Source organism: Amphibalanus amphitrite, unplaced genomic scaffold (genome assembly GCF_019059575.1).
Source record: "Amphibalanus amphitrite isolate SeventyFive unplaced genomic scaffold, NRLGWU_Aamphi_draft 001172F_arrow, whole genome shotgun sequence".
Lineage (NCBI taxonomy): Eukaryota > Metazoa > Arthropoda > Thecostraca > Balanomorpha > Balanidae > Amphibalanus > Amphibalanus amphitrite.
Genome location: NW_024882666.1, coordinates 1 through 72,089, shown reverse-complemented (window position 1 = coordinate 72,089; position 72,089 = coordinate 1). Strand labels below are relative to the sequence as shown.

Below are 72,089 nucleotides of genomic sequence, written 5' to 3'. Positions count from 1 at the left end.
AGGAAGACAACGGACGAAGGACATTGTCTCAGCGCTCAGAGCGAGTGCCCTGAGCGGTACAAGCTGAGTGTGATCAAGGCATTTGTCAGGCGGGCTGTTAACAACAGTTCATCTTGGCAACATGTCCATGCAGAGCTCACCAGATCTCGTCAAATCCTCGTCAACAATGGATACAGCAATCACCTCGTCGATAATGAAATCAAAAGACAACTTGATGCCTGCCATCAGAGGAGCGAGAAAGGTGAGCAGAGTGAGCAGCAAGAGCGCGAGGAAAGTGGACAGAAGAACGATGAGAAATGTCAAGACAAAACGGAGAAAACGGAGAAAATCAAACTGTTCTACCGCAGTCAAATGAACACAGCCTACAAAACGGAAGAGAGGGTCATCCGAGATCTCATCTTGACTAACGTCAAGCCGACAGACCAGGCGAAGAAAGTGACACTCATCATATATTACAACACGAGGAAAACCGCAGATCTCGTCATGGTCAACAACATGTTCAAGAAGAAGACACGAGACAAGGACAACAGACACTTACAGCAAGCCAATGTAATTTATCAATTCAGTTGCCCCGAAGAAGGTTGTAGACTTCTCAACAAAGATAAATACATTGGCGCGACTACCACATCCCTGTCCAGACGACTTATAATGCATAAACAACAAGGCGCACTGAAGAATCACATGCACAAAGAACATGACAAGGACATCACACGACAAATTTTGGTGGACAATACCGAAATACTGTGCTCTACCCATGACCAGCGAAGACTGTGGGTGTTGGAGGCGCTGTACATCCGTGAGTACTCGCCTCACATCAACAAGCAGCTCTACAAGTCGGGGTGCACGACACTCACGCTTTGGAGCTGAACAATGCGATGGGCATTAGTGATATCGGATTTAGGAGGGCTATATGACGTTTAGGGTATCTATGTATCTGTGCATAGAAAGGTGTCATATTACCAAAATGTGTCATGTGTCATGCATTCAAGTGTGGAACGATGTAGGTATATTAGTTAGTGTGTTTATTGAATGTGACGACTGCAAGAGGCCTTAGCAATTTATCACGCACAATATGTATTTAGTTTTTCTCCCTTCCATTCTAATAGCAAACTTAGGCTCTGTGCTTTTACAATTTAACCTTGTGATCATGAAGATGTAGATGTCTTCGAAAGCTTAAGGAATTTAATTTTGTATACATGTTATGTCTGAAACCTTTGCCAATATAATCGGACAATTATCAACATCTCTCAAGAAAACGATCCGAAAATACGAACACACAAATCGGAAGCTCATAAAAGCAGAATTCGCACTACGGTTCAATGAACAATGTCTAAATGAAGATACTCTGCCTATCTACACAAACACTATGGAATCTGAGAATAGCAATATAGGCACCTACCACCAAAAATGCTAAAAATGCTACTAAAAATGCTATCAGCTACTTACATCTGCCTTTCGTTTGCATATAGTGTGTTATTCGGATTTTTATTGCCGAAGTAAGAGGCATACCTTCATCTTACTTAATAAATAACCTTTCAAAATGATTATGTAACGTCATGACTGTTTGAAGTGTCGGGAGAACATGCAGAAAATACATGCAGAAAGGTTATTTATTAAGTAAGATGAAGGTATGCCTCTTACTTCGGCAATAAAAATCCGAATAACACACTATATGCAAACGAAAGGCAGATGTAAGTAGCTGATAGCATTTTTAGTAGCATTCTTAGCATTTTTGGTCGTAGGTGCCTATATTGCTATTCTCAAATTCCATAGGTATACCTGCAGCCAAAAATAAGCTTACCGGACATGAACCAGAAATATTTCCGCCGCCTTTGCAGAAAACGATGTGTCTGCGGCTGCCTCGGATGTTGATCTGACGGTACTCAGCAGTCGGTAGTGCAGCAAGGAGCAAGGATTAGTTGGAGGTGGACGCTGTTTCACGGGCGATAAAACGTTGAAGTGGGTACAGGTGCAAATGTCACCTCCCGAGTAGCAGTCGGCACTCTTTATCGACTTTGTTGCACTTGAAGCCAATTTAATTGTTTTATTAAAGCAAGTAAGTACCTATCGTTTTGAACTGGGGATTAATAGTTTTAAGAAGGAAGTCAAGTGTATTTTTCGGATCAATGTAGAAACAACTGTTACTCACAGCACCGCTAACGGCTTTCATCAAGCCGTTATCGATTATTGTATTGTTGCGTGGTGCATTGCATTGCATTGCCGTGTACTGCACACTCCATGTTTCGAAGATATTGTGGCGCTTCCTGAATCCTACATTCTACGTTTTTATTCAGCATATTGTGTTTATTTTTCAAAGCCTGTGTTTTTTTCTGTAAGCGTACGCGAAGATATAGCGAAACAATTACTCCTTTGATCCTCCAGAGTCCCGTGCCGATTTAACAGATCAAACAGGTGCCCAATGATCCGCCGTAAATGGACTGTAATGATCTAGTAGCGTCTAAAAGCTGTAAGAGGTTCGTAGTAAAACATATGCCTACAGCTAGCAATATTCTTTGTCGTTAGTTACTAGACATGTGAGGTTCCAGTTGTGCAAAGAGGAAGACTTTCGGGCTAAAAGACCATTGCAGAGCCATGGGATAATGAGAAAGGGCGCAGACTTTGAGCTGTGCGGGTGACACCGACAGTGAGCGGTAGAGGTGAAATTGGACAGGATTACCCCGTTGAGACAGTCTTCTCGCCTCTCAAACGGTGGCACCCCGGAGGAAAAGGTCTGATATGAACACCTCCAGGTGGAGTGACCGCCAGCCCGGAAAGGGAGCGGGAGGGGGTGCGGATGGGTTTGTCTTGAGGGAGGATGGCGACGGCGAGAACGGTTTTGGTTTGGCAAGATGATCACTTGCCTTTCTAATAAAATGTATAGCTACCATAGAACTGATAATGGTGCTGACTGCACTGAGAATATCACAGGTCACGACCAAGGTCCGGTTACTCAGGCACTGTGATCAGTTACTCTGCATGTATACAGCCAGGCCCTCCACTAGCAGCACCCCTCTCATCATAGGCTGACTCGCAGAATTCTCTGACATTAGACAGAGAAGTCTGACATCTCTATAGATCCACAGACGTCTCTATAATATAGAGCATGTCTGTGACTGACCTCATCCGGGATCATATCTCTGCGTCATTGTGCGCCAATGTGGAGACACCGGCGGACCAAAGGGACGAGGGAGATCATTCAGGGTCTTTGCTCTTCTCGTAGTGTCTAAAATTGACAACATTTTGTCATGTTCCTTGCATTAAGAGCATTTATAAAAACATTCCAAGAAAGAGAGTCCTCTAAACCGGACACCAGTGTCGATGAAGTAGGAAGTAAAATCGGACACGCTTTTGGATACTTCTGAGAACTTTTTCTGGAGTTCTTCCCGCAGTGTAGCAACTTTCTGGGTCCATCAGCGGGTGCCGATGTGTCGACCTCGATACATGGGTGCTGCTGACTGCCAGCGGGTGGTTCAGGTCTACCGAGATGGGAGTGACGGCGTCGCCATAGCCCGGCCGCAAAGTATCTGCGGGCAACGGAGTGCACGATAATGGTCAAATGGCTTCTGATGAAAAAACGACCCCGACCGAAGAGATAAAAACTGTCCCAAAACGATGAGAATCAGGAACATTTTACAAAGTAGCGTATCCTGTGTATGAATTAAAATTTAGGTAATTGAATTTCCTTGTTTAAGGCCAAGGAAATGGTATGACCGGTATATAGGGCCTTGGTATGACCATTGTCAAGTAGAAGGAAAGTTCTTTTTCCTATACTGCTCCAAATAATACTCCACAAACCCCTAATACTCTACCCTTGCATGGGTGGAGAATGTTTGAAAAAGTTCCCCCCGGCCGGCGACCGATAGTCGGAAAGACGATATATGTTCACGTTGTTGTCAACGGTCATCATAAACAAACCCCTATTCTGACTCATGGGAATGGAATAATGGATGTAGTGTTTGTTCAAGGATGAGCGTCGTATCCGACATAGTATCATTCATAACTTTGTTGGCGATGACTGAAAAGGCGATTTTCTCTTAAGTGATTTTTTTTTACAATAGACTTATGCAATATCGCACTACATACAAACCATATCATAAGCCATTATGAGTAAATGTTGCGTTTTCAGCTTTTATTGTCTCAAAATAGCTACAAAAAATGACATCTCACCTCGTACGAGCTTTACAGAGGCAATTGAACGTTCGAACCAAAACACTAAAATGGGTGCCCATGCCCAGTACTGCCCACGTATCCCGGTTACAAAATTCCGAGCTCGAAGCGTGACGGACGCTCGGTGTTTATGAGCATCCTGACGGCTACGCCGTAGTGACGGTATGGTTGCGATTGGTGGCAGGCCAGTCGAAGGCAGTGAGGTCAAGCAGTGGGTCTGATAAAGTGCGCCGAAGGCGTGCGCCAAATTTTCGAAACTGAACACGGTTTCAGAGCAATCTTGGCATTAGCGACGACACACGGGTCCTAGGGTTGGAGATTATGGTAAGTTAAGGAAATGCCTACCTGATTTGCAATATTACGCCCATGGCCGTCAACATCCGAAGAACGACAGTTTTCTTTCCTCGTATGGCGACAGTTTTTAGGATTTATAAGAGTGAAAAAGTTACCCCGGCCGCGCCGGGGTAGGCTGAAAGTTACCCCGGCCACGGCCGGGGTGGCCGGGGCAGGTTCTCCACCCATGAGGTAGTAGCTATACGCGAGAGAACGCCGAGTGAATAATTGTCCGTGCTTGACGCTGATTGGTGGATACTGATAGCCAAACCCATTACGAGCACTGCTGTGACGCAGAGCGTCGTTATGGAAACGGTACGAAATCGGTATATGTGGATTCGCAACCGGTGACAAATGTATTTGAGAGCAGGCGTAGTTGTGCATCTGCGCTCGCCCACAGACCTCGCCGGCTCTCACGCTGGGCGTCTCCGGGACCGGATGGTGAGAGCCAGGTGTGAAGTGGAGTCCTCGTCTGTCGCTAAGGTGCATGTCATTTGTTGTTTCTGACTACTTATTACTTACGTAAGATAATTATTTGGCTTTTCGGTGATTTTGTAAAATAATATAATATTAATGATATTTTGTTATCCATCACTGGCTGCATTATTATGTAAAAAAGAAACCAATTAATCAGCGCCCTGCTGGAGGGGGGTGTTTGAACTGAACACCCTGCGGTTTTTCGCGACTATCTCAAAAACGGTGGCGCGAAGCGCCGTCGTTTTTGACACACCTTATCATACACTTTTTTACATATGATATAAAAATTTCAGACCCATGTCACTTAATGTCACGTCACCAGGTCAGGTCAAATGACCTCACTACATAAAAAGTTTCAGTGTCTGCCAAAGCTACACCGAGTGACTGATCGCTTTGAAACTTTCAGAGATTGATGAGAGCAGCATTAGGTATATACAAAATGTGTATCTTGGAATTTTGATATCCATGGCCTAAGATCAGATCATTTTGGGACCTCCCCATTATAAGTCAAAGGGAGAAAATTAAAAGCCGCCTTTTTCGACAGTAGTCATTATAACACTCTAAAACACTGAATTACTACACCTTTTTCCGTTGTTCGATGGCCAATCAGCAAAACCCATTTGTCCGATCAGCACACAGGTGGCGCCAGTGAGAGGCATTCCGGCAAAACCTTCAGCATATGGGCAACACGGAATGCTGATCCCACTCCATAGATCGTCAGTTGGTATAACATTCGCTTTCGCCATAACTGATTGAATTCCGGCAAAACCTTTGACAATTTGGATAAATGCTTCGTCGTTCGTTTAATTCCCTTCGTCATTCACCAAAACACCCCTATGCTAATTTCGACATTCCTCATAACATTTCGTCAAAACTTAAAACAGATCGCCCCTTTACAGAGGAGACATAGGTGGTGAAACTCGTAGGTCATTTATCCATATAAAACGGAAGCCGTTCATTAAAGCCAAAGGTAAGTACACTACACCTTTTTGCGTTGTTCGATGGCCAATCAGCAAAACCCATTCGTCCGATCAGCACATAGGTGGCGCCAGTGAGAGGCATTCCGGCAAAACCTTCAGCATATAAAACCTTTGAAGATTTGGATAAATGCTTCGTCATTCGTTAATATCCCTTCGTCTTTCACCAAAACATCCCCATGCTAATTTCGGCATTCCTCGTAACATTTCGTCAAAACTAAAAACAAATCGCCCCTTTACAGAGAAGTATAAATATGACCACGTTCATACAGTGCAGTGCGAGGCATATGGTGGCGAAACTCGTGGGCCATTTATCCACATAAAAAATGTTAGCGTTCATGAGCGCCATAGGTAAGTATGTAGGGGAGAGTGGGGTGGGTTGTATCAGTTTTTACTCCGAGACCCATAACCTCGTAACTATCCGTGATAAACTCATTATTTCCATACTATCTCCTTCCTTGATTCTTCTGCTTTTTTGTGCAAAGTAGCTTTTCCGCTACCTCTACCAGTTTTTCTTCTACGGTCTGCCGAATATAACAATGCTTTTGATACAACTTGCCCCATGGCTTGGGTGAGTTGTATCACATGGTGGGGTAACTTGTATCACTAGGTATTTCACGTTTCAGGGAGTGTGCTTGCTACTGGTTTTGAACATAACAACAACATTAAATGGGGTTAATACAATGTATATGCCCAAAAGCTTCACTTTTAGGCATTACACCAAACTTAGGTCAATGCAATCCGAACGAAACATCGAAACGAACGAACATCAACAGACTAGACGCAAAAGTGGCCCGTTAAGAGCAAAGAAGCCAACACATTGTGCCGAAATGGAACGAGTATCGACTAGCTACCTACAAACGCAAGCCAGGGCTTAGCTTTCGCGATCAAAAGAAACATACCTATACATACATACATATATACATGTTACAACATACCCCACCCGGCTCTGATACAACATGTACCTCGCCGCCATCTTGGAAAAACATCCTCGTGCTCAAAAACGGCAGACAGCTGGATAAATCGATTTTTACTCGCGCAGCCTTAGAACCTACCCTCACCACCGCTATGGAGATCTTTCAAATTCATGCACATCTAAATGCCCAAAACACACATTTTCTTACAACTTATTTTTTTAGAATGACATTAATAAAACATAAATTCGGCTCTCACCTTGAGACGCGTCCACCCAGCCACACGACAGAACAGGGAAAGCTGGCGCCCAGAAAACCTCGTCGGCTGGTCGTGTCACGAGCGCCATCTATTGCATAAGTTTGGCACAATTCGCCCTGATAAACTTGGACATGATACAACTCTCCCCGCTCTCCCCTACAATGTAGATGAACGTAGCTGACATGTCGGCTGATTCATGATTGAAAAATGGACAGGCAACAGAGCAACAGGCTAGATAAGTTAACCCCGCTTCAAACACCAAGATGTCACCAAGGAACAGGCAACAGGCTGGCTAAGTGAGCCACGCCCCAAACACCAAGGTGTCCGGCCGGCAGGGCCCGGCTCGCCATCTGTCAGCCATTCCATCGCGAGTCCGACCGGCGCGGCCGCCCGAGGCGTTGTCCCATGACATCGCACGGGCAGTGACGCGATAACGACGGCCGACTTCGTGGTTTGTATCGAAGCGCTTAGGAGTCCGACGCTCAACCATCTATGCCTACTCGGTATTGTGCCGGCAGTCTCCTCGTAGCTATCGTATAGGTATAACTGCCTTTTTCGGAATCCAATGGTTAATTGGTTGCAAATTGCGCTGGAACTGTCGCAAGTCTCATCCATGAATGTGTGATTAACATTAAACATTTAATGTGGCTAGATAAGCACTACATCATTGACATTTTGATCACTGACGAAAGTTTTAAATCAACAGTCATTGTTTACGCAAAGTACCGATGAATTCTGCACATCGAGTAAGTAGTAACCACTTAGTGAAATGTCGAAGCATTATCACAATCTGACAAAGTGTTTTGCCTATGACGAACAACGTGTTCAATGACAAAGAGTTATGCAGAATGGTTAAATGGAGTACAGCTTATTTTGCCGACCGTCAATTAGTGATGCACAATGCACATCGCCGATGGGTTATGCTGTATGACGCTTGTTTCAAACTGATGCCGAAGTGGTTATGGCGATTGGCCATCGAACAGCGCAAAAAGTTGTAGTATCTTTGACCCGCTGAACATGAAAATGGCAGCCGTGACCCCTTTTTATGGCCTGAGGTCATCTCAGGTCACCAATAGCATCTGACTGTTTTTCGCGAATAACTTTTGATAGAGGCATGCTAGAGCGATGAAAACACCTTAGCTTAGCTGTGTTTGGCTTGACGATACGGATCGACTGATATGCAGCTTGATCATTACCGGTCAGGTAATGACCTTGAATTGAGATCAAATTTTAAAATTGACCTTTCAAGGTCAAGTGATAATTCACCCGACGCTTCTTGACGAGAGGAACACGATGCTGGTAAAATAAAGTTCGTGCAAGGTTTGAGTCAAAATTTATTGCAGAAAAACGGTTTCCGAAAAAAACGGCTATTTTGGCAGTTTTTGCCCCCTGCAGGCAAAGCCGTTGACGTTAGGTCAAATTCGAGAGAATTATTCAGGAAGCGTTAATAGGGCTATTAAATGCGTTTTTCCGCGGCGCTGCAGCTTTATTAGTTTCCGAGCTGTGCGTCGATTTGTTGAAAGTTGTCGACATCTGACCTACAAATCGGCGAATTTTGGTGTTCAATGACCTCTGGTGACCTGACCTTTGACCTGACCAAAAAAGTGACTAAGTGATTTCTTCCTGATTTTTGTCGCTGTTTCGAATGCCGCCTTTCGCGCATCGCTACGTGGCCCAGGAGCCGAGTTAGAAACCCCCCACCTCCAGCAGGGCGTGGAAATCCAGGACCCCCAGCGGGGCGCGGGTTAATACAAATGCAACACTTTTATCTAAAAACGTATATATTTAGTTTCTTTCGTTTGTCAACTCGCGCATTTCGCTGCACCTATTGGTTCTCGAATTATCGGCTAGAGGCATTTACCCCCTCCACCCGCATTCACCCCCTCCCACCCAGCAAGTGGTGGGTGACGAAATATCCCAGCAACTGACCGGTCAAGGAAGGCGTTGTATCAACCCCCCCCCCCCCCCGGCTTGGCACTAGGGCTAAAAATCTTTTTTTACAGGATATGGAGAGACACTGATCTAGCTGCTCTGCTTCCCCCACCATTCGGCAAAATAACAGGGCATGACAGATTGATTTCAACGGACACCAGTTCAAAAGATATCCAGCTCTTGTTCATGCTCCTGAACCGATGCTCACCAAAGATTAACACTAAAAATACTGCAAAGCCACACGACTAAGACAGCGTCCACTAGGTAGTCATCATAATGGCTGTGAAGATATTGATCGGCTCCCTGCTCGGTCTGCTGATTGTGACCACGTCCGGAGTGCTGCCAGTAGTGGTGTCTCGCTACCAGCACCTCCACACCGCCACCAATTACCACCTCTGCATCATGAGCATCTCCGACTGCGTGGTAGGGCTCCTCTTCATCTTCTACCCGTGGATGAGGACCTTCTGACCGTCCCTCGCCTTCTCGGGCGTCATGTGCGCGCTTCTACTGCTCGTCAACTTGGCCTGTTCGACTGTCTCGAATTTAACCATGTTCTGGCTGGCGCTGGACCGCCGCACGGCCGTCCGCCACCCTCTGCTTTACCCTCTTCTGGTCACCGGGGACACGGTACGCCGCCAGCTCTTGCAGACACTGGGGTTCGTCATCCTGCTCGCCGGATACGTCATCACCACGCGCTTGCTGAACGGTCCTTCCTTCCCGGACGAGATCTCCCAGTGTTTTCTCTCTTGGCAACTGGTCTTCGGACATGTCGGTACGCTGGTCAGCAACGGCGTCAACCTGGTGCTCAGCTGCGCCACGATCTTCCTCTGCGTGGAAGTGCTGCTCGTGGCGCGTCGCACGTTGCGCTCCAACGTGGCGGCACTGCCGCACGAGCTGGCCGAACGTGCACGGCTGCGAAAGCACGTGCGCACGTTCTACTATCTGCTGCGAGTGATGGTGCTGTACAGTATGTCTAAAAAGTATGTCCCCTGGTTTGGCTCTCCCACAGGAGGCGAATCGGTAACTTGGCTGAATCCCAGTTGCGGCACCCGGCCGCCAGGGTCGCTGCCGCGCGAGCGGCCTTGACCGCTCGCATGTCATTGGCAGTTCGGTCCCTCCCCATCTATACAGAGGTGGGGAAGGGAGAAGAGGGGAAGAGAGGGGAGGGAGCGGCATCTGCTCGGCACTGGGCGATACCTGGCTGACCCCGCGCTCCCTCGCTGACCTCCGTCCTGCCCTCAGGCGAAGACAGACTTCCTCGGCCCGTAGCGGCCGAGCGGAAAACCGAGCTCGCAGGGCGCGACTCCAATGGCCCAATCTTATAAATGGAATGCTGTCGTATTCACGGCATTAAATAATATTAATAGTGATACCAGCAGTGGATGTCGTCAAATACAGTCCAAAACAAACGAAAGCACACGATTGACGCATAATGCGCCCTCCCATTCAAATAAGCCCGCCCACTTCAATAGATGGTGTAGTTTCAATTCTTATGGCGTAAAAGATGCAAAACACTACCAAACTCTTTAGCTCGGCCACTGGGACCGTCAATATACAATTGACTGAAATACATGAAAACCATTTGGGAGCGCGATCTGGGAGTTACTCTGGACCAGAAACTCACCTTCGAGCGGCATGTTGATTCGATTGTCGCGGCGGGCAATAGAGCACTCGGCTTGTTGATTCGGTCACTCCAAGCCGGAGCGAGAATTAGGTATGACACTGGCGCTATCACCTCAGCATACTTCGCCAATGTACTATTGAGCGCAGAATCCGCGCTCATACCGGGACCGAGGCTGGGCCACGGCGGGGCAGGCCTGGTGTGTCAGAGAGTGTACCGATTAGTGTGATGCGGCACAGTATCCTTCGAGGGTCACGGAATGACATGACCTGGCTGTTTCTGTTCCGAGTGGGGCGGAAAGCCGGGGAAGGAGAGCCATTCAGTATGCGGCCGCAGCCCGCGTGGAGTGTGTGCGGCTAGACGTCAACGTGAGCGTGATGGCACACCTCAGTGCTCTTGACAAGGGCAGGCTCATCTTGCTTTTCGATCAAGGTCACTCTGTCAAGCAGGCGGCAGAGATTCTCGGTGTAGCTCTAACCACTGCCAGACGGTGGAAACACCGTTATGAGCAGGAAGGGGAAAGGGGTTTGAAAGCGCGCTATAAGTGTGGAAGAAAACAGAAGACGACGGAGGAGGAAGACAGGCGCATGGTGGAGGTTCGTACTTTTCTTTTATTATTTGTTGCTGTTGTCTCTGCATTTCTAGGTCAAGACGAGCGTGTGGTATCAGATGACTAATCGGGCCAGCATAATGATAATATCGGGCCATAATGACTAATCGGGCCAGTATATAATGATAATATGTCGATTAAACAGCATGTCTAATTGTTAAACGTGTCAAACTATTTAACCCTATTCCTGGCGGGCTCCGCCGGGACAAGAAACTGGCGGGGGGGGCCGATTCGGCCCCCCTGAGATCTCGAGAACGAAGCAAGATAGCGACAAGCGGTAAACGGCATCGGATACGCACGGCCAAGATCTACAATTTTTACGAAGGTCATTTTCAGGTCAGGTCAAAGATGACGTCACAGGGGTCGAAAAAGTCAAAATGGCGGCGCTAGATATGGAGAGAGTTTTCTCGAATAACTTTCGAATTAGTCAAGATAGGAACAAACTAAGGGCATCATCGTGATCCTCTCGTCAATCCGCATCGAATGATATATATGTTGACCTCGAAAGGTCAAGGTCAAAGGTTGACCTCAGGTCACGTGACCTCGAGGTCATCATGTATATCATTCGATGCGTCTTGACGAGCTGAACACAATGAGACCATCCACGCGTCTGTATCTTGTTCCTGTACGGAGTTATTGGCCAAAAACCTTTGGTGACCTTTGATGACGTCACATGACCTCACAGCTGCCCAACAGCAAAACAGACCTCAAGGTAGTGAAGGTTGATCGTATATGAAGTCATGTATGGTATATGGGGCCATTCCGACCCGTTTTAGTGGTAAAAACAGGGAGTTGATTTTTCCCCCATTGACTTATAATGGGGAGGTCGCGAAATTGACCTGACCTTAGGTCACCGATATCAAAATTCCGAGATATACAAATTGCACATACTGGTACCCTAACTAAACCCTGAAGAGAAGAAACTGATCGGTCAAAAACTCTAGCTCTGGCGTGATTGCAAACTTTTCTGAGGTAGCGTCACCAAACCGCCTCTGGTGACCTGACCTGAGGTCAGATCAACTCAAAATTTTCAGACATGTTGCGTAGAAGCCTTTTAGAAAAAGTCAGAAAATTTGAGCTTCCTAGCTCAACGCGTTTGGGAGATATAACCAAAAAACCTCAGGGGGGGGCTCCTGAGGCCCCCCCCCCGCCAGGAATAGGGTTAATGAGGTTATTGCTTGTACGAGGAACATGTTTATAAATAGTAGAAAATGTAAAAATATGACCTTTTTTCCTCGATAATTACCAAAACTAATGCTGTACAAATATATACTTTACTTGACAGAATGTAATATTTATTTCGACCACAGGTCTTTTTCAAACATTTTCAAATTAGAAAAGTGTCAAACTATTTACTTCAAGATAGGATTGATAATAATAGCGAATATTTTTTTCGGATCTCGCTTATTGTCGCCAGAGCCACAGCTCAAACATTTTATGTTCATGTTGAATGCTTGTAAAGTTTGTGAGACAAAATCAGAGCACATAAAAAAATCGAACCAACTGAACAATGGTTGGCCGTTTCCTGCCCTCTGGGTGTCTAAGAGACAAAACCTAAGATAAGCGTTTAATGGTCTTTGTGTAACAGGTCAAATGCCAGTAAACGTTCGATTGCACAAGTCATATCCAGGTAGATATCGTTTTTGCCCAGCACGCCACCTTCCCCGCACTCTTGCAAACGGTTCCATGTCAATTCCAGCAGTGACATTTCAAGCAGGTCAAACCAGTGACAACTACTCAACCAGTGACATTTCAATCAGTGACAACTCAACCATTGACATCTGAACCAGTGACAACTGAACCAGTGACAAGTCAACCATTGGCAACTCAGCCAGTAACAACGCAACCAGTGACAACCAGTGACAACTCAACCAGTGTGCTAAATGCATTGGCTCTACATATTGTCACAAACCACGTTAGTTAAGTTGTTACTGGTTGAGTTGACTGTATACCCTTGTGAACGTGTGCATTTTTCATTGTTGTTCAATATGTCTTCACTACTCCGGCAGGTGTTTTTGCCCTCCGTGGAGGAAATGCGCCCCGACGAGGAGCGACCCTGGACTCTAATGCAAGACAACGCCCCTATCCACACAGCGAGGGCAGTCAAGCAGTGGTTCGAAGACCACGCAGGCTCAGTAAGTGGCATCATAAACCTATCATGGCTGCTAACTCTAAAGGCTGCCCCACACTAGACCTCGCATGCGGGTTGCGAGTTTTTGGGTTTTCGGGTTTCTTCAAAATCAAATAATACAATCTATCTGAGCGACCCACACTACTATCTAACAAGCGAGTCTGCATGTTTTTAGCTTCCGAGCTACCTTGCATCGCATTCCAAAAGTTGATTTTGAGTTAAAGGGACCATCCCACCTTAACATTAGTTTTGAGTTGAGATAGCCAAGTTTGCGGCCAGGCTCAGAAACCACCATTTATCCTGGTCGCAACCCCCGCAGCTTTATGGTGTTCAAGAAATTTCTTCCCTTTACTTGCAGGGTGGGACCAGCTTAGTCCCTATCTCTTAACCATTAGCGGTTTCTTGATGACGTCAGCAGTCATTTCAACGCCCGCCATTCCTTGAACCCGAGTTTTGCTGACCTTGAGCTCCCTTTTTTATCAACGTGAAATCCGTCGTCGGCGCTGAGAAAGCCTATTGCTTTTCATTTTAATTTGAATATTAGAAGATACCCACCACTGGAACTTGGACTGATATTATACCAAGGCCGAAGATGATCAAGCTGCCTGCTATATCTGGAGCTTGGTGTTCAACTTCAACATGGAATAAAAAACAAAATATCAAAGCAAACTGGATATGGTACTCCAAGTTAAAGTCCAAAGAAATTTTGAAGAGCTGACAATTGACATTAATTCTTTTCCTGCAAGGTTTCCATATGGAGATCACACCATGAAGAAATATTTTTGATGTTTACAGTTGAAAGGGGATTGATCATCCAGTTTTGACGAAAGACGCTGCTGACTGTCTTTGGAAAAGGATGTCGGCATGAGGTGCAATTGTGCTTGTGAAGTGGTTATAACTGGTCTTTTCACAGTATTAAATTAAATGTGCCATTGCAGCCAAGTGTGTTATCATGTAAGGTAAAATCAAAACTACAATGTTGGTTTTACGAGCATTGAGAAGGCTGGTAGGTAACACCTGCCTGTGCTCGTAAATCATGCTGCCAAAGTTTTCTAAATTAATTCTATCATACACTTTTGTTATCCAGAATGGTTGCACTATTGTTTGGTATCATATTATTCCATGTAAATATGGTAGCGTAAAGTCCGACCAACATGTTACCAGATTTGAAGCTGTTATGTTACCTAAGTACCTGTTTTTTACTGGCGTGGTGAATGTCATTGTCACCTGGATTTTGTTTTGAGGTGCAGACCTAGTAACTCTGACTACATGGGTTTGAAGCTATTATCTATTCTGTTTTTACTGGCCTGGTGAATGGCGACTGATGTTGTCTGTGGATGGCACTGAAACAAATTTTGAGTGTTTTGTACAGTGTTTTAATACAATGCTGAGGGCTGAAAGTTGTCTTGTTTAGAGTGGTGAAAGTTCAGGATATGCCAGCCACCATGGTGGGTCAGAGTTAAATGTGTTGCAGTCAGTTCGGCTTCGGCAAGCACACGGATGGGCATACGCATCAAGACCTGCTCTGCCATACTTTCAGCCAATTTTACCTGGGTAAGTCTTTTCTTTTTTCTGCCAAAAGCTATGACATTGTGAATTTCAGCACTGTGGCCTGTGTGTAGCTTTCAGGAAAGCAATTCTAAATAAAGCTCTGATAAAGTGCAAAATCAGCAATGCAGCCCTCTATTACATTTTCTACAACATCTTACTTGTTCCTTGCATGGAGAGAAAAATGCAATGTTATGATTTCGTTTATTCACATAATTTGACAAGCATGCAGTTACCTGCTACTATCACTGCACAAAACAGAGCAGAAAACATCAGTTGATCAAACACAAGGCATAACAGAAGTTTACAACATAGGGCTGCCGAACCTGCTTCCTCCCACCACAGTTGATGCCATTTCCTAGCCTGGCTTGATGTGAGCACTGAATAGCTGCTTTGTCTAATTACAGCTCACTACCATTCAACTTAAACTACTATCTTTAAAGTAAGAGTGAGAGCGTTCAGTGTTCATAGCAGCTCGACAGACGACAGACAACAAACATCTTGACAAACCAACCAGTATTTGATTTGGCTAATGATTTATGTGCTTGTTGTATCATGGCCAAACTACTTTAACAGCAATAATCCCTGTTTCATCTTGAGCTTGCTTTTATTTCCATTTGAACTCAGATCTTGAAACAATCATCTGAAGTGATATCAGATACTGGCTTCTGCCTTCTGTTTCTCTTGAAAGCAAGTTAAAACAACAATGATAAACTAAGGCAGGAGATGTGAGTTGTGGCAGTAGATTTTTGATTCAACATATGTCAACCTTATATTGCTTGAGACCTCTGTGACAGACAAACAAATATTTATAGTTTTTTGATAGTTTGGATTCTTGGCTTGATTTAGCAGATCAGCTGTGAACCTTGACTTTGAAATCACCGTCATGGTACCCGAACGAATCCTCGCATGACATTTCTTCGTAGCACAATTTTTCGTCCGCATTTCTTCGTCTACAAATCTTCGTCGGTGCATTTATTTGTCCCTCAATGCTTACTCTTGCATATATTTGCGTTGAAGAAGAAATGCGAGCCGTTTTTCATATACCCTGGTGCGAGACAAAGTAATGCGATAGGTACGAATAAATGCCCTGACGAAGATTTGCAGACGAAGAATTGCGATACGAAGAAATGCCACCAGTATAACGCCTTTTGGGGCGACTAACGGAGCGAGCGAGAGAGAGGGTGGGCCTTGCACGTGCGAAATTGCGAGGGGGTACCTCCAACTGACTTGTGCACGGCACCCTACTAACTGGTCTCTAGCGATGTGCCAAATTTGGGCACAATCGGCCCAGCCGTTCTCGAGATCTGGAAGCGGCACCCTGCACGTGCGCACGTGCAAGATGGGTCCCAACTGACTTGTGCACGGCACCCTACTAACCGGTCCCTAACCGTGTACCAAATTTGAGCGCAATCGGTCCAGCCGTTCCCGAGATCTGGAAACGACCCCTGCACGTGCGCACGTGCAGCAGCACCCCAACTCTGGCACATGTATATGCAGTGCCTAGTGGGTGCCTACCTACATGCCAACTTTCAGCGCAATCGGCCAAGTAGTTACCGAGATATTGCAACAATTACAAAATTGACACCTCTTCGTTTTGCACGTGGCACGTGCATAAGGGGTCACCCACATGCATCGGGAATAGTCCAATACTTGGTAGAAGGAATGAAGCTACCCTACAAAAATTACCGCGTGTAAATCGGTCAAGTGGTTGCTGAGATATAAGCCTCGCAAAAGCGTGACCACGGCCGGCCGGCCGGCCGCTCATACTCAGAAATTTCCGTTAATCTAAGGAAAGACTACGCTCGCTTCGCTCGCTCCGTAATAAGAATTGTCCTGGAATCCTTTATTGGCCATCATATATTGACCTTGTTAAGATAAACGCGTCATTCGCGCAATATCTGTCGCACTTTGATACCAAACTATTGCTTCCAAATGCCGACGTAAAGAAAACCTTTATGTGACGTCATAGAAACAGCGGATTTCCCAAAAAGTAAACAAAAATAAAAGTCTTATATCTCGAAAACGGGTGAATATTTTCCGGTAAAATTTGGTAGATGTTCATTTTCGCTCTTTGTGATTCACGCTACATCACTTTTATGCCAATTCATTAACTTTTTTGAAGGTGGGAGGGTCCCTTTAACTTTCGATTTTCCTCGCTGCGAGGTCTGCAAGTTCTACGAGGTTTGCGGGTTTTTCGTTGGAGGCGAATTTTGGTTCGTTTATGCTGGTATTGCGACTATTTGTAGTTTTCTGAAGGTGTACCGGCTTCACAGCATTCATGAAGTGACCATGAGGGTACGGTCTAATTACTCTATGAGTTAGTATTATGCCCGCAAACTCAAAAACCCGCAAACTCGCAACCCGCATGCGAGGTCTAGTGTGGGGCGGCCTGAAGTTGTGGATGGTTTAGCTAGGTGACCGGTGACCTGATGGCATTATTTTTAAAAAAAATCTTGAGATGCTGTTTATTTATTTATGTTTATTCATTTTCATCCCAACAGCAATGCATCCCAATTAGAGGAGGCGAGGCCTACGGCTATGTGCGGGAGGCCGCTTTGCCCCTGGTCGCCTCGTCCCCGCCTGTTATAAACTTATTGAGATAGCTTAAACAATTATTTTAAAAGTTCTGAAGATGCCTTACAAAATTGTTCAGTAATGATCAAACACTTTCCAACAGGTGTTATTCATTGCACCATACAGCTTCATAGTCATGACCGATGTGTCAACCTATATCACGTTACAGTGAGTAACAAACATGGTTTTGTTCGCAGGTTCGTGCCATCCCCTGGCCCTCAATGAGCCCAGACCTGAACCCTATCGAAAATGTGTGGTCTCTAATGGTTCATGAGCTGGAGGAGGAGCTGCGCCAGCCGGCCGGCAGCTCAACCAGGACGAGCTCTGGGCCGCCGTCTTGGCGAAATGGGAGGAGCTCCGCCGCCGCCCTGGCTACTTCCGGAGCCTGGTGGCCTCGATGAGGCAGCGGCTGGAGCAGTGCTCCGAGGCGGCGGGCGGCCACACCTCCTACTAAACCGTTCTGTTTTTTTTTTTTGTCATCTTATGTTAAAAAACAGTGTGTTGTTTATAAATTTTACTTATGATACCTACATGTGATTAGTGTGCAAGATGTATATTAGTACAAATGTGACTCAGTGACAAGAGGCTGATGCCTGATTTTTTTTTCTTTCGTGATGTGATATTCAGGGGGCTTGAAACGTCTCAACTATTAGTGCGAGCTAGGAGTGCTATGATCAGCAGCACTTGTATATAGCATCGCTGGATTATGTGCAGTGAGAATAGACTTGATTACTCAACCTTTTATCCGACAAACCCCAGGTCTTCACTTGGAAGAAATATATAGCTGACACTCCTGGCATGTCTTTTTATTATTTGAAGAACTGTTAAGCTTCGTTTTTAGACGTAGCTGCTACTAGCATGCAGTCATTCCTCTATTGCAGTCATTTCCTCTAACAATGAATTAGTCAACTCTAATTCATTGACAGCGAGAGTTTTATCAGCACCCAGGGCTTCGACAAATTTTGAATGACTCCGACTACTAATAGAACTGTTCACTCCGACCGACTACGGTTCCGGCTTCGGCATCTTTTGCATTGAGGATTCCTAAAACGGTTGTGCAAAAGATGAAAAGGAAGATTGGTGCACTATGTGATATTTATCTTAATTGTCGCCCGTGGAAAGGGCCGCACCCTCCTGAGGTTTTTCACGAATAGCGAAAAAGGCGACACGTAGTGCCGCCAGCTTTCCGGCTACCTTATGGACCATCCTTTGCGCAGCTTTTGGCGAAAAAAAAATTACTGGGTCAGGTCAGGTAACAGAGCTATGACGTCACAAAGGTAACAAGGTCAGGCCGATTTTGCACGAAATCGTAGTTTTTCGTGCTTTTAACGATGCTATCGGTTACACTTTGGCATTGTTTGGGTCAAAAGTGACTGACATGGCACTGACACACCCTCCATTGACCTATGTAGGGTCAAGGTCAGGTCCGGTCTAGTTCAGGTCAGTGACCTCTGGTGACCTCTTGAAGTTTGACTTTCCGGCGGTAATTTTAAGCCCTGAATTCGAATCTGACGGCCAAATAAAGCTCGGGCACTTGGTTTATTGAGCGTCTAAGGCAGTGGTCGGCAGGTCATTCGGGGTCGTGCCCCCTTTTTGGGCGCCAGGCAGGGCCATTACCCCCACCTACCAGACCCCATTGCTGACACAACTATGTTTACTGAAATTCCATACCGTCCTGGAACTCTTTGGGTATTTGTGCATTTCCAATGCATCAAATTTAAAACATGACACTTCCTCCACAAAACATTTAATGCCTATATCCCAGTAGCGGCGGAACACCTTCAATTAAGGGGGAGGGGGAGCACTGCCGACTTTTGGTCCCATTCTTTCCATGCAACGCCCATAGGGCTAATGTTAAAATGCAAAAATCAAAGGGTGCACGGTGCCCCGGTGCCCTCCCCGTTCCGCCGCCTATGCTATACCCCATTTAACCCTTGTACGTATAGGGGCGGCTGGTGGTTTTTCGTTAAAAGCTCACGTAAACGGCATTGGATCACGACCAAATTGTACCCTCGAGCCCATCATTTTTTTTTCACCGGCCCGGAAAATATCATGACCTGAGACCAGTTTTACCAACAGAAAAATAACCGCCTGCCGGAATTTTTGCCTCAAGACCGCTTCACATACGGAGCGTAAACGCGATGGGCTCGTAAGCGGATAGGGCTTTACCGTTTACGCTCCATATGTGAAACGATCTTTAGGCAAAAATTCCGGCAGGCGGCTATTTTTCTGTTGGTAAAACTGGCCTCTGGACCCATAATGACCGTTGGCTTATGAGCTTTTTCTGAAGATCATCTTGAGCCATAAAATCTCACTTCAAGAAGTTAAAGCGGGTCCCGATTTTCTCGACACTTATCATTGCCCTCTTGAATGAGACGGAATGACCAAGGACCTTAAAAATGGGCAGCAGCGGCTTCCTATGGTCACGGGTAGCACGCTCGTCTTTTTTATGCACAGCTCCATATCAGAGTCCGAGAGGCCGCGGGGGTCCGATCGACTCCTCCCCCTTACGTTAGCGGCTGTTGAAACGCCAACAGACGGGCGACGGTTAAAAGTTGCAGCTGCTTTTGAACGACTGTACGGAGGGGTGAGATGGTGAGGCGAGCAGGTACGTGAAAATTGGTATCTAATCAATAGTGTGCACTGTGCCTTTGGCCTGGGCTAATCTTTGAACCCTGGGATGCAACAGTCACGATGGCTCCATCACTGGAGCTACAAACTCTAAAAAGATAGGCTTTCTCAGAATCCCTCATTACCCCCACCGAAAGGGCTCCATTACCCCCAAAGGGGGCATGCCCCACCATTTGCCGACCCCTGGTCTAAGGTCAAGGAGAAGTCGCCGACAGGTTAGACCACATTTCCGACCCCAACTGTCAGACGGCATTTTCGACCACCCGGGGCGCGAACGCGACCCCGCCGGCTTCCGGGCGCTCTGCCCCGGAAGTTATCGCGTAAAATGTGACAAACTATACACCAAAATGCACCAAATTTATCCAGAAATACGATGGTGAAAATTTCATGACGATATCGGCCATAGCGGCGACGCTACAGGCGCCCAAAGTTAAAAAATGCCGATTTTCCCGAACTTTGATCTTTAACCTGCCAAACCTAGGTCAAATATTGACCTATGGTCAAAAGTAATATGCGCAATCGCGAGCTCTCGTCGAGAGCAATACGCTGTTTTTCCGCTAAGCTCTACGACGACGCGTTTCGAAACGGCAGAAGGGGTCGTACCCCCCCCCCCCCCCGTGCTGGAAATGAGGCCGCTTTCTGGTCCCGGCGTTTTATTCTCCTCGCGGGTTAATCCCGTCCAGCGTTTAGCCTTTCGGGACCCACTCAGGGTCGCGGTTGTTTTCGCCGCTCGCCCCAGTCGAGATGCGAAGTTAATCGTCACACGAAGCTTATTTAGGGTCAGCCAAACCAGTCTAGTCTGGAGTTACTGTTAAATGTATGCATATAGATGAGAGAAAAATGTTTTGTAGAATCGATTAATTTCGAAGTCGTATATTCAGAGGCCCCAAATAAACTTCGTGCGACTATCAACTTTGCATGTCGAATGGGCCGGGCGGCGAAAACAACCGCGGCTCTGAGAGGGTCCCGAAATGCTAAGCGCTAGACGGGGCTAACTCACCCGGAGAATAAAACGCCGGGACCAGAAAGCGGCCTCATTTCCAGCACTGCCCCCCCCCCCCTCCATTGGAAAGGATGGTGAAATGCCGTCCACGGGCGAGGGTTAAATTTTTAAATTGCAAAGTTCTCAAGCGCCGATTCGGGCAACTTTTATAACGGTAATACCGAGGGGCACGCATTCGTGACGCATGCCCAATAAATGTGAATTGTTATGTCACATTGACGTTATGTTACCATATAGTTTGGAGAAACAAAAAGTCTAGTTCAGACAGAATGGCGGTGGCCATAGGGAAGTTGTGGCATTTTCGCTTATAGTTCGGCTCAGACTTCCGGTGAGATTTGTGCTTCCGGTACTTATATTAAGGTGAGATGAGCATTTTTGAGAAACATGGCAAACTTCCATTTATAGTACCTAAACAAAAAGTGTGGTCATGGTCTGGAAGAGCAAGGTTAAGAGCAAGGAGCAAGGCCAAAAACATCAGGAGTTTTTCTATAAAACGTTGCGGTGAGAGCAAAGAGGGCGAGGAATTTAAGGACGATCCGAAACTACGTAACGGCACACCTTAAAACACAGAAGCCTCTTTAATCGCATTCCTACAGAAAGGGGTCTTTCCCCGGCTGGTCGGCCATATTACAGTAAATAGTAATACACCGTTTCACCATGTCTGTGGCCTGCCTGTGTAGGGAACAGCTATCTACTGACACCGCCCGGGCCCGCTCCCCGCAAACAGCCACCGTGATCAGTGGACTTCAAGCAAACCCAAAACTTTGCTGGAGAAATAACCCCAATATACACAGTACACACTGCCGCACTAACTCCGCGCGGGCTGCGACTGCATGAATCGCTCCCCTTCCCCGGCCTCCCTCCCCCACTCGGGGGGAGGGAGGCCGGGGCGGCTGCCTTCCGTGCGGCGGCTGACCCAAGTTCACCAGACAGCAGCCGCCTGGATGGGATACTGTTCCGCAGCACACTATCGGTACACTCTCTGATACACCAGACCTGTCCCGCTTCGGTCCCGGTATGAGCGCGGATTCTGCGCTCAATAGTACGTTCGGTTCTCGAGAACTGCAGTGTTGTGTGGGGCGGAGCGGCGAGAACACATACGGATCGCATAGAACGAATCCAGCATAAATTCCTTATTTGGCTTACAGTTAACTCTGTCACCAACTCGGATTCTCTCTCTTACGAAAATCTTCTTTCGGCACATTCTTTCACTTCTCTGACAGCACGACGGGTGCAACATGACTTGGTTTATGTAGCTCGTCTTTTCAAGCACAAAATTGACTCCAGTTCCCTGCGATCTCATTTTGGCCTCGCCGTCCCGCCTCGATCAGTTCGCCGCCGTGATCTGCTCGCCGTGCCGTTCGCCAGAGTCGAAACCATCAAGAATGGGCTCTATTGTAGGGTGCCGAGGCTCGCAAATGAATTTCTGCGTGAAAACAACCAGCTAGACCTGTTTACGGACTCCTTAGCCACAGTGAGGAAAACAGCTAAGTCTTACGCTGCTCAGCTATCCTCCCGCGCCTTTCCCACAGACCAATGATGTTGCCGTGTGTCGCAAGATTGCGGTCTGTTTTGTATCATTTATTGTATACCTTTATTACGTGTTTGTATGATCAGTGTGCCTATGCCTATGTGACTTTACCCGTAAATGGGCTTTTCCCGTGGGTGATACTGTGAATAAATGAAATAAATGAAATTTTGCATTTAATAGCCGTTTCCTGCACCCAAATTTTAGCCAGTGACGCCCTGTCCATTCTAAAGCGTTTATAAGATTGGTCCCAGCACCCGATTTTATATGAGGAAGTCGTTTAAAAAGTATCTTATCTCTAACCAATTTATTTATTATGGCCACTTTTACAGGACGTCTATAGAGCTTTGACTTTTACATTTCTTCCTCGTTCAGGAGCAACGTTTTAACCCTCACCGGACCTTCAGGTTTTCTGAATACCGAGGGGGCGTTGGGGGGTTGGAAGTGAGGGAACAACCCCCTTTGCCGATTCGCCCCTTAATGAGCTAGAGCCTCACGAAAGAAACGATCGTGCGCGTCGTTACGAAATGCAGCGATTGATCTCCGATTTTAAGGACCAGGGGCCGTATTCACGTCGATCATTTTCGTAAGAATTTTCTTAAGTTTGACCTACTTCTTAAGTAAATTTTTTTATTCACGTGAACTCCGTCGATAAAAACTTACGAAGTGTCGACGTGAATACCAAATTATACTTACGAAAGAAAATCGACTTACGAAGTCGACGTGAATACGGCCCCTGGATCAGCCGATGACTTCTGAGGTTAGGTCAAGTGGCCCAAGGCACAGGTTCGGTTTTTGGTAAATAACTTCGCTAAACATGATCGCAGATCCGCGATTTTAGCAGCCTCGTGTTTGTCTAGCTCAGGCGTGTCGAATGGTATACTTTTTCTTCGGGTGAGATCAAGTTAAGGTGTTAACCTCGGGTCAAGGTCAGGTCACAGCCCGTCAGGTCACGAAGCTGGTCAAAGCATAGAGATCTTATATACAATTTAATTTAGGATAGGTAGTTTAATTCAAGTCGGTATGAATCCGACTTGACAATTTACTAGGTGGGTTTTGCAACGCTATTACTTCGGCATGTAATTATAAATCATTGCTAATTTCGATCCGGATGTCGTTATTCAATGCTGGCCTTTGCGCCCTCAGAAAAGTTTATAGTCATGAAGGCTTGCATTGACCCATACTTTCCATTTTTCAGCACCATTATTCGCCGTAGTTAACCAGGTATTTTTCTTCAGCTCTCCCCCGAATCATTTGGCTTAGACCCATGGCGTATCACCCGTGCATCGCAAGACGCACCTACCACACACAAGTTCACAATCCCCACGAACCCACATCAGCGTCCGTTCGCTTGGTGTGTGACCCCTTGACCTTTGGCCGCGACAACTGCCAGCTTGCCGGAGCACCCCTCCCAGCACGCGCTGCCCCGCCCGCTCCACTCCCTCTCTCCCTCCCCCCCCCCCCCCCGGGGTCGTGTCACGAAGGTTCGGGCTTACGCTACTACCGGCCGCTGCGCAGCTGTCACCTAGCGCTTGGGAATGTGTGGTCTGGTGCGGATTCAGCCAACTACCGGCTCGCGACACCAGCGCCACGTAGTGGCGACAGTACATTCTTTTTAGACATACTGTACGGCGTCTGCCTGATTCCGTTCAGTGTTTCCTCGCTCCTGAAGGCCTTCCTGGGCCTCAAGGCCCAGGAAGATGGGGCGACGCCTGGCGGAGGCGCGGAGGCCGTCAGTGCCCTCACCATGGACTCCGAAGAACCTCAGCTCTGGTTTTTGGTTCTGGCGGTGCTGCGTGGTGCGTTCCACCTCGTCGACTCCTGGCTGTTCTGCAGCAGTCCAGAGCTGAGACATGCCATCCTGCACTACTTCGGAGGCGACCGTTTCGACCTATACCCATGATGTTTGAAGCCGGCGCGACTTGGGATAGAGAATAAATGTTAGAATGTTAAGTTTATCTAAGACGTCAATATTCGTATATGTAAGGGGCTAAGAGTGCCCCCTCCGCGGCCGCCTGATTGACTCGGCCGCGGCTGCTGCTGGGCACCGCTGCTGTGTGCCGCGGCTGAGCGCTGCGGCCGTCCGCCGCCGCGCCATGGTGTGGTCTAGTGATGTCAATTACGGAAAATCGGGATACCGATACCAAATCAAATACCAACCAAAACCACGGGAAAATACCGAAACCAAACCAGCTTGGGAAACTGAGGGAAATGCCAACTTTTTACCGATTTCTTAGCCTCTTATGCATTAGTGAGGGCTTATGATACCAACAAAATACCAAACACATGACTATTGAAATACCAACTACCAAGTTGATATCGGTTTGGTATCGGTATACCAAAAAGTTGGTATCCGATTGACATCTCTAGTGTGGTCCGGGTCGTGGGCCGCCCGAGGCGGTGCGCGTTGTCGGCCGCTGGCCCCGACCCGGCGTTGGGTCGGGCGTCGTGTGCGCGCGTCAGTGTTGTGCTGGACTTGCTGTCACGTGCGGCGCGGACGTGTCTTCACGTCCGCGCCGCACGTGACATGTATCACCGTGTAAATACAGTGTGGACAATGGACCGACCACCTTTATTATGCTGGCCGCAGAAACCGCACGCAAGGCACGTCTACTTATAAATACACTGTAGTATGAATAAATCTCAGCATTTTATTTAAACAATACGGCGAAATCCCGATTGTACATAGGTGAAATAGATAAAAATGCACGGCTCGAACGCGACCCGGCTGTTACCGAGGCACTCAGCCGTAAGGTGGCTCTAGGACACACCGCGGGCGCCTACCCCGTTCCGATCTGCAATCCTCTCGACGCGCGTGACAAGGCAGATGGCTCGGTCCGCATTTGGAATTTTCTTTGGCGTCTTGCAGCGAGAAATCATGGCACTGGCCCTATATAGGACGCCGATCGACAGAGGGCGTGAAAGGAGTGCTGCCGTCCAAAGGCAAAAACGCATATGTCGGGTCAGGTCATGACCCGACATATGCGCTTTTGCCTTTGGACGGCAGAGTGGAGACCGAGTCGCGCCGAAAATTAGCATACGGAGCTCACTCATAATACCACCGATCGCCGACCACGTGCTAAAGGAGAAGAAGAAATGTAAGTGTGCTTGTCGGATCACCGCAGAAGCAAGATCGTGCCACGCAGTCTCACGCCTACCCGCAAGCCTTTATCGATAAGTTATATTTCAGTGCGATGCATTGCATTGTATGACCTTGTGTTGCACCCTGCATGTGCCGAGAAGATATTGTGGTAGTTCTTGGATCTTTCTGCTAATATTTTTTGGCATATTCCATTTGTTGTAAGCGTGGGCCTTTAGGCATTCAATTACAAAGTAGGTCTAGAGCAGCAATGACTCCTGCAAATTGCAATCATTGTAGGTATGTAGGTACATTGTACATTTGCCTAATGCTTGAAAAAGAAAAAGAAAGAAAAAAGGTCCTAATGATTAAAGAGCCTTTGATTCAAACAGCCTTCAAGACAGGCTGTCAGGGCTAGAGGATCTGATGAGGAGATTTGATTACTCTGCAAGTAAGTACGTCTGGAGCAGAGCAGTTTTAGAAAGAGCCACCCCACCCAGTCTAGTGGTACCTAAATGGATTCGTCAAATGGCCAACGGCTCCAACCGAATTTTCTGGCTACCTATTGTTAATCGTTTTCGAATTGTCATTGTTTTTGTTCTCATTGTTCTCGCTCGTCGGATATTTCAAACAAAAGTTAAGTGTCATGCACCTGTGACTTTAATGGACTTAAGGTAATAATGTAAAAAGGGTGTCAGAAGCATGAGTGGAGCTTTCCCAGGGAAATTGATGGGGCAAAAAGTCGTCAAACCTACAAGTTCCGATTATTAAGTTTAATAAGATGCTACACTGAATCAATTATTTTCGTTACAGAGATAATATTCTGCATTATACAGACATTTCAAAGCTCCCTAATGCGAAAAAGATTGATTTGTAAAGCAACAAAGACCTACGAATCAGCTAGATTTGAAAGGGCAAAACGCTTATTGGTGGGGCAAAATGCCAAGTTTGGATTTGCCTGGGGCAGCCGCCCCGCCAAATGTATAGGAAGCCTCGCTCCCGGTGTAAGGCGTGCAAAATGTTGCCGTTATTCCTGCGTATATTGCACAAACTGCAAATATCCAATGAAAATAATCGCGAGCAGCAAAGCCGCGACGCTTTTCTGCTCTGACTCGCGGTCAAGAGGCAAGAAAGGGAGTATTGTGACGCTCGGACATTTGGTAACATTGATCGCCAATAGTAGCTAGCTGGTCAGATGTGGAGAGTGTAACCTAGGTCCAAACTTATAACGTGCCGTACTTTTCTACTCACGCCATTTAGTAACATTTACAGTGATACAGTACTAGCAAATGCGTATCGAGTCAACGATGCAACTCTTATCACCGTCAAGGCACGATGGGCTGAAATGGGCTTTTTGCATTCCGCATTGAATAACCGTTTTCTGTGCAGCTGAACAGAAACAAACTTTTTAAGTAGACTTTGTTTGGCCAGTGCTGCCAAACAAAGTCTACGGCATTTATAAGATTTGGGATTGGCATTTATAAGAGATTGAAGCTGAGACGTTCAGCCAGTTTCCATCTCAGAGAGCTTGAGCGAATTGCGAAGGAGTCTACGGCCACGGGTATCTGTGGTGCAATGTAGTGGTACCAGTTTCACAACATGTACATTGTACATAGGTATGTATGATTCATAGTGTAGAAAACATGTATGTGTAATGTATAAAACATGTAAAGAACATGTATGTATAATGTCCGTCCATTGTCCGGTATTTTCGTCCACTCTCCGTCAAAAATGCGGTCCAAAACAGCCATTTTTTTAAGATTTCCGAAAATTATGCAATGATTTACACTTAACACTCTTATTTAGTTTGCCTTCAATGTAGGTACTATTAGCAGCCCAAAAGTGTTCACCATATCGACAGCTGAGCATCCTATTCGCCAATCAATGCTAGGGGAGGATGAGGAAAGATGCCCAGGGGTTTGGAATGTCATGGATTACTTGAAAATGACGATTGGCAAGTGAAAACATGGAGTTTCAACGGAAGCTGACATCATTTTTCTCTATAAAATATCTTACTTTCGTGCTTCAAATATGATAACTTTTTTGTTATTAATCATTTTCCTGAAGTAGTGCAAGTAGGCATCTTACCCCAAAGGATGGGAAAGACATCCCCTGGCGTTGGGTAAGATGTCCCTACCCATTATACATGACATAAATGGGCACGTGAATTACCTGAACGAATCAGTCCCTTCGAGCCTGCGGTAGACACTTAAACGCCATCGTAAGTCAAAACGCCCCAAAAGTCGTCGTGAGGAGCTTCAGAGGTCATCGTTAGGGCCATCGTAGTCCGCTGCGGCCAAACAAGCCTCCGTGGTGGCGTTCGGAGACCGTTGTGGGACTCTTGCCTCTTATAGGTCTTCATGAGACTTGAGGGACCTCAAGACCATCGTGGGGACTTCAGATGCCAGCGCGGCCCGTGGAGCCAGCGTGGAAGCCCTCAAGTATGCTGTGAGGGGCCTCAGGGCCAATTATGGAGCCCACAGAGGCCCTCGTGAGGGCTCTCAGAGTCAGATGCCGCACAAAAAGTCGGTGTGTGGGCCGAGACACCGGCATGGGGAGCACCTGATCGTATTGGACTCTCAATAGTCCCAAATCGGCTTTTGTCTCTCATCACAAGTTTGTACTAAGACGGGTTCCTTGAAGGGAAGCCTATTGATTAAGGGGGGTGTCGTTCCCCATAAGCTCAGGGGTATATTTCCTTTAACCCGCGCCCCGTAGGGCTACCGGCGGACCCTACCACCCGTAGGGGGGGGGGGGCCGTTTCGGCCCCCCCTAAGATCTCGGAAAGTTACCGGCCGATTTTCAAAATTCAAACGGCGTTCGATAGCCCCACCCAGGAACTACCTTGTGACCAAATTTCATTGACCTAGGTCAAACCGATGACGTCACAGGTCAGGTCAAAGGTCAGATTTTCACCGTTCACAGGCAATTCAAGAAATGTGCTGTGAAAGCGAGTAAATTGGTAATTTATTGAAAACCATCGATGGTACATTGTTCGTCAAACACATACTTTGCTATCTGAGGTCACTGATACCAGGTCAGGTCACAGCGAGGTCAGGTCACCGGGGGTCACAATATGAATGTGTCGTGTGATACATGTTTTATGGTCCATTTTACATGACAAATGCGATTATGTGGGTTAGGCAGCCTTTGGGGCCAGCCTAGGTCACGTTTTGGTGAAGGTCAGGTCAAGGTCAGGTCAAATTAGGTCAAATTTCAAAGTTGATATTTTTGCATAAAATGGGTATCGATTCGATGCAGCTCGTCACGGGGAGTCTAATGGTGGTCTTTGTTTTGCTCTACGAGTTCTAGAATTGCCAAAAATTGAGTTTGAAAATTTGACGTCATCATTTTTGAACAGTTTTTTCGCTATAACTTGGCCAAAAAACGAGGTATCGATCTGAAATTTGGTATGTAGATAGAAGACGGTAGGCACTATCACATATATTCCGGTTTTTTTCGAAACTCAAAAAACTTTTTGGATTTTTTGGCGAATATATCCAAAAAATGCTTTTTTGATTTTTGGGGGTCAAAACTAAAAAATTTCAAAAATTCGAGATAGCAGTTTTGTAGCCCTGTCAATTCTACACCTTTTATGTCTTAATCATTTTTCTGTATCTTCAAAGCTGTAGTCCTGACAGGTCTTCTCGCGAAGGTCTTTTTTCGGTCGAAAATGACAGAACATGACGTCACTCTGACGTCATTTGTGGCCAACATATCATAGCCTCTGGTAAAATTTTTGGTAAAATTGTAAAATTGATGCCCGGAGGGGTCCTGAAAGTTTGGTGGCGATATCTCCAGCCGTTTAGGAGATATCGACCGAAAAGGACAGGGGGGGGGGGGGGGCCGTTTCGGCCCCCCCCCTACGGGGCGCGGGTTAACAATCCCTGAATGTTTCAAAGCGATCGTTTAGGTAGTCGGTGTAGCTACGGCGAACATTCTAACCTTTTCTGATTTGAGGTCACTTTACGTTACCTGGCGACCTGCCCTTGAGAGACGGTTCTAAAATTTTCACATGTACGGAAAAGATGTATAAACAGGTGTGTAAAAACGCAGGGCGTGGGATATCCAAACTCTGAACACCCCCGGCCCGGCGTTGGTTTTAAAAAGGTATTACTAAAAAGGGATTTTTATATCCTTTGACGATGGGTCGACGCATTGGTACTAACTACTAATCCGCCTAATGCATGCTTTTTTACTCCAGATTTTCCGTATATTTGCCTATATAAAAATCAAAACGTCTGTACGTAACGCGTCAGTTTCCTTTAGCGGGCTGTTGCGAGGCGACGGTGCGGGCTGCGGGGTTGAAATTTTGGCGCCGAGTCGGGCACGTGCAACCATTTGTCGTATTAAATTTTGGTGGGGGTGCGTTCGGTGGTTTGCACGTGGCGGGTGCATCTCTGCGGCATTTTGGCCGCGGCAGGCGCCGAGCAGACGGCACGTGCCTTAGGCTCAGTTTCTTCGCTTGCAAAACTAGCGTAATCAGAGCCGGGAGGTCACTGACCTTTGGCAATGAACACCGGCGCAGGGCACCGCCGGCCAATAGAGGAGTCGCCAAATTTATTCTGGCAATAACTCAGCCGCTACTGGGCCGATTTGGATGAAAATTGATTTATTACGCTGCGCGTAATGCTCCGCACCTAGCTTCTATCAACACCATAGTACATTATTATAGCTCTTCTTAAATGACGTTCAATATCATTTCTTATTGCCCTCCTTATTTTTGTTAGTAAATTGACCAACAAATGTTTCCCCAGCATTGTGACGCAATCAACTGCATTTTACAGTTCTGGGGTTGCGGTGAGCCAAATGGACCGCCATTGAAGAGGACTGCGTTGACCTGCACCACGTGCCGTTCTGGAATGACTATGAGTGCGATAAGCGTTTGTTGTTTATTTGTAAGATGAAACTGATCTAGTTACGTCTAGGGCCTTGGTTACGTCAGTTTCCGACCTTTCAGAACCCCGTTTCTTGCATCCCCTTCCGGGTTGTAAATTCATAGGGTCAAAAATAAAACGATGCTGTTTAGTGTTTTCATGTGGGTGGCTCTAGAAGGAATAGGCTATGGCAAACCAGTTATCCATGTCAAATGACAATGAAAGTGGTACGAACCCTGGAAATCCTGCTTCGTAATATCTGCAGATAGGTACAAAGTGAGGCAATGAAAGGCTAAACCGATCAATCTATTGCGGTTAGGTGCAAATATACGCCAGTACAAATACATATTTGTCTACAAACCATACCTAGCCTATTGTCCTTTATTACACAGCTAGAAGAGCATCTCTTATCAAGAAGAAGGCGATTGGTGATGCCTGACAAACTCTCTTCTCTAAATTTTACCACTAAATTTCGATCTAGGCAGGTCACCACCAAATCTTTTTGGAGGTGATGGATAAACCAGGTTACCCTCACAAGTTTTAAATCTCATGGCTGTGTGGTAAATATTTGTAACCCTGCTGTATTACAAAGTATGCAATGCTAGAAACAAGCAAACGGCACGCGTACAACTCTCACGTAATAAAAAGTCGATTAACGCATCATCGCTATATTTTTATGGTCTACCCAACACTTGCAACAAGTGTAATACGCAACTCCACCCCACACTCATGCTGTATGGCGTTATAAAAGGACCGTCGCGTCAACACTCACAATTGACTAGCAGCAACACCGAAAGGAGATTCTACTGAACCTTGTCACGAGAAAATACACAATAAACGTCACACATACACGCTCACTCATACAAGACGTTTCGAGCGACATTTACCAACGTGGATCATATTTTTTGTGATCCTTTCAAATAATTATAGTCTATTTTTCTAATGATTGCGGATCGTTTTAAGCGCACAAATTAATTCGGCACGAGACATGCAATAGGATTGAAGAGAAGGTCAAAAAGAAAAATCAAGAGTAAGCTGATATTTTCAGCTGGCTTCTGTTATAGGTGTTGGTGCTTCACGTGCGCTTTTCACTAAAGCGCTTAAAGCGATCCGCCATCGTTAAAAATAGACTCTAGCGTTGCATTTTGCACGGCATTTTGTTGAAAGGCGTGGCAATGCTCCCTAAAAACTTCAGAATGTGCAATCCATTTGCGTCAAGGAGTTCAGATTTAAGTATAAGTTAACTTATCCTAATACAATACCGCAAAAATGCAAATAATTATCTACAAACTGAATACAATGCACAGGAACGAAAGAAACCATACCATTTCCCACTCATCTTACCATTCATATACAATAAAGCGATCCTTTGCATCAATTGTCATGAGCAGTTCACGCAATTTCTAAGCATGAGCTGCATTTCATCGCACAGTGCACACGCCAAACAATACCATAAATATATCCACACATTAAAACTGCATGAGAAATGTCCTCATTGAGTATCGGCACAGATGCCAGGGAGGAATTGAGAGTATTGTTCACATGCGCATAAGTAACAAGTTTGGTGGTTCATTGACGCCGTCGTCTACACTACGAATTTGATTTTGTAAGGAAGACACAGGCATTTTGGCACTAATGCAAGGGACAATCTTAGTGAGTTCATTAGAAAGTAATGCATGCAGAGATGTGTAAATATTAAAAACGGGAATTCTTAAGAGCTGTTGAGAAGCGAAACATATTACTTGATCGAAATTCAAAACAGGTAAGTGATAAAAGCTAGCAGACTATATCACACTGTCATTCGAAAACTGAGCGACGTCAACATTTTGGTAATAACTGCATTCACTACCCATAATAATGCGTCACACAGTGAAGTGCTTTAGCAATGCAGTTAAAAATCATACGCCACTTTAACAAATTATTCCGTTCGCCATGGGCTTCGCATTCAACGAACCTCCAACGCCCACTTGACGCGAACATACGAGTTTGGCAAATATTTGATTAATACCACCTAGTGGCCTTTACAATGGCTTTAGATTTGTCGAAAGCCTAGCAATATATCAATTAATGGTAATGGAAACAGCTGCAGCAGGCTTCAGGCTTCCACGTCGCAGTCGTTCGTGAGTTAACGAAATCAGTCAACAGAGCCTCGCAGTCAGTCATCCGGCACATTCCTGGAGTCAGTCAACCTTCGAGGCCACCGAACAGCCAGCGCCAATCAGAAACGAGTGCTCAAGGCCACCCGTCTCATTCATGTCGCCAGCGCCAATCAACGAGCTTTCCTCAAGGTCATCATACGCTGCTGGGAGCCAATCAGGAAGCTCCCCTCAAGGCCAGTGAGCTCCATCAACCAATGAAACAACTCCCCTCAAGGCCAGTGAGTTCCACCAACCAATCAAACAACTCCTCTCAAGGCCAGTGAATTCCACCAGCCAATGAAACAACTACCCTCAAGGCCAGTGAATTCCACCAGCCAATGAAACAACTCCTCTCAAGGCCAGTGAAGTCCACCAGCCAATCAAGCAACTCCCCTCAAGGTCGGTGAATTCCACCAATGAGAACACACTCCTCAAGGTCAGACGCGCAGGCCGGCCTGAGCCTGGACGATGCGCGCGGCGTCCTCCCGACCCATAATGCGCAGAATGTTGATGAGTTCCGTGCAGGACGACTGTTCGGGATGCCGCGCCTCCCACAAGTCCAGGATCGGCTCCGTCGGAGACTTCTTGGTGGCGAAGTAGTTGACGTACCTGTGGTGAAAATAGTTGAGGTTTTAGTATGCGGCAGATAGGAATAATGACTTGTTTAAATGAATTTAAGCAGCAAGCAGCAGCAGAAAAGCAGTTTCAACGGCAATCACATTACAGTCCACACAACTGGCATTGTTGAGAGACAAATGAACGCTTTTAATAATGAGTTGAGCGTGATGCAAACACCATTTAGCTATAAACTTCGCAGTTGCGTGCGATTTGGGGGCTTATGACCACAAACTGCTCGATATCAACAGCAAAAACTAGATGAGTGGAGAATGATGGTTGGTTGTGTATCAATAGGGTACATGGAAGGCTGCGAATGTCTATTTTGGCGTCCAAAGAAAGACATAAACCACCACCCCTGCAAATACATCTGTCATAATAAACAAACAGCAATAACATTTCCCATTCGATAATAACCAATCGATGCAGGCATTAAACACAGGCAGAGGAAACCACCCTTTCATTGCCTGCTGACAGCTTTGTGACCAAGTTATTCAGCATATTACAAATTTGGCTCATTGCCTACCTATTGACCTGCATCATCTGTGCCAGCATTCTCCAGTCGTTGCCGTAGGGATTCGGCGGGTTCAGACACTGACACAGTCGCTGCTTGGTCTCGGCTGATAACCTGCCCACGGCTCGCTCGGAGGAGAACGTGGAAGACGCTGGGGCTGGTCGAACTGGAGGCGGTACGCCAGCCTGTAACGCACAATAGCCAGAGGTCAGACCACGAGCAAGGTTATGTCAGGTCAGGTCAGGTCAGGTCATGGTCATGCGTCAGACCAGGAGGTGGTTTAATGTTGAACCATAGACCTCTTTACCGCAGAGTGCAGCGGTATACAGTGTGGTCCATGGTTTAATAATTAGGCCAAAGGTGATCATAGGCTAGGTAAAAAGGTCGTCAAGCTTAAGTTGAGGTCGGTATGAACTTGATTGTTGAAACTTTTAGTACAAAGACGATTTAGTTAGACGCCAGTCCTGGTTATTTCTATCAAAATAACCACCACCCAGTAAGACTTATGATGAAAAGTTATTTTTAGAAGTACCAACCGCCTTCTTTGCTAGACCAACGGAAACAAAATCGAAGTAATATCGCATATATGAGCCATTAGTTTCAATAAAAAGCACAACATCGCTCGAGCTCGAGATATTTTTAGTTGGCGCAATACGCGCAATGCGCAATACGCTTTTTACTTTTTAGTGTTTGGCAGGCTGACTTATGAAGCCATAGTCGATCTCAAACTACCTTTTGACACAAGTCTACATGGTTGTTCGAGCATTGTTTGATAAAACGTGGTTCCGCCCCAAGTGAATAAAAATCTTAACATAACATAACATAAGTTACATAACAGACAGACAGACAGACAGACAAAACTTTACCTATTCCAGACCATACTGGTCCATAAAAAAACCCTTCACATCATAAAAACACACAAAAACACACATGCTAAAAAAGACACACACTGCAGCCTAAACACAGGGGAGTCAGGTGACATCCATGTCTGCCCTTGTATACAGCCTTCCCAGCCATGACCTCCTGATCCTTGACTGGTACCTCAAACTGCTCAAACATATAGCTGCCATGATACCGTTATTGCTCAGATCAACCCTTTTCATGAATTTATATATTAAGCCTCTAATGACAGCCTCACACGAGGGTACTCTAAAGTATGCACAGGTAGCACTGGTACTCTCAAACTTTGATAGCCCTAAGGTCCTTTTAAGAAGGTTATGATAACTAGTGACAAACCTCTTCATAGTTCCTTTTTTGAAACACCACCACAACTGCGAACAATACATAGGCTTACAATGAGCATTAAACAATTTCATCTTTACATCAGTACTACACATGTGAAACTTCCTCAACATTGCGTTCCCTTGGCGAAGCAAGACACGAGTCTGATTCTCTATGTCTGCATCATCGGACAAGTTATCAGTTATGTAGTGACCTAAGTACTTAACTCGATCTACATTGGCAACCGGCACCCCTCCCACATAAAAGTCTCGTTTTCGTACATTCCGCAGAAAATCTGAACTACAGCACATTGCACAACTCTTTAGGGCATTGTACTTAACATCATGAGATATTCCAAACTCAGTACACACATTAAGCAAACGCTGCAATCCTACACTGGACGGTGCCATCACAACTAGATCATCTGCATACATTAAGTGGTTTACAATTCTTTCTCCAATATAGCAGCCTGTACTACACCTATTGAGCAGTGAACTCAGGTCATCCATATAGACGCTGAAGAGATATGGGGACAGAATCCCTCCCTGCCTTACACCATTTGACACTCCAAAGAACTCTGAATATGTGGATCCCCATCTCACACACATCTTTTGACTAGTATACCAAAAAGACAATATTCTAACTAAACATGCTGGTACTCCCCTGCGGTTCAGCTTATCAAAGAGTAGACTGTGGTTTATTCTGTCAAAACCTTTACTGGCATCAAGGAAGCATAAGTGCACATTGCCCTTCATAGATCTATACATACTCACAACTTCCTTTAGAGCATATACACATTGATCTGTACCCATACCCTTTTTATAAGCAAATTGATTATCTTGAGTACCCAAGAAAGGTTTTAACTTTTTGAGCAAAATGATCTCATACACCTTACTGATGATACTGGCTAATGCTACTGGCCTGTAGTTATTCATCGAACTGATGGAACCAGCCTTATTCTTTATCACAGGGACTAGAACTACTTTCATCAAAGAGTCTGGCAACTTTCCATGAACCATGCAGGCTGTGAAACACAGACTCAGTAGAGGTACAATTCGACCTGACGCATTCTTTAAATGCTCAGCAGAGATCCCATCTAAACCACACGATTTACCTATAGCTAGCTCCCTGATGGCAGCATCTACCTCATCTACTGATACGAGAGCACTTTCGCAGTCCCCTGAAATATCCTCACTCAATTCATCCATCTTACTCACAACAGAGTTAAACAGATCTTGAAAATGTTGTTTCCATAAAGAGGCAATATCCTCTTCTCCACGTACCCCTTCCATCATAGTAGGTCTAGGTACCTGTGAGCCACTCATTACCCTCACTTCCTTCCAGAAACCTTTGGTGTCCCTCTCAACTAACTTTTTGGCCAATGCTTCCCTGCGTAACTCATTTTCATGCTTCTTAATATATCTCAAGGCACTTTTAAATCTAACCTTGGCCTCCCTGTGAGCTTCATAAACGGGGCCCTGTCTCGGCTTACCAGCCTCCTTCCAAGCAATGAAATTCTCCCTTGATATATCATATAACTCCTCAACATAGTCATTCCAGCCAGGTTTGGAAGATTGAGCACCATTCTCCCTCCTTCCCGCAAGTAGCTCTTGCCCAGCTTTGCTGAGACAATTCACTACTCCTTCATACAACACAAATATGTCCTGTACATGATTTACCTCTTTACAGTTTCCATCTGCACATTTCACAGCCTGTGGGATTTTCACTTTCTTTAAACCAGTATAGCGCCTTTTGGGGCGACTAACGGAGCGAGCGAGGGGGTGAGTCTTGCACGTGCGAAATTTCGAGGGGGTACCTCCAACTGACTTGTGCACGGCACCCTACTGACCGGTTTCTAGCGATGTGCCAAATTTGAGCACAATCGGCCCAGCCGTTCTCGAGATCTGGGAGCGGCACCCTGCACGTGCGCACGTGCAAAATGGGTCCCAACTGACTTGTACACGGCACCCTACTAACTGGTCCCTAACTGTGTACCAAATTTGAGCGCCATCGGTCCAGCCGTTCTCGAGATCTGGAAACGACCCCTGCACGTGCGCACGTGCAGCAGCACCCCAACTCTGGCACATGGATATGCAGTGCCTAGTGGGTGCCTACCTACATACCAACTTTCAGCGCAATCGGCCAAGTAGTTACCGAGATATTGCAACAATTACAAAACTGACACCTCTTCGTTTTGCACGTGGCACGTGCATAAGGGGTCACCCACATGCATCGGGAATAGTCCAATACTTGGTAGAAGGAATGAAGCTACCCTACAAAAATTACCGCATGTAAATCGGTCAAGTGGTTCCTGAGATATAAGCCTCGCAAAAGCGTCCGCACGGCCGGCCGGCCGGCCGGCCGGCCGGCCGGCCGGCCGCTCATACTCAGAAATTTCCGTTATTCTACGTAAGACTCCGCTCGCTTCGCTCGCTCCGTAATAATGGTCTGTAGCATTTCTATACCTCGCTATGTCCTGTTTGGTTACTCTATCCCAATCAACATTCTTACTTCCAGCCATCTTACTCTCCGAATGACTAGGCAATTTGGGTATATTCAGATTTACACTAACAGGCATGTGATCGTCTTGAGCAATGCCATATCCTATCTCAATTGATGATATGATCCTGTGCATGTCCGCACTACACACTGCATGGTCTAGCCAGGACACAGTTCCCCAGCTACTTGAGACGAAAGTGAAGCTATCTGAAGGCAATAGCGCTTGACTAGTGTTAATGAGTGAATGCTCCTCACAGAACTCAATCATATACTTTGCAAACATAGCTTGTCCTGTCTGTCCTAGATTTGCATTCCAATCACCTACAAGGATATATGATGTTGAGCTTATCCCTTCTATTATGGAACTTAGCTCTCCTAATTTCTCGATGTAGTCTAATTCATTTTCTACACACTGATAAGGCAAATACAAACTAAGAACAAAGAACTGTTTGTCGTCAATGGATACTTTAGCTCCTATGCACCAATCAACCTCAAAATGAACTGGTTCGATACAGCTCTGCAGAGACTGTTTGAATAGAATTGCAACTCCTCCAGGAGCATGCCCAGTACACAGTCTACTCTGTAAGTCAGCAGTAGCTGTTCCAAAACCAACAAAGTCTGGGTGTGCATTATTGAGGCTATACAAATCCTCTTTAAACAACCAAGTTTCTTGTAGACATATCATATCTGACCTTTCAAGCAAATATTCCATATCCTTACGAAGGGAAAGTGCACACCTGTTCCTTGGAAAACCATGACAATTGTAAAAACTAAGTTGCAACATAAAAAACTACTCTAAAAAAGTTCTAAAAGTTCTAAAAAAGTTCTAAGTGTTTGAAGACTGTCTACTTTCCTCCCGTGTGAGATGAGTCTCCATCCCCACCCATAAAACTGCCCTTCCACCAGCGTACGTAAGCTCCCTCTGGCCATACTGCATCATCCATGAACACCTTTGGGTTTACACATTCACACATGACATGAAAGGAGTGATATGTATCATACCTCGTTTTAACTGGGCTAACACTCACTTCCAGATGAAGTCTCTCCTCCAGATACCTTTTAAGCATGTCACTACTAACACTGGTATCAAAACGAGAAGCAAAGACACTGGCATATTTAGCCTTCACCACCTTCTTCACCGTTGTTAGACCAGACTCTTTCACAGAGCCACTTACGTGCCTCTTTCCAGCTGGTCTCAGCTTGCCACCGGATGCATCACTCTTTGCATGTGCCACTCCATTCATGGGCATTGCCCTGAGTTTACCATTTACCTTTTCCATTTTCTTCCACTCATCCACTTTACTCGCATAGCTCTGCTGTTGAGGTCCACTTGTGTTACCCAAACCCAGAGCGGCTGTCACTTTCACAGTTTCTTCACCTGCCTCACTGGCACGCTCGATGGCAACTGGCATCTTCTCAATCAGGTGGCCAGTGACTGCCGTCCCTGCATCACTATAGATGTTTGGAGCAGAAGTAGGTGCTGCCTCAGTCTGGGTTGCGGCCACCACCCCTTGAGCCGTCGCTCCGGTGGGATCTTGCCGACCTCCCACCCTGGAAGTGGTCTGCTCACCCAGCACCGATTGCAGGTCACGGATTGTCTGAGCTTGGGTGTTGAGCCCCTCCTTCAACAGGCCGACTTCTGCCTGTGTCTGCTTAATCGTATGTAGCAGTGACGACACGTCCAAACTATTAAATGTGACTGGTGGAAGCGCCTGCAACTTATGAGCCACAAACGTAGGCAGGTCTGGGCCTTTCTCATGTACAAACTTGACGATATCGTCCATATTCTGTGTTGCTTTCTTAGGCCCCTTCCTCGTTACCATCCTTGGCATGGTCTTGTCCGGGCACAGCTCATACAGCATTTTCTTTGCTTTTTCTATTTCATCCTCAGCAAAGGAATCCAGACATAGCTGGCAGATGGCCTCAGGGGGCAAGCAATCAGTCTTGTTTACCACAAAACACAGCAACTCGTTAATAACAAGGCCAGATGCCCCAGATGCACCAGTGCTAGGCCCTGCAGAATCGCTTTGCGACAATTGCGGCATATTCGCCAGGCAGGAAATCAAAGATTCCTCACCTAATTTTCATCAAACGGTTATCACAGGTTATCGTACCGTTTTTCAGTACTTGCTTCTCAACTTCAGGTTATAACAGTAGGTACATGATATTCTTTGTATGAAAGGTCGCAAAGGAAAATTAAACGGTGATAAATTCCACTTTTTCTGTCGCTCGAGCACCTTGTCTCTGTTTTGATCAAATGAGAGTGTGTTTCCCATCTGATTAATGTAATTACCAATACAAGTAGCGTTTAAAGGGACCCTCCCACCTTAACATTAGATTTGAGTTGAGATAGCCAAAATGGGGTCCCTGGCTCACAATTACCGGTTTCGGCACTCACAACATCGAGAAATGCCTTAAATCGGAAATATTGAATTTCAAAATTGCAGCATTTTGATTCAGAGGGGCTAATGCTGAGGAATACCCCTCTGAATGTGTGACGTCAGCGCAGATATCTAACGATTTTTAAATGTTTGACTAAAACGTTTTGTAGCACGCGGTGGTATATGCTATTTGCGCGCAACATCTGCCGCAAACGCCGCACTTCTAAAATAAAGTCGCTAGGAACAGCGGAGATCCCCAAAAAAGTAAACAAAAGTAAAAGTCAAATATCTTGAAAACCGGTGAATATTTTTCGGTGAAATTTGGTAGATATTCGTTTTCGCTCTTTCTGAACCGAGCGACATCACTTTCATGCCAATTCATAAACTTTTTTGAAGGTGGGAGGGTCCCTTTAAATATAGTGAATACCATGACATCACCACACTCCACAACCCGTTCCAAACTCGCTCTATTACCTGACTATCCCCATCGCTTGATGACGTCACACGCAGAACCTGGCGTCGGATCTGGCTGCACCGCTGGTACACCTGGATCCGACCCGAGAACGCCAGACTGTCACGTGCCGCCGCGTGTCCCACGTGCTCCAGGCTGAACGACACGTGCAGCAGGGAACATGCACCGCTCCACACGTGTCGGAACGGGATCTCCTGCAATGATATATAAATATCAATTAATGCACGCGCTATGTCAGGGAATGATAGTTCGTTAGCACTATGTTTTAGGGCCTTGGCTAGCACGGCCTATATGAGAGAGCCTATGATGAAAATATCACAGAACACATTCATTCCTCATAGCCCCTCTTTCTTCAGAAGGCCTTCAGAAGACATGCTGTAACTTGCAATGCTATCCCTGGGTACTGACTTGTTGCGGGGGTTGAGAGCGACACTTCCACCCCAAACTGAGGTCCTCCAGAGCGACACAGAGACCTGCGCTGCCACTCTGGTACGGCAGCGTCTTCGGCTTGTCCATCATCCTGCCGCCCAGGCGCCGCTCCAGCTGACAGACGCTCTGTGGAAAGAAGGGAAGGGGAAGATGTCAGATGCTGTCGGGGGAAGGGAAGATGTCAGAGAAACTGTGTGTGAGCGAAGGAAAGACAATGTCGGAGGGAAGATGTCAGACACTCCGTGTGGGAGTAAAGGGATGATATCAGACACACTGTTGGGTGTCATGACTCATGAGAACAGGGCCGCTAGAGATCAGGAATGAGGGCCAACTAACGCAGTGCATGTCTCGATGCCACCACACCGACATATTCTGACATCTCCCATGAATCCCCCAAGTTGGGGAATCAAAAATTCCCCAACTTGGGAATTCAAAAATTCCTCCCATGATTCCCCCAAGTTGGGGGAATCATGGGAGATGTCAGAATATGTCGGTGTGGTGACATCGAGACATGCACTGCGTTTGTTGGCCCTCATTCCTGATCTCTGGCGGCCCTGTTCTTATGAGTCACGACAGAAATGCTAGTGGCTACCTTCTTTCCATATTCATTCATACGAGGACATTTGTTGTGTATGAATGAACACAAGCACACTACAAACGAATGAGTCAATGAGTTGTCAATGTGACGAAGAAGGTCATGTCTTTGAAAGGTTGCGGCGAAACATCGGCATATAAGAAAGGACCACGAAGCTTCACTAGCTTAATTAAGCAGTAACTACGAATCTTTCAAGTTTCATACGGTCCTTAGCCAAAAGCTAGGAAAGCTAAAAGCTAAAAGCTTAGTCCTGTCCTTAGCTTAAGGCTGACTATAAAAGTGATAATCTAAGCAGTCACTATACACTAAAAACTCACACAAATATGCCAACTAAGAGAAGATTACATTCAAACATCCAGGCTGTTCAATCGACCCCCTACCACACAAAACAAAAGCACCTAATTACACTATGATCTCAGTGGGTCCGATCCACTACCCCTATAAGCACACCTATACTACCCCCACCGTTCCGTGCTTCTATCCTCAGGATACTGAAATCCTTCTCCTCCACGCCGCAGCCCCCCTCCGGGCTGGACAGGCAACTTTATCTCATGCGGGCTGCTCCCTTGGAGCGGCACCGCTGCTCCCGAGGGAGCGCACCCCGTAGCCGGGTGCAGTGAGTGCCTTGGGGCTGGGTGGCCTGTCCTCTGGACGGGCTCAGCCCCGGCGACTCACTAGGGTGCCTGCCCAGACCAATGTCTCCCCCTATATCCTATCATCCTCCCGGCTCTGAAATGGTCTCATTGGACCGAAAGGGCCTAACCCAACAAAAAAAAACTACCCCCACTATACACCCAGAGTAAACACACCCCCTGTTCCCCCGCTCCTTACGTCCAGAGCCGCGCGAGTATCGTCCATGATGTAGACCCTCACACAGGACTCTGTAGCTGACACCACGCGGGGACCAAACGCTGCCAAACGGAGGTTCTTCACTGCCGGGGCTGTCGACAAAACGGAGAGATCAGTGACTAAATGCGTCATTGCAGGGCGACGGAGGCATTAATGCTGCTGATTGGGTTCAGGAAGTCAAGCAGGCCCAGCGCTGCCGACCCGAGAAGGCTATTTTTGTTGTAATTGAGGGTTATCCACCAGTAAAACGCCTTTTGGGCGAAGAACGAGCGAGCGAGATAGTGAGCCCTGCACGTGCGGAAGCGCGAGAGGGTGCTTCCAACGGGCTTGTGCAAAGCACCCTTCTAACCGGTCGCTAGCGATGTGCCAAATTTGAACGCAATCGGCCCAACCGTTCCTGAGATCTGGAAGCGGCATTCTGCACGTGCGCACGTGCAAACGGGGTCCAAAATGACTTTTGCACGGCACCCTACTAACTGGTCCCCAACCGTATACCAAATTTGAGCGCAATCGGCCCAGCCGTTCTCGAGATCTGGAAACGCCCCCTGCACGTGCGCACGTGCAGTAGCACCCTAACCGCAACACATGGGAATGCATTGCCTGGTGGGTGCCTACCTGTATGCCAAGTTTCAGCGAAATCGCCCCAGTAATTACCGAGTTACTGAAATGGGAACAAATTTGGCACCTCTTATTGTTGTATTTTGCACGTGCACTGGGGGTGACCCACATACATCGAGAGTATCCTATTTTGGGTAGAAGGGATGCTGCTACCCTACAAAAATTACCGCAAGTCAATCGCCCAAGCGGCTGCTGAGATAAGAGCCTCTCAAAATCACTACTTTTGCAAAACAGCTTGAACACCCTTGACTTTTCACGTGGCACGTGCCACCACGGTCACTGAGATGTATCAAAAGTAGTAAATTACGGGGTAGAAGGGATGGGGCTACCCAACAAAAAAGACCGCAGGCCAATCGGTCCAGCGGTTGCTGAGATATACGCCTCTCAAAAGCGTTACAGGCCGGGCCGGGCCGGGCCGCTCATACTGAGCTTTTTCCGTTATATTGAAAAGACTCACTTCGCTCGCTGCGCTCGCTCGCTCGTAACAAGGCTGAAATTCATTAGATAATGCGCAGTGCGCGATCCATCAATAAAAGCCACTGAAAGCCGTAAAGATATTGAACAGTTAGAGTTACCAGATGCGTTTTGACATGAATGAATTCTATGTTTCATGTTGTATGTTACGTGTTTCATTTCTCACAGTTTTCGGCTGTCCAACTGTTTTTTCTTTATCTCACCAGTGCATGGTTCTCCAACTAGTGCCAGAGCCTGCAGGCAGTCTGTGAGAACGTAGGCTTTGGCCTGGTCCAGCTGCACGTAGATCGGCGTGTTGATGGTCTCCTGACCTAGAGTCACCGCGCGCTGAAAAGGAGACAGAAATAAAGAAACTGCGGTTAACAATATCAATAATCATACTAATTGATGTTAGGCTATACACTCAATCGACTGCCAACAAAAACTTTCCATTTCCGTAATAAACATTGACTTCCTTGATACCTTACAGTAGGTAAAAGGCAACAATACCTATGTTATATTTATTATTTAACACAAGAGTGTATCATATTGTTTCTTTAAAACCATCTAAAATCCTGACAGGAATAGCATGAAATTGTTTGTTTATTGGGGCATTATGGGGGCGTCAACTACAATGATCATTTCGCAACATCTCCCCAGCCAGCAAATCAGAGCTTTCCCCGTACGGGGAAGCCCTATGGTGGGCTTAAAACGTACTTGGGGAAACCCCGACCGTTTGCCTGGGGAAAACGGAGCATTCGCTTGGGATTTGAGATACTTTGTACGGGGAACTAGTGGCGCGGGATTCGTACGGGGAAACGGTATAACTACCCAAGCGTTCCCCAAACGCTCCCCAAGCTACACCCGCACCGACTATGTTTAGAGACAATTGTCAGTTGTCACTAAAACAGACTAAACTAAATAAGCTAGACTTCAGCGATCAAAGGTAAACTATCCGACCCAGGTAGACCTACACCATAGAACTACGCCAACTTCGCCTCACCTGCCACTGAGGAGTCTCATCTGCGGGACTCTCGCTAACGTGCACAGACGTCAGCCAAGACGTCTTCAGATTGGCGCAGTGGTGAAAGCCAACGACGACAGGCTTTAGGAACTGCGTACCCGGAGGGCCCACCAGGATCACCGGAGACAACAGTGTCTGGTTTTCTGTGAGAATGGGTCGGGGAGGGTCAACTTCGGGGATAATGTCAAACAGCTTTTACAGAAATGAGAAATGCGATGTAAGCGCTATCCGGTTGTGCATACCTTTGAGGAAGTTCGTGTTCATATTTGTTTATATAGACGTAACATTGATACGGTGGCGGTAATTGGGTACCTCACTCTGATACCTTGCGTTAGAAAAGAACGAAACAAGCGAGCCAAGTGAAAACCGTTACAAATCATAGTAACTATCATATAAAAGCATAACATCTTTCATGGGGCATCAGACATCTATCGCAGCAAGTATTTTCTTTGCATCCCTTAAGACCATATACCACTTCCCAATCTCACTCACCATTTAGTTGCGGCTTCTCTCGCGCGTCACTGGCCACAGCCAGATATACTTCCTCGGCCTGTCCGGTCGGGACGGCTCCCTCGGGAATTACCAGGGTTACACCGGCATTGGGCAGACTGAGCACCGCACCGGCAGAGGTCACTGGAGGGGCAGGGAGGTTCACTGTAAGGTCACCTACTATAGGTCACTGAGAGGCAGACAGGTCACTGTGAGGTCATAGAGGTCACTGTTATGTCAAATAGTGGAGGTACCAATAGACCGTCACAGGTCACTGGAAGGGCAGAGAGGCTACTGTGTGGTCATAGAGGTCGCTGCCATGGCACGACATATTTGACTAAAGTGGAGGAGTCACCGTAGGGTCAAAACGGCGGCGGTCAAATTACAGAGGTTACGGTAAGAATTAGGGCGATATATGTCAATGGTCATTCCAAGATTAAGTGGACCAGCGTGGAATAACTCAAATGGGGTTACAATGACGAGATGCTATTGGTGTGGGCTAGAAGAGCAGGCAACAAATCACGGGTTGTTCAAAGCAGCCAGAAAAAGATGTTACAAGGCGAGGAACATTCATTAGAGTGCAATCATTTTCCCGCACCACGCCGCCAACTAACCTGTGCCAAATTCGAGGTTGTCTGGGTTGACGCTAGATGGCAGTGGCGAGGACAGCAGCGATTGACGACACGAGGACGGCTCCGCGTCGTACAGAGAATTCGGACGAGACGTGGCTGAAATGAAACAGCTCTGTTAGATGTCATAGGGCAAAGGTTGGAAGGAACATTCAGTAACCCTCATGGAGTTGCTGAATGTACGATAGATTGACCTCGTCAATATTTTCTGCCATATTGGACCTACTAATCAAAATGACTATTCAATCTGATCACTTTGATGACCATGGAAGTTGATTCCGATTAAGCGGTTTGAGACTCAAGATAACTCAGTGAGCGGATTTGGGTTCGACAAAGACCACCAAAAAGTATGATCTATAGGCAAAATGAAACACGTTCCGTTCGAAAGATGTTACGCTGAAGTTAGGCACTTCGATTGTATTGCAGGCTGCAAGACAACAAAGTGACATAAGTGGGGCAGAAGAGCATAAGTTTCAACAGAACAACACCATAGGTAATTCGGCGGGCGTGCTCTCGAGCAAGAAAAGAAAGAAAGACGGAAAACAAACAAGATAAGCTGCGTCCAACTCACGTGAGCTGCAGTAGGACGACGAGCTGTGATGGGGCGTGCTGCGGGAGCCGGCAGAGCCGGAGGAGCCAGCGGAGCGCTGGGAGCTCCGGGAGCCGATAGAGGGCGCGTCGGGAGCCGCTTTAGAGGTGGCTCCGACCGGCCCGCCAGGTGGCGGTAGAAGCGGTTCGTCGTAGAGGGGCTCGGAGCGGCCCAGCAGTCCTGAAACGAGCCAGAGAACAGACGTGAAGATGATACACAGGTTAACTTTCGCGTGCTGGCAGGCTTCTAGAGTACCTGTAGGACAAACACTAGTTCGGAAGTTATTCATAAGGTCTTGATCTAATATCATGGGATAAGAAGAATGCCGTTAGCTATCGGGCATTTCAGGGTATCCATTGAGGGTAGATTTTATGTATTCTGTCGCTTTAGCTGCTTCTTTGACGCAAAGATACAACTTGAGTTGAGTCAATGCTAAAGCCTATCGTGGCATACAAGGCTCGTCAACTTGTTTGACCTCATCCTGGATGCTCTCAGTAACTTGCGAAATATGGGAGGTGCACTTCTGCATGTCCTTTTCCGACTTCATCTCTTTATTCAGCACTTTATCACTTTTCGGCGTATGTCCTGTCTCCCTATCACCAGATGCGTTAGCTGACTCAGCACCATCTTCGCAACCATCGTGAGTCACTAGCCTCACGAGTCACGACTCAAACATCACGAGTCGTGCCGGACGAACACGGTGACACGCACGGGGACGACAGAGTCGTGACTCGACCCACGGTAATGTGACTCTAATGTGCTGAATATATGTAGCGTGGGTACGTCGAAGATGCATTATGGAAGGACGAAACACCTATCAGGCAAGGTCGCGATGGCTTCCAACAATCGAGTTATCGAGTCTATCTTGCTTGACATTGTTCTTGAAACTGGCCATGGGTGGAGAAAAGGGCACATGCATACGCAAAGAGCTATGTAAATATGCACACAAAGAAATGTAAATTGGATGCTTGGTTCTATGCCAATTTTAAACATACGAGTGGCAGACTTCCTTCAGCTGTTCAACAATCGTTCAGTTGCTTACAATCGTCCTCAGCACCATCTAAAATGATTGTGTTATCTTCTACAAACATCAACTTGCCATTGAACTCAAGTTATCTGAGAGTCTGTCTATCCATCCTACATGATCCACCCTACTACCTACCTAAGCCTTTTCTTCGTGCAAGAGTAAATACGAATTTTCATCGACTTGTGAGAATATCTGGCAGCGTTCGCAAGCAATAAGCACAGAGTCATATTTACATAAACCTTTTCATTGACAAATGAGATCATCGAGCAGCATTTCGCATGCCATAAGCACAGTTACCAGGTCCGTTTACATATCACACAGGTAGATTAGAGGGTGCATATTGACTATTATAGTCTGACAAACCTAAGAAAGAACAGATTTAAAGCGCAAGCGCTGTTAATGTACGGGCTTTTATATTGCCCCATATAAATACGAGAATATTTCTATTCTCTCACAGCTTTTCACACACGTTTCTCCGAACCATACATTGCAAGTGATCAGAACACGTGCAGGATTCAGGCGCTTTCTTAGGTTTGTCACACTATAGTTATCGAGTTGAACTCTCACCGGTTCTCCGATAGCCGGCGTCCAGCCGGTTGTAGCCGTAGTCGGTGACCCGGCTCGGGGGCGTTGACCCCAGCCCAGAGGTCACGGTCGCCGTCAGGTCAGGCGTATAGCTGAGCGGCTTCTTGTTGTGGTCGTAATACTTGGACTCGTAATCTGACGCAGCCAAGAGACGCAAATACAATGAAAATAATGAGGGAAATAGCAGATAACATTTCATCATTATTTTTTTTTTTCATTTCATTTTCCCTACAGATTTCAGTTTATAGAAAATAGCGGCGGTTACTTGTGTTGAACCTTTTTTTTTAGAAGCAACCTTCTTTCTGTATTGCTATTTTGTAAACACCACAAGCATGTCAAACATACACACTTCCAAAATTATTTTAGCCAATCGTGCAATAATTCCCATTACCCATCTCAAGGTTCCAGCTTCTTACCTCTTTCCGTCAGTCCGTACATGCTCTGTCCCCTTCCCTTCCTTCTGTACAGCTTCAGAGCGAGGAGGGCTATCAGCGGGAAGACCACCAGAGCCACGGCCAGACCCACGTACAGCGCTACGTCCGACCTGGCCACTGCGCGGGCCGCTGAAATACAGCACCACATACGCGTCAGCATACCACTGCAGTACAGCACGTCGTACGAAATGGGACAACAACGCACTAGTACACCACTATACATGAACTTATGGATAGACATGATACCATTGATATGCATAAATAATGGATATAATCCTACCACACTTCGGAATTATCTTCCAACACGGCTAGCTGATGGAGTCGTTTAATCATAGAAGCAAACAAAATATATTCTTACATTTAAGACAATTAAACGCAGTATCATTCTGGAGGTTAATGAGGCTTTTGATTACTATCCCGTGAATGTCAACCAGCAAGTGTCCCTCATTTCTGACATTCTGTCTAAGCCGTAGGTATGCCCCGTTAGACTCATTCATCTCATCTGGGCGTTATCTCCAGTTTTGACAGCTGTCAATCATAAATGACGTATAGTCCGAAAATGGTTTCTGATCGTCAGTTAGTCATTCGTCACTTCTGTTTCGTGGTACATAGAAGTCTCAAACCTACCTTGGTCTGAAGCCGAGTTATGTCGAAGCACAGCTAAGGCGTCTGTGGAATGAACGAGTTGTATCAGACATGTGTGTAAAAACGACAACAATATTGCTACCAATATAATGCATGATGTGAAACGCACTGTACATATCAAACTAAACAAACGTCTTTCCTTCCTACGTTAGCCCAGTGGTTACATTGTTATAATACATAGTACATTCTGTCTTGCGAGAGTGTATTCTTATTTCTTACATACTCTCACAAACAAGGTGAGAAAGTTGAAAAGCTACGATACTCTAGCAACTTTCACGGTCGATAGCGCAACAGTCAGTTGTCAGTTTACGGTTCCAACATCTTGCAATAAAGAAATAGCAGTGTTATACCACGATACTAACTTTGGCAGTTGACAGCGGAGCAGTTGATAGTCTATGATTCCAACATAGTGTAATGAATAACAGACTGTTACAGTGAGGTACCTACTTACTTTGGCAGTCGACAGCGGAGCAGTTGCGATGCTCCCGGTCGGCCCCGGAGCAGGGCCTGCCGCCCTGGGCCGGGGAGGGGGAGGAGCAGGTCCGCTGCCGGCTCTGACGACACGTGATGTCACAGGCCGACCAATCACCGTACGGAGACCAGCCGCCGTCCACCGCTGGGGAGCGACACAACATATGACGTCATAACAGCAGCGAGCGGCCGTCCGTCCACCGCTGTGGAAGCATTAGATAATTATGTCATAACTCATAAGAACAAAGATCAGCCGTCCATCGTTGGACGTTGGGAACAACAGAACATATACTGTCACATATACAACTACCAGCTGCCGTCCAAACCTGAGGGAGGAAACAGAGCATATGACGTAATAAGAACAAAGAGTGGCCACTGTCCGCCACTGTGGGAGTAATAGAACATATGAAGTCATAAGAACAACCAGTCGCCATCTACCACTAGGAGCAGAGGACATATGACGTCATGCGGACAACTAATAATCGCCGTCCACAACTGCTGGAACTTCAGAACATATGACGTTATAGTAACTATATGATGTCACACAATATAGCAAGAACATTCCTTCCGTCGTCAAATGCTGTGGACAATATATGCATAATAGTGTGTTAAAAACAGCCAACCTCTACCGCCCACTACATACACTGAACAGCAGCACATTGTGATGTCATACTGACGTCATAATGACGTACGATCACCGTTTAGCGACAAACCGATATCCTCACTGCCTATATCGGTGATGTCACACTGAAAAATGCACCAAATTAGGAGCAAACCGATTGACTTATCGGGTGTTTCATCAAGACAACCTTGCAGTCAGAGCTACCTTAAAACTATAACCGCTTACGATTATGCCACCAATAAAATCCCTCCAAATGAAAACAGGTGTCACCAAACGCGTCCAAATGTGACCACTAGTTGACGGGAAAGAAGGCTCAAATATCAACCAACCCGACACAAAAATACATCCAGTGACATTATCATCGTCATAAATAGCTACATTTGCAGACAGGGGGGCGTATGGACCAGTTTGATGGCAGGCACAGGCGGAAAATGTGCTCCGCGGGCGGCACTGTACGTAAACTGAGGAAGGCAGTTGTCGAAGACGGACCAACACGACGCAAACGGTACAAATTGCCGCGTGAATCATAATGACGCAAGCCATCGTGGCGATACGGAAGATTTCCGTGTGATTCTAGTGAATGGGGTTTGTACCCAGACAATAAGAATTAAAGTGGTCCGGTAAGTGGTAACTAACCTAGGCACAGGCAACCAACTAACTTAGGTTTAGGGGATTTGGGTTTGTGTATGTGTTGATGAAGCCTGGTTTACAGAGGACGCCTCCTTACCCAATACAAAAGGACACAAGAATCTCCACCCCCGCCCCCGCGTGCAGGGCGAAAGAGGGTCACTTCCAGACCCCACACTCCTACCTACTCACGCGGAACCCAGGGCCCAGAGGACACCAGGCCCCTCCTCTTCTAGTGCTGAGAGAGGACACCAGATTTCACCTCCTCATCGACACCAGTCACTCAGTCCTGAGAGGACACTAGACCCTTCCTCCGCCGTCCTCGCGTGGATCGGAAGGACACCGGACTCATCCCATCCTACTCACGCAGACCGAAAGGACAACATTTCTCGACCCCTCCTTACTCAGTATCGAAAAGACTCCAGACTTAACCTCGTCCCGTACTCACGCAGTATGTATTGAAACGACACAAGTCCTCTTTCCTTCTCAAGAGCGTCGAAAGGACACCAGACTTCACCTCGTTCCCTACTCAAGTGGAGCGAAAAGACACCACACATCTTATCCTCCCCCCCAACTCACGCGGAACGAAACGACATCGCACACCACTGCCAGGTCAGTCCCTTTCCCGTACTCACGTGGACCGAAATGATACCGAACCCCTCTTTATATGAAAGTTGAGGCCACTAAAAATAGACCCCTCCTCCCCTACTCACGCGGACAGTGTGAGCTACACTCGGCAGTCTGCTGCTGCGGACCTCGACACGATCTTCCTCCGTTCAGAGGTCGGGGCGAGTCACAGGTACGGACTCTCTGGCGTCGGCCCGGCCCGCAGGCCGGCTCACAGCTGGACCAGACACCCCAGCTTGACCAGCCGCCGTCCACTGGAAATAAAGATAGGGAAGGAGAGATGTCATACTGGACCAGCCACCATCCACTGGAAATAAAGAGAGGGAAGGAGAGATGTCATACTGGACCAGCCCCTGCCCTCTGGAAATAGGTAGGGAAAGGGAGGTAGGTGTCAATACTGGATCAGACGCCCCAGCTCGACCAGCCGCCGTCCACTGGAATAAAGAGAGAGAAGGAGAGATGTCATACTGGACCAGCCACCATCCACTGGAAATAGAGATAGGAAGGGAGGTTGTTTTATTGAAACAGCCCCAATATTTCTAAATTTAAAAAAGAGAAATCGACGACCGGAACACACAACATAAGAAAACTGGCAGACACATCATCAACCGTACTTGACTCTTAACTGACGAGGGCGACGTGCATCCACCAACGTAACTCGGGATGGCTCCTCAATCGCATGTTTTATCATGGATTCCGTCTGTGCCAAAAGCGCATCTGGGAGTAAATTTTTGGAAAGACATAACGCCAAAAGAAATCTTGTTCAAATTCTATGCTCTAGGCGTGGTAATGTCAAAAGAAAATTGTTCATATTCTATGCTCTAGGCGTGGTAATGCTAATGTTCGTCTATATACAAACTTTATTTTGTCCAAATGCACGCTATACCTATTATGGATTTCCTACCTGGATCTGCCTTTGCCCTGTATCCGTGGGTGACACACCGGGTACCTACACCGATAACCCCGCCCTGGTAACGACAGGAACCTCTGCGGTTTCTGTGCTCCTTCCCATTACAGATATCCCCAAAAGGAGCGCTCCCTCAGCGAGCAATGACGTGCTCTTTGCCACTGAGTCACCTACAAAGTGATAGCCAAGCGCGCTAGCGCCGGTGACGACTTCATTCCAAACTTGTCAGCGATGTGGGAGCACAAACCCGGTATGACCAGCCGCATTGGAATATCAGTGACCAGTTCGCTGCTGACACATATCAATACCATTCATCTGTTCCGTCTTCAATATGCGCCTGGTGTGAGGTATTTCATGAATATTGCGATACGACGATAGCCAATATTCCCTATGCGTTACATATTGAGAGGCAGTGGCTTCAATTTATCACACCCCAAATACGGGAACATCTCGGTACGTACCGAAAACAGTGAGCCGTGCCGGTGGGCTGACGCGCCGGTTGGCCACGTTCTCTGCTACACAGCTGTAGTTGGCCATGTCGGAGAGCTTGGCGGCTACGATGAGCAGGTTGCCCTCCTTGGAGATGATGTAGTTGGGGTCCTGCTTGGGGTCGATGGTGACGCCATTCTTGGTCCAGCTAATTGAAGGAGTTGGTTCCCCGGAGGGTGGCTTACAGCGAAGTTCCACAGTCTGATCAACTTGAACAGAGTCGGGCAATGGTGCTGTGGCAAACGACTTCTTCAGGTCTGTGGACAGAGAGAAAGATTGTTACATTAGATGACGCTTCGGAGCCGGACAATAGACGTTGGGTTACATCCACGGATCGTGAACAGCAGCAAGACGAGAAAATAGAAAACGAAGAAGTACCTAATTATGTTGAACAGGCATTAGAAAGGAACAGTAGTTACGTCTTCACGTTGGTTTAATGAAAAGAAACCAGTCACATCACCCAGTGCCACACAATTGAGCATGGGGGTTCCACACCATAAACAATCCATGTTATTACGACGTCCTTGGGTAAGAGCTTTTCAACAATGACGACCAATTATGTGACAGTGCCTGCTCGATTCTATTTAGAACCACGGCCGAAACCGATCGCTATTGTTTGGCGTTAATGACTCGACCGCTGAACTCATTACCGATTCGAGCCAGCCATGAAGCGCCCGGCTCTGTAACCGTTACAAGTTCCGGGAGCAGTTTCACGCCTTTACCAAACATAATCGAACAGAAAAGCGGGTAAAATGTATTGGCTTCCTTGACATTTTGTATTCGCTTAGGCTGTGTACAAATTGTCGGCTGGGATCTACTGTCTTAGACCGAGATGCTGATCGATATTACGGGTTTTGTTCATGTCTGTCTACATTTGAATTCGATTAACTGAGGCTTCTAATATTTTTTTTTATGATTCAAAGAAGCCCACCCAAACGTGACAGCTAGCGGTCAATCATGTAGACGCCCGATTGCTTACAAAAGCTACTGAGGAAGACGTCAGCCATCAGACACTTCAACAATCATATTTCATACATCAAAACCTCATACAGCCATACCCACTGCCATTCATCTATAAATCCAACCCACGCTCCGTCCCATTCCATTCTTCCCGCCTACGCCACTTCGCCTTCCTGATAAAACCAACCACTTACAGTAATCTCGTCACCGATCTAAATGGTCCACAATGCACGGGGCGTGACATCACAGTGCGTGATGACGACCGTCAGAAAGAGGGGGCGTCATCGTTGGGCGTCAGCCGCCATCCGCGCACCGTCATCGGGGGGAGGGGGGCGTAGGGGGGGGATCGTGACAGGGTACGGACGGTGAATGTTGGGAGGGGAGTCGAAAGAATCGTGACAAAACATAGTCGGTTAATTGTTTTAGGATCCCGCTTATGGGACCGCTCACCGAGAGGAGAATGTTCTAGAAATCACGAGAAGAGGTTGTGATGAGGGCGTGGTTAGACTGCGGAGGAACGGCGAAGACAATCAGACGACTGGGGCATCAGATAACAGCCCAGATGGAGAGGTAATTTGACGATGCACCGCCCCAGCCGACACGATTGCCATCATAATAAAGTGGTGCAGAGGTCGAAAGGCCGAGCGATTTCGTATCGTCCAATGGTTACGATTTGTTTTATCGACTGTCGGCTGCCAGCGAATTGTGCGCTATTAGTGGGTGCATTCCAGTTCGTGTAACATAAACAAGGTATGATAAAATCAGACAAGTGGTACCTTCTCTTATCGATGCATCAAGATGGTACGAGTGTTTGATATTTCACGCATTTTTCACTCAAGGTCTAGTGCCTGGCATCAAGCATTTCGTAGATGACGTTTACCAGTTCAATAAATTTGACGTGTGTGAGCTTTGCTGAGCAAAATGTATTGTGTTGGTCCTTCATTTCATCTTAACCCTATTCCTGGCGGGCTCCGCCGGTACAAGAAACTGGCGGGGGGGGGGGGCCGATTCGGCCCCCCTTCAGATCTCAAAAACTACACATCGCAGCGACAAACGGTAAACGGCACCGGATACGCACGGTCAAGATCTACAATTTTTACTAAGGTCATTTTCAGGTCAGGTCAAAGATGACGTCACAGGGGTCGAAAAAGTCAAAATGGCGGCGCTAGATATGGAGAGAGTTTTTCTCGAATAACTTTCGAATTAGTCAAGATAGGAACAAACTAAGGGCATCATCGTTGATCCTCTCGTCAATCCGCATCGAATGATATATATGTTGACCTCGAAAGGTCAAGGTCCAAGGTTGACCTCAGGTCACGTGACCTCGAGGTCATCATGTATATCAATCGATGCGTCTTGACGAGCTGAACACAATGAGACCATCCACGCGTCTGTATCTTGTTCCTGTACGGAGTTATTGGCCAAAAACCTTTGGTGACTTTTGATGACGTCACATGACCTCACAGCTGCCCAACAGCAAAACAGACCTCAAGGTAGTGAAGGTTGAGCGTATATGAAGTCATGTATGGTATATGGGGCCATTCCGACCCGTTTTAGTTGTAAAAACAGGGAGTTGAATTTTCCCCCATTGACTTATAATGGGGAGGTCGCGAAACTGACCTGACCTTAGGTCACCGATATCAAAATTCCGAGATATGCAAATTGCACATACTGGTACCCTAACTAAAGCCTGAAGAGAAGACATTGATCTGTCAAAAACCCTAGCTCTGGCGTGATTGCAAACTTTTCTGAGGTAGGGTCACCAAACCGCCTCTGGTGACCTGACCTGAGGTCAGATCAACTCAAAATTTTCAGACATGTTGCGTAGAAGCCTTTTAGGAAAAGTCAGAAAATTTGAGCTTCCTAGCTCAACGCGTTTGGGAGAAATAACCAAAAAACCTCAGGGGGGGCTCCTGAGCCCCCCCCCCCCCCGCCAGGAATAGGGTTAAATGACATCCGAGCAGGGAGCTTGCTCAATACGGGCAGTGCTTGATTTGAATGGGTCATGGAAGGGGCTCAATGAAATCCATTGGCTCGGACATAACACCCAGGCTTAGAGACTGCAAGTCAGGCTAGGCCACTAACACCGCCTATTAAAAGACGCAGAGTAGATGTGGATTGTTTCAAAAATTTGGAGAGCACACACCATGTCAACTCCCTATTTGCACAGATCAAGAACCAGCCAACAATTCAGCTAAAATATTATCCCACAGCAAACTGTACGACCACTGATGGTTTGTTTGTCCGGATACAGCTGAAGTGGTGCTCTGTTGACATTTCCGGCGCACCCGAAACACAGCGCGTCATCGTCGTCAGAAACAGTCGCGACCGGCGAGTGTTTATCGCTGCTCTCTCTCTGTCCTCCCAATTCCTCCGCTGGGACCGACAGGCGGCCCACAAAAACCAACCCCTCCTCCCCTCCCGTCCCTCCCCTCCCCCACGGTGTCCCAATGGCTCATCACTCGGCCTGCCGGCCGGGGGCACGTCAAAAGAAGAAAAAAGACCAACGCAAACAGCTGACAGCGCCGGACAATAGGCTGACAGGGTGGTGAGGGCCGAGGGCCGCGGGGGGCAAAGGGTGGGACGATCGGAGAGCGATTACGACGGACTGATTTGCCCGAGATTGTGGAGGAGCGGATAAGTACCCTCACGGGGAAGAGTCGGGGAGGGGTAAGGACTGGTGAAGAGAGAGGGAGAGACTGAAAAGGATGGGACGGGTAACTGTCTGAAGGACAGCGCCAGAAAGGGGAGCCGCGGTAGGTGCCGGGAGTTACAATACCCGGTGATACACAGTAGCTACCGGGTTGAATGAAGCGGGAGAATTCAATACTAAGGTGGTCCTTCACAAAGCCCTACTGCCGACAAAGGATACCACACAGAGGATACACTGAAGACGCATTGTCAAGGTGATAACAAACACTACAGATACATGCGGGTTTCGGGTGGCCCGGCTATCAAAGCCATGGGTGATCTATCAAAGCACGCGTAGGTATAACGTGAGAAAGCCCGCACAAAAAGAACAGTTTCCGACCGTTGGTAAGGGTTGGGCAGAAATAACCGATTGTTGTGGCCATTTTGCACCATCAATATCTAACAAGAAGGAAGGGTTTGATCTTCTTACCTGGTATCCCGAATTACATTCATGCAACTGATGTTTTGCACGAAATTGCAACGAAATGAGCCAATATGTGAAAATGTCGGATTAGACGCACGGAATGGCAACATTGGACGATCTCAGACCAACAATGCATTATTCTAAGCACTATTCTGATATGATTAAGCCATAAATATTAATTTAGTATGTCTGATATTGCATCTATCCAAGCGGCTTCATTCACAAAAGAGTAAAAAAAAAGTCCCAATTCATAATATATGCCATGGACACAGCTGAAATCCACTCCATGTAGTCCGTCCATGCCCTTTTCGACATCTCCTTTAGCCCTCGTCAGGCTTATCTGGACCCCATCTGGACATTTACCAGAGTTTTCCATAACAGTGAAGCGACTTTTCTTGTTGGGCCACTTACCACAGATATTCCAGCCCGGTGATAATGAACGCGATTAAAGACACTTTTTCACGGGCCGACTTTAGAGTGGTGCGCCTTCGTGACAGCCTAGTTATGAGCCCGAGAAAATAGCCCCACTTGTTGGGGTATTATCCGTATTGTTTCCTGGTTTAGAACCGAAACATCTTAGCGAGCTAAGCACATTAAGGAGTTTTCTCACGAATCTAGATTAAATGGCTTTTGTGGAGCACATTTGGAGTTGCGTGCTGTTAAGTATTGCTTGGTGTTAACGCAGTCTGACTGGACACTCATTTAACCAGGCAGTTACTGGGGCCGGGTATTTTGCCACCCGCCGTTTGCTGGGGGGGGGGGGGGGGCGTTAAACGCCCCCAGCCCATAACTCGAGAACCAATAGGCGCAGCGAAACGCACGAGGCGGCAAACGAAAGAACGCAACGAAACCCTTCGGATGAGTACTTAAAATTTAATTTTGAGGTCACAGGTCGGGTCAAGGTCAGTTCAAACACCTGAAACCGGGCTTTCAGTAGCATGGACTTCCAGGACTTCGCAATGGGCGCCTCCGTCATAAACTCTGTCAAAACGGTGCACAATCCTTCATATAAGGCCTACAAGAGTGTCAGCTCCATGTAGGGGTCAGTCAAGCATAGGTCAGGGTCAAGGTAAGGTCAACCGGGTAGGCACATATCCCCGAAAATCAAAACTGATATTCGCAGCCTTTGACACAAGTTTAATGAGTAGTTTTGGGCGTAGAACACGATGGTGACATTCATTTTATCATATGTGTACATGTTTGGTTCAAAAGTTCAATTTAAGAAATGCATGTACCATGGTCGTGAGTCGTGAAGTAGTCACGAGAAATTGCCAAGATTCAGTTCAAGATTTTGGAAAATGCGGAACGATAATCAATAATCGAAGACAGCCATTTGATTGTTCATGGTATTGGCAGTCTAATGGTGTCTACGGCATGTCTGTATGTCTATTCTGTGATTTTATATGATTTTTTGAACATATGCCGTTTTCGGTCGAAAACTCAGAAATCATGACGTCACTAAAACCTCGATATCTCATAAATTTTCCGACCGATTTTTTTCTTAACTTTGTCACAATAAACTTCAATCAATTCTCTACAGGTACTTAAATTTTGGCGCGCCGCAGGCGCGGCGAAAAAAGTGGGGGGCGTTTAACGCCCGCCCCCCCCCCCCTCCCCAGCAACTCGCAGGTTAAAGCTTATCGCAAATCTACCTGCATCATATTATTCTCAAACCTCTTATTAATATATATATTGAAGACTAATAGAAGGCCTCAATGATGGAAGTATGGCAGAGTTCTCGATGACATTTGCGTGTCATTCGTAATATAACCAGACTCTGGAACCATGTGAAATGCATTCCAAATTCAAGTTACATTTGGAGCTGTGCTTCAGCCTATGTAGAGTGTTTGCACATTATTTCAACGCTTATTTTCAACAATAATGATCCAGGCACACACTGCATGTAGTGACAGCAAACTTCAAAAGAGCTGCCCAGCACAATACACACTAATCCTATTATATATGACAGTTTAATTTCTTGCATATAATCCCTCCATAATACGATCCAGAAGCCATCGAGTCAAACGGCACCGCCGATAAGACCGGTCGTCGACGGCATGCGTCAGAGACAGCGACTCATAACATCTGTCAAAGCAGGCTGTCACGGCCGACCGTCAAAGCGGTCCGTCACCATCCCGGGTTGACAGGTCGTTTGACGGGCGAGGCGGAGCGCGTTCCAGTGATGCGTGGCATCGATAGCGATGGTCGAGTGACGATGGGGATGGGGACGCAGAAGCTGGTAGCCTCTTGGCCAATGAAGGGGCAGGCGAGCGTGGCATAGGAGCAACCTAGCTACCACGGGAGCTAGCAGCCTAGCTAGGAAGTCGCCTAGCTTGCGCTTCAGCGCCAGTTTAGTAGGGAGAAGCTAGGAAGTTTGGTGTGCGTTTTGAAGAGTGACGGATGAGAGAAATTAGGCTGCTGGCTGGATTAATTGTCGGCCTCACGTTTGGTTAGGAGAATGTAAAACGCTTCTGGATATAAATATATGAATACAATGCAATGCTAACGATGTGGCTAGAGGAAACAAAAGAAGTGCTTGCAGTCCGCGCAAGTTTCTTCATCTATGTTGTGACATCTCAAAGAACCTCAACTTCCTTTTTCTAGAGGACGGCGACTCACTGGTGTCCGGAACCTTTGGAATTCTAGCGTCTGCCGCGGAACTCCGGGTTAGTTTGTCTCTGAAGCTGTCAGATGGAGCCGTTTTTCGATGGAGAAAAACCCAACAGATCAGTCGTGCTACTGACGTACGGTCAGAGACAATGCAAACAGAATGACAGCCGCCGAGCCGCCGCGAGGCTTTTCGCTTCAGCGCCAACAAAAACACGCCTCCGAATGTAATTGATGATCCAAAACACTTGACCTCCGGTGGGCCGATATTAATGGATCTACTGAACGGTGTGACATATCATCTGTTACGGGAAGTCATCATACGATTCACGGGAGATATATCTGAGGAGCCATCCTTCTTGAATCCATTTACCTTTCAGAAATTTGAGGCAAGTGTGAATAAAAATATGAGAAACAATACATTTTCGTAAGCAGACTAACTTCCAGTTTTATTTAAACTTCGAGTTGAGTGGATTCTGACGAACTACCTAACTCAGGAACAAGTTTGTTATCTTCCTTCCGCACCACGGTTTACTGAGCGTCGTATGTGTCATATTTAGTCTAAGCCAATGAAATGCAATGCAACGCTAAATACCCTTCCGCAGCGAATGTCGCCGGGAATCTACAATCTGATTCTCGTAATCCCAAGCGCCATGCTTTACGGTCGAGTTCCTCATCGCCTAGGCGCCATCAGGGCCCAAATCTTGGCGACTATAACGGACCAGATCTCAAGAGGTTTGCATGAAGTCATCCGTGATTCTGTCCAACATCAATCCCTGGTTCAGCGCTCGCACTGCATGCAGTTAGTGGCTATCACAAACGGCAGCATGCGAGCTGCACTGTAACACCCCCCCCCCCAAAAAAAAAAAACAAAGCGGACGTGACATGGGAGGTTAAGATGGATAATGGAACTTGACGGTGTGGACTTCAAAGCAAAAGCTCAATAAGGTAGGTACCGTTTTCTTCGAAAAGACGTGTGTTTTTGGCATTTTGTAAGTGGTTAGAGGTTTTCATGTAGCTGCTATATGCATGACACATCCTGCTGATGGTCACGAACCAGAAACGGTTATCCAGCTTCGTACTGCGTTGTTGTATCAGTTTGTTGGTAATTCTTATCAAACATTAACAATTAGAAAATTTGGGAGGGAGGGAGAGAATCAAGCGAACACAGACTTGTTGATCAACATTATATAATAATTGTGCAATTCAGCATCAACAATTAATCACGGTAGGTAACTAGGAAAATTGTGTAACAAGCTTAGAAGGAAAATAAGCTCGCATGTATTTCCTTCCCACGGAAGGAATGCAGACCACAACAAAGTACATTACCGGATTCACGATAAGGAAAGATCACAAGTGAATCTGTATTGGGTGATTACACAGCAAAAATTTACTTCAGGAAGGAATCTTGAAGGTTTGTTTTGAATTTTGAACAGCATTTAAAAGTTAGATGAAACTGTAAGAGGTCAAGACCGCACTGGAATATGATGCAATATTGATTTTTGACTTTGCACCTTTACAATTAACAAGTGATGACTAGATAGCTGGATGGATGTGGTCGGAGCCTGCCAAAAGGAAAAAAAGCAACAATGAACAACCATGTGGAATTACAAAAGTCGTGGTTGTAAACTCAGCATAGCCGGAGACGACATCGATCGTTCTGCGTATTTAAGTAGCACAATTTATGGGATAGGACCTTGTGTAGATGGGCACTTCCATGGCATCCTGCTTCCGTCCACTAAACCGTCCCCCTTAACCCTCGCCCATGTAGGGGGGGTTGGTGCAACCCCCCCCCCCTGAGGCTTTTCGGAAATAGTGCAAAAACGGCGGCGCGCAGCGCCGCCAAATTTTGGGTACCTTATGGGGCAACCCTTGCGCATCTTTTGATAAAAAAATTTGACCGGGTCATGTCAGGTCACGGAGTTATGACGTCACAAAGGGAACAGCCTCCGGCCGGATTTTCACAAACTGAGTGCCAACGCCCGAGGTTTCCTGCCGGTGGTACGGACATCGGTTGATGGATCGTGATGAAACTTCCCATGCATGTTGGGGCAAGTATTGGCTATCATATGGTATAAGAAACTTGACCGGGTCAGGTCAGGTCACGGAGCTATGACGTCACAAGAGGAACAGCGTCCGGTACTATTTTTGAAAAGCGCCCGAACCACTATTTTGCTAATTATTGTCACCTCAATGGGAATATGCAGCAATATTAGCTTCTATAGGGAGCAAATGGACCTCCCAAATCCAAAAATACAATCAGATTTCAAAAATTTAAATTTTGATTTTTCGAATTTCTGCCGCCGACTGTGACCTTGCCGACTTCCGGCGCTCCCAACGCGCCATTTTTAGAGCTAGGGAAACGAAATACATACCAAACGATAGAGAATTGATCAAGAAACACGATAGTGAAGGTTTCAAGTCGATATCTCCCACTGTTTTGCCGCAATCGCCGCGGAAAGTTGAAAAAAGTCTATTTTTCCGAAAATTTGACCTTTGACCGGTCAAAAGTAGGTCAAATGTTGACCTAGGACCAAAAAATATACCACCAATCGCGAGATCTCGGCGAGAGCAATCCGTTGGCCTTTTCCGCTAAGCTCTACGACGCTCCGTTTTCAAACGCCAAGGGGGGGTCGCACCAACCCCCCCCCCCCCTGCATGGGCGAAGGTGGCAGATCGCCGTTTACGGGCGAGGGTTAAAACAACTGCTCACACCATGCATATCCAATACCCAGCCCAGTTCCCACAGGCCATCTCTGATTCACCCCACACCCCTCTCGCACCGACCCGGAGATGATTATGCGCCACTATCGCCGCACTGAGACGAACATGGCGCAGCACCATCGCCGCTTGAGACGTACATGGCGCCCCTCAGAGTGGCACGGAGCGTGCCAACAGAACTCAGCTGATAACATCAGGATATGGACATTGCAGGTAGCGCAGCGACAGACTCCGTGTCCAGAGGGGGGAGGCGGGGGGGGGGAGCTGTCGAAGATCTGTCTCAGCGCTTTGATCAGAAGCCAGTGGCGGCGCCACGAATTTTCGCCAGTGGGGGCAAGCTTCAGGTGACCCGACTGTTGTCTGATAACCCGATCTGCAAAATCCATGAGCTCCTTGCCCCTAGATGTTGCCAATTAGAAATTATCATGGTTTCAGGTTTCATGCATACGTATTGAGCTTAAGCATTAACCCTCCCGGGCCCGGAACGGGGGGGGGGCGTTTTTCGCCTCCCCTGGCGAATATTTGCGATACCACATGAACGCTTAGGAGTAGACAGTAATCAGTAATCAGTACCTAGTTCTCTTTTTTACCGTAGTGCGAATATACATATGCGATTCTCTCACACACGATTGATACCAGGATAAGCTCTATTAGAGCGATCCATATACATTTCCAGATAACCCGGATATGCATACCTACCTATCACATTTTGTCATACCTCCCTGAGCTCAGTCTCAGTCTAAGGGTTCCCAAAAGAGGGTGAACTCTTCTCTGGCCGATTTTGACAAGCTGCCTCTCAACCTCCTCGAGGTCAAGCTCGAGGGCAGCCTTCTGGTGAATGAAAATGAGTAGGAAAATGAGTGGGAGTAGGAGATATGCGACAGACGGTCTGAGAACGAACGTTCTGCTGATGCACTTGATACGGGAATCGTCAAAAACAGGCGTACTAATAACCGCCTATCATGAATATTGCACCGGTCTTCTGTTCCCATTTCAACATCAGCCCAATTTTGTGGGGGCAAAAACATAGTCTTGCCCCCACGGCCTCCTGCCAGTGGGGGCAGTCTGCCCCCACTGCCCCCACGGTGGCGCCGCCCTTGTCAGAAGCCCGACAAATTGGATTAGCTGCCTTTTTGTGGAGGTAGGTACAATGCATTATGCATCTGCTTTTTACTGGTTTGTTATTGGTAACCCACGGTAACTGTGATTATTGGAATGTCTCCATAACAGAAGTTGCTGGACGGTTGCATACAGAAACTAAAGCGCTACCGTATACATGTATTTGATATATTCGAACGAAGATGGCGACAAATTTGTAAAACACCAACACGGCATTTTAGCATTTTGTCGTCATCCTCGCTCGAATAAATCAAACATCAGATTCTTCACATTCTTATACACGCATCTGGGGTCACCAGATATGAAAAAACATAGATAGGAAAAAAAACATGACATTTTACTGAACTGAGGCCAGTTTTACCAACAGAAAAATAGCAGCCCGGCGCAATTTTTCTGTCAAAAACCAGCCGACGAGTTTCACCAACCAGGCGAAAAAATATCCGCCGGCGTGAAAAAATATCAGCCAGAAAAATAGCCAACGAGTTTCACCAACGGCAAATGCGGCATTAATGGAGTGTTTATCTGCGCCATTATATGTAGAAAAACAGCCCAAAAAAATAGACAGGCGACCCCGTCTATTTTTTTGATGTCGTGTGGGGATAATTGGCCTCATTTGTTACTAATTATCGTGATTTGCGCTTCTCAGTTGATATAATAATTTAGTATCATTCATGGCCAATTTGTAAAGTATCTGGGCTTCAAGATTAGAAGAGGAATACTGATGATATTGCGTAAAGAAAGAGCCTTTGTCACCAGGCAGGACCAAAAGGAACCAACAAGACGGGTGTTTGGTGTTGTGGTGTTAGTTTTTTTCGTTTTATATTATCTTTTTGCTACCAGCACCCAACAGCAAGATGATAGCGCATTAACTAGTGGTCAGCTTACAAGTTCATTGCTCGCACGGAAGTGGAAAATAATGATGGAAGGTCATTTTCGAAAATCGAAGGTGATTGAAGAAATGCTGGAAGGAGAGGCAGAGAGGGTAGGCTCATTGGACTCAAGATTTTAAATAAATATGTCACTGTTTTCACATATTCATCTACATTTGACATTGCAAGGTGCCAGCTACTGATACCACTACTACTTTTGGGTGGAACTTACTCGAGCTGTGCGGCATGGTGCATTGACATTGCTAAGACCAAAATGGCAAGATTTTCAAGATATAATAATTCAAGATAGTAATTCAAGATAATTCAACTCAAGATAGAATAAATTTAAAAAAGAAATTGAATAGCATGAAAGAAATGTATAAAGGCTTGTTTTTTAAGCAAGACGTGCAAAGTTTGCATGGTTGCGAACCCGAACAAACTTGCTGAATGCTGTCATAAGATTGTGCCACTGAACTCAGCAAGTCATGCTGCCAATATTGAAGGAAAAGAAAATAATAGTAATGCTGTAAAATGTAAATGAATCCATAACTGATGTGTGTGCAGTGTGCACTGTGCTGATATTGAATGCATGTGTATCTTGCATGCATGAGTCATGCAGGGATCATGTTAAAACTGGCTGTAAGTATTGTGAGTTAGTTTTGCTAAATTGTGGAGGCACCAGGCAAATTGCGGTCAAAATGTTATTTGTTCACCTCAGCGCTGAAATTTCTGCACACAGAGTTTTCAGATCATGCGCCGAAATGTTCATGCAGCCCGTCCGTTACGCTGGTCATGTTGACAGTGACAAGGATTTTTTCCCAGTCTCATGTTGAAATACAATAATAATTCACTTAGCTTGATTTTAGCTTATGTTTTTCATGCCAGTTCCTAGAATAAGGCAGCCAATATTTTCTGTCATGTGAGAAATAAAATGACAATATGCACAATTGCGGGCTGTGGCATGTTGTGATGTTTTTCCTTGTTTATTGCTGAGGTTTTTCCAGTCTCTGCTGCAAAAACGGTGGTGAATCCACCGTCGTCCGACGGTTTCGATGACGCCAGTCATCGGCGAGTGTTGCTGTGATGGCCGACCTGACTGAGCGCACAGCGGCAGCCGCCGTCGCCAATAACGACAGTGAGGACACCTCCGAGTCGGACGGAGACGCCGCCGCGGACGACTTCACCGTGCTGGACGAGGTGGAGCGCTCGAGCCGACAGGCCGTGCACCGCGTGCGCTGCCCGACTGGCTGGCGCACCCGCAGCCGATTGGCGACCGGCGGCCGGCGCCGGCCAATCTGCCGGCGCTCTGCCCCGAGCTGCGCGCCCGGCTGGCCGCCGAGGGCATCGAACAGGTGTTCCTGGTGCAGGTGACGGTGCTGCCCGAGTTGCTGGCGGCCGCAGAGTCGTCGCTGCCACCGGCCGACCTCTGCGTCTCGGCGCCGGCCGGCCGCGGTAAGACGCTGCCGTTCGTGCTGCCGCTGGTGCAGGCGCGGCGCCGCGGTGCGCCGGCCGCCGGGTGCGCGCTAGCTGTGCTACCCACACAGGAGCTGCCCGCTCAGGTGCCCGCCGTGTTCCGCCAGTACGACGCCGACACGCCGCTCTGCGTCCGGCTGCTGGGTGGAGACGAAGTGGCACGAGGGGGGGGGGGGGGGCACCAACTGGTGGCGGTGGGGCCGCGCGGCCCGGTCTCCCTGGCTGATCGTGGTGAGCACTCCTGGCTGGCTGATGGATCACATACCCAGCGCCGAGGGCTTCTCGCTAGCGCACCTGCGCTACCTGGTGATCGACGAAGCCGAGCGGGTGATCGAGATGGCCGAGACGGGCTGGCTGAAAGCGGTGGAGCGGGTGGCGGCAGCCACGGCCCGCCGCCCTGCATCGCCGGCCGGCCGACGGCCGCCGCCGTCTGCGCGCCTCACCTGCCGCTGCAGAAGCTGCCGTTCTTGGCTACCCTGTCACAGAACCCGGAGGCCGGAGAAGCTGGAGCGAATGTCGCTGTTCCAGCCGCGACTGCTGGTGGCCGGCACGGCCGGCCGCCGTCGCACTGCCCGGTCAGTTCGTCGGCAGGTTCACCACGCCGGCCGAGCTGAGCGAGTCGTTCAACGTGGTGGCGCCGCAGCCGCTGAAGCCGCTGCTGATGCACAATTTGCTCCGACAGCCCGACTGGCGGCGCTCGCTCGTGTTGGTCAACTGGAACGAGGCAGCGCACCAGCTGGAGCTACCGCTGTCGGTGCTGGGCGCGCGCGAGGCCGAGTTCCCTGGGGGCAGTGCCGGCGGGCCAGCGCGGCGGCGGCGCGCGCCAGCTGAGATGCTGGTGTGCTCGAGGCTATGGCGCGCGGTATTGACGTGGACGCCGTGGACGCGGTCGTGTCGTACGACATCCCGGCGCTGTTGAAGGCACACTGCGTGCGTCGGACGGCGCGCGTTAGCCGGGCCGGCCAGGCGGTCACGCTAATGTTTGAGCGGCAGCGCAGCCATTTCTTGCGGCTGATGGCGCAGGCGGGCAAGGTGGACGGCCGGGTGCGGGAGACGCCGGTGCCGCTGTACGAGCTGCGCCAGTACGAGGCGACCTACGTCAGTGGATTTCCACGCTAGCTTCTAGTTGATCGCTTTTTTCACCTTTTTTACGCTCATCGCTCATGATTTATTTACATTTTAGAAATATTACAATGAATAGGTGTTTACCTTGTCATCAGCCCAGAAAAGTTAAAGTAGGTAAGGCGTTTTTAGTTGCATAATGTATATTTGTTCATGAACACGGATTTAACGTGTCCTAACTCTCAAATACTTCGATATTAGACCCGAGTTTTGCAAACCAGTCGAAAGGCTTAGAACGATCATTTGGTTGGGGCGTAGCCAGACGGCTCGACTGGGCGTGGAAGCCGGCGAAAAGGTGGTCACCACGCGATCATCATGTAAAGCGGTCTCCGTCGGACGATTGTGTCCGTGCGCAACGAATGATCTCGGCACACGTGGACGAGTTCGGCAGGACTCTCCACTGAGCGGTACTGGGCGCAGTCGAACGACGGTCGACGAAGCTAGCGCAGGTATTGTTACGAGCCGGACCAGTGTAGCGGGGCCGGAGCTTATATTGTTTGCTGTGTGGCGTTCCTTCGTCTTGACCGGGCCCGGCAAACGGGGCCTGCATATCGGCTGAAACCACCTAGCCGGGCAGCATGACCTCCACCTCGCCGAAGTGGGGCGAACGACCGCCCTCAGCCCTGCAATGACCGCGGTGCAGTTAATCTGGGTAGGTATCTTCCTGAGGTATGACACTCGCCTTGGCACAAGGCTGACCCATATAGGCTTTGGCGAATCCTTAGCCCTCTTGGTCCTAGAAGTAGGTGTAATGCAGTGCGCGCGAAGCCGCCTCGCAGCACCGCAGTTCACTCGCTCGGCAGCGGAACTGTCCGTCCAGCTTCAGGTGGCGCCTCTGGGAACAATGTTTGCCGCTTCTTCCCCACTCTTTTGACATCTAGGAAAGAGGTGCGACTCCCGCGTCGGGAGCGGGTCCCATCTATTATAGTCCCCACCTCATAAAAGGTGGGAGTGGGGGTCCATACATTACGTGCACGTTCGACACGATTATTTTCTACAAGGTGCAACTAAAAGCAGACAAAAAGGTTAATTGCAAGTTGAAGGTATTGTAAAAATGAAAAATAATAGGCTGACAGGAAAAAAGATCCACTAAAACGCACGCATCCTATCGTGACCGTCATAAATGACGTAGGTTTACAATTTGGTGGTCTTGTATTGGCAAGTTTATTATGGTCTATTTTGTGGTTACAACTCTTGAAAATATATGTTATGTTTTCCAATAATAATATTTCTCAATCTTTGTTGTATTTGCTTTAAAAAAAACACGCTTAACTTTATTTGAAACATGTTTTAAATAATTTATCAATCTCCTTGACCATTATCGATATTAAAATATCAGCTGACTGCCGGCGACAAATATTTCCGGCCGATGTTGGCTGGAATTTTTTTGTTGGTGAAACTCTTGGCTGTGTGGCGGCTATTTTTTTTTCGGCTGGATATTTTATTTCGGCGGCCGGCTGGTATTTTTTGGTAAAACTGGCCTCTGATATCTGGAAGAGACGACGCTCAGCGCGTGCGACTGCTGATGCATGCATCACCGCCCAGAAATAGCTCAATAATGACATAGCTACCGCGAAAACCGCCGTTTTCCAATGCAGGGCGCCTGCGGGAGCGCATCGGTGGCACGCAGCGTGAGACTAATTTGCATACGTAGTCTGCAGTTATCGACTATTTAGAAACCGGAACGGCCGCCCTAAAGGCATGTCTCCTCCGCCACCAGCGCCCATAACATCCAGAGACAGTTTTAGAGCGGTGCTCACACAGCACCATTTGGCGTTGCATCGAGCAGTTGGGTTTCACCTATGGGTCCGCACATCTGCTGCATTCGACGGCAGAGCACTCATAAAACGGTCATGGGTTGTGCAGCGTTTGAGAGCGGGGAACGTGCTCAGCTGCCGCAGGCGCGGAGGGTCTGCGAGCACACCCACTGGTGGGTGCTAGAACCCTGCAGGAAGTGGAATAATAGCTTCAGTTGAATGCGGTGGGACGGAGAAGGGTAGCGCTTGAGACTTTTAGAAACAGAAATGTCTAAGGAAGATGGTGTTTGGAACGATGTCCCTTCCTGAATTAGGTCCTTCTAAGCGACGATTTTTTATTGTTGTGGTGCTAGTGTCCTTTTCTTGAGAAAATAAATATTTTGGGTAATATTTTGTATGTTTCAAAGTAGTTTCCATTTTGCTATTTTACCATCTTATTCTGTCATCAGACGTTAAGGTCCGGGCACAGAGCACATTTTGTCAGATATTGCACATGTCCAAGACCCACTGTCAGAGAGTGTACTCACATGCCACTGTGACCTTGACCGTCGGGCTGGTCTTCCTGCCTCGGCTGCTGACCGCCGTACAATTGCACCTGTACTCTCCAAAGTAGCTCTCCACCGCTCCACGAGTCACTGCCAACTTCAGCTCCAGCTGCCTGATGGCAGTCTCCGGGTCCACATAGTCCGCTCTCGAGTGCTCATCGTCCGCCATTAGGTAGCCATTGCACCGGAAGAAGAGGTGTAGCGCGTGCGCCGCGCGACAGGTCAAGGTCGCCGGCTTGTTGCGACGCACATACGCGGGGGCGGGGACTTCGAGAAACACGGGATCTGATTGGTCGAGGCTGGGTCCTGTTGGCAGCACATCTGGTAGAAGTAGATCTGTAAAAGGGAAACAAATGAATCCAGATGTTGCCGAAGCGTCATTATTCTTTTCCTCAGGTTAATAAATATCTAAAAAGTTAATTGTTTTCAAAACGGGCTTAGCTGAGGAAAACTAAATATTATAACCATGGTTATAATATTTAGTTTTCCTCAGCGAAGCCCGTTTTGAAAACAATTAACTTTTTAGAAACAAATGAAGTTATGTCAGAGGGTTTCTGTGGGCACGGATGGGCATGGTTGGTTATATCAAGCGCGTATGTTTTTCCAGTACGAAATTGTTGCATTGGAATAAATTGTCTACATCAAAAATAACAACTTTTAAATGTTTATCATGCTAGAGACAATTTCATGATGTCTTTATTACTTGAGTGACTTGTTATGAATTTAAAAGTAAGGTATAAGTAGTGACGCCTGCGTATGAGTCAGTTTATTCCTTCTACGCAGCAGGCAATCTACATTATTCAATTTGCAAGTATAGTGACTCTTCCAACGCACACAGAGGAATCCAGCATCCATTTAGAAATGACAGTTCAATTGCGGTGCCGTCTGTCGCAGGGCCATCTTGATGTCATGTCACACACAGTTGCAGGCGACAACCGCCTATGTTAATAGAATTTAAGTAGCATGCTTATGAAGACTGAGAAAGAATCCCGCCAATCGGGCCAAATTGGTCGGATGTCAACCGTCAGCTGGATAAAGGCTAAAAGAAGACGGAAATGATAATCTCGGAGGGGATCAGGCGGCTTCTTTGGTAGTCCAGATTGACATTTTGTGACATGGTCGTTGCAAAGGATGCAGTCGGAATTTCAAGAAGGTGGTGTGAGGAGGGAGGGCATTGGTACTTTACCAAGAGACCGAAAGGGCATAATCAGGAAACTGACGGTTCGAGGTCTACCTCAACTGGTGTCACAGCTTCTAATCGAATGCTAACATTGAACGAATTGCACGACTAAAGAAACTTGTCCGTCAATTTGGTTACTCTCAAAATTGTTATGCACCTTTTCTCTGGCCATCATCATGGTGCAAATAACAAAGAAAAAGCTGAGCCATGAAGTATGCACATCACGAGATTGCGTATATTGTGATCTGTGACCACGTTTCGTTGCAAATTTGCGCTGCCATGCCCACTCGTTGAATAATATATCAATTATAAAGGTGTGAGCAGCATTGCCAAATATTTCACACGACACCCCTGACTTTGCCTCCTTAAAATAGAATCATCTTTTTTTAATTCAGCAACTGTCAGTGAATTAAAAGGCTTACCGTCGTCGGCACTGGAGTGTGGTACGGGGTCCAGAAACGGACCGAACCCTGCGGCCAGTCTTGCAGTCCATATGAGCACGAGCAGCACATTTAGTGCTGACATATTGAGGAAGACAATCTGAAACAAATGGAGAATTGCGTCAAGAAAAATTGTGCAACTATGAAGAGAACAAGACGCTTAATTTTTCTTTTTGTAGTGCACGATTGGAAAACATGTTTTATTATTTACTGATGTGCGGAAGAAAGACCAAAGCCAGAAGTTTCAAAGTAATGAGCAATAGCCATCACCTAAAGTATCTACCTATCAGGCAGAAATATCTGCATAAAAATTAATCTCGTCTACGAGTACAGGTGTCCATTGCACTGTGGTTGTGCAGAGTGTAATAACTTATACACACTGAGGAGCACTACGTCAGCAGTAGCGCACAGAAGCGACCATCATCCCGACGCTCAATTTTCCCCTTATCTTGGCGACCCAAACTCCGTAGTCACCGTGCTCGTTTCGTATGACCAGCAGCAGCACGAGACCAGGATGTGTCACCCGCACGGTGGCACGATCCTCCCGTCTAAATATTTATAAACGCGGCCCGTTACGTCCTTGGCAAATACATTGCCACGCTCTGAGGGAGGCGGCTAGTCAGATATTCAGCAGGGACATGGCCATGAGGGTCAACAAGCTGACCAACATGATGGCTCTGCATTCCAGCGTGCAGTGAAGCGATTTCAGAGGTTGCGCTTCGTTGGCAGTAAGGGTAAAATGTGGATGTGGATTGCGGGTGTCATGTGAAATGGACAGGAGATAGGTAGATTGACGCTAATGGTATTGTAAGGCAGATACCACGGGGTGAGGCCACATCATACAACCTCGGTGAGGTCGCAATGTAAACGAGATAAATAGCCTAGAACATTTAGGTGGAGTAGCCGATTAAGCAAGGTGAATGGTGGATGAACTCAAATAAAACTATTCTGTGTGCGGCAAAGATAACGAATTATCACCGTCGGAGTATATCAGTGCGCTGATATATGACGCACAATGTAAGGCAATAAAAAATAGTATCTCACAGCGAATTTATCCGTGATATGACAGCGATTTACAGTGTGTGCTCGTCTCCCAAAAAGTCGTTTTTAGATAAAACAAGGCACGAATGGTGTCCTATTTGGTTCCTTTCGTCACCATATTTCTGCGTGTTTTTTTCTCTCTCCTCTCTCCCTCTCTCTCTCTCTCTCTCTCTCTCTCTCTCTCTCTCTCTCTCTCTCTCTCTCTCTCTCTCTCTCTCTCTCTCTCTCTCTCTCTCTCTCTCTCTCTCTCTCTCTCCTCTCTCTCTCAACTACGATGAACCTCAGCCCGGAAGATTTTCAACTCTAACCCCGCTTCCGAAAAACGCTTACCAATCGCAAATCGTCCCACTTCACAGCGCCTTATGAGAATGTCTGCTGACATTGAGTTTCTGAGACGATAAGCGTGTGGTCTCTGTCATTTATAACAGCCAGCCCCCCACCACTTGACAAGACTAACCAGTCTCTCGCTTCTGTGAGGTCCTAGGCCTGGTTGCTAACGAAACGTCCCGAGCTGTCAGGGTTTGGTG

At 47.1% G+C, this 72,089-nt stretch overlaps 1 protein-coding gene across 4 annotated transcripts; it reads right to left on the bottom strand.

Moving 5' to 3' along the window:
• Positions 1 to 31,316: 31,316 nt before the first annotated feature.
• Positions 31,317 to 70,617, bottom strand: LOC122370832 (netrin receptor UNC5C-like). 4 transcript variants are annotated; one of them, XM_043346767.1, is made up of 19 exons: positions 70,504 to 70,617; positions 68,884 to 69,237; positions 52,586 to 52,870; positions 51,304 to 51,471; positions 49,322 to 49,486; positions 48,853 to 48,894; positions 48,208 to 48,354; positions 47,774 to 47,926; positions 46,162 to 46,359; positions 45,576 to 45,689; positions 44,965 to 45,105; positions 44,452 to 44,615; positions 43,673 to 43,796; positions 42,701 to 42,703; positions 42,360 to 42,469; positions 40,913 to 41,059; positions 40,507 to 40,698; positions 33,944 to 34,116; positions 31,317 to 33,411 (listed from the first exon to the last, which is right to left on the bottom strand). In XM_043346767.1, exons 1-19 carry the CDS (start codon positions 70,604 to 70,606, stop codon positions 33,240 to 33,242), a joined length of 2,955 nt encoding a protein of 984 aa, XP_043202702.1. In that variant the 5' UTR covers positions 70,607 to 70,617; the 3' UTR covers positions 31,317 to 33,239. The 4 variants fall into 4 exon arrangements, with proteins under 4 accessions (XP_043202702.1, XP_043202700.1, XP_043202703.1 ...); XM_043346765.1 differs by having other exon boundaries at positions 33,952 to 34,116; XM_043346768.1 differs by lacking the exon at positions 42,701 to 42,703.
• Between the last annotated feature and the right edge of the window lie 1,472 nt (positions 70,618 to 72,089).

Excerpts from the sequence above, each read along its gene's own strand:
- LOC122370832 (XM_043346765.1), bottom strand. The coding sequence starts at position 70,606 with ATGTCAGCACTAAATGTGCTGCTCGTGCTCATATGGACTGCAAGACTG. Across the intron at positions 46,360-47,773 it reads CGCCGGCTATCGGAGAACCG|GACTGCTGGGCCGCTCCGAG; the intron begins GTGAGAGTTCAA and ends GGCTCGTTTCAG. Across the intron at positions 45,690-46,161 it reads GTCGTCCTACTGCAGCTCAC|CCACGTCTCGTCCGAATTCT; the intron begins GTGAGTTGGACG and ends GTTTCATTTCAG.